General features: G+C 41.5%; 2 protein-coding genes across 2 annotated transcripts; one reads left to right on the top strand and one right to left on the bottom strand.

The window, feature by feature from the left end:
* Nucleotides 1-10181: 10181 nt before the first annotated feature.
* On the bottom strand, nucleotides 10182-27514 carry eevs (2-epi-5-epi-valiolone synthase). The gene is made up of 5 exons (XM_015959923.3): nucleotides 27327-27514; nucleotides 14091-14724; nucleotides 13751-13990; nucleotides 10912-11164; nucleotides 10182-10816 (listed from the first exon to the last, which is right to left on the bottom strand). The coding sequence occupies exons 1-5, from the start codon at nucleotides 27461-27463 to the stop codon at nucleotides 10689-10691; spliced, it is 1392 nt and encodes a 463-aa protein (XP_015815409.3). The 5' UTR covers nucleotides 27464-27514; the 3' UTR covers nucleotides 10182-10688.
* Nucleotides 27515-34790: 7276 nt separating this feature from the next.
* Nucleotides 34791-65635, top strand: zgc:113054 (uncharacterized). Its single transcript, XM_070549850.1, has 11 exons — nucleotides 34791-34947; nucleotides 48573-48762; nucleotides 48856-48947; nucleotides 49032-49264; nucleotides 51866-52102; nucleotides 52182-52256; nucleotides 52323-52539; nucleotides 55355-55563; nucleotides 56786-56858; nucleotides 63546-63663; nucleotides 65253-65635. Exons 1-11 carry the CDS (start codon nucleotides 34806-34808, stop codon nucleotides 65446-65448), a joined length of 1782 nt encoding a protein of 593 aa, XP_070405951.1. The 5' UTR covers nucleotides 34791-34805; the 3' UTR covers nucleotides 65449-65635.
* Nucleotides 65636-72089: the final 6454 nt, after the last annotated feature.

Genomic DNA, 72089 nt, shown 5'->3' with positions numbered 1-72089 from the left:
TCTCCCAAGCCACAGGCAAGGGAAGGTTTTATTTGAAGAGTGCCTCTTCATGACTTCCTCTCTGGAGGAGCCAAAGTGTAAAAACTGTTTACCAAGTCTGTGTCATCAAGCATTTGCTTTCAAATCCTCTCAACTCCTAGAAGTAAGAGTGTCATTTTGTCACATTTGTGTGTTCATCTGAATGTGGTTTTGTCACTGTTGTAGGCTTATGTTACATGGACAGGAAACGCTGATCCACATAGCACTGAAGCCATCTCTGATTTAGCACCAGAGCTAATCAGTTTTGACGAAGGTCTGATCAACCTACCGTAAATCCTCTAATATTAGCCTGTATTTAATTAACTGCCGGGTATCATATTTTGGCCGGTGTCGGAGTCGGCGGAGGTGAATAATGGCCGTTTTTTTATTGTGGCCGGGTGGAATGTGGTAACAAGCAAGTACGGGGGGCGGTTGTGTCATCCGTCTCACTTTTGATTTGCCAGTGATAGACCGCGAGGGTAACTTTAACCGTGCGGAGACGAAGAGGAGGCGAAAATTTGATATCAAGTTCAAAGAGAACGTGCTGATTATGCTGCAGAACACTCTGGGGAGCAGTAGCAGGGGTTGTATGAACTAGTCACTAGTCGACTTCACCGCTCTATAGTGACTTGTTATGCCTGTCATCGACTAGTCGCTGTCACGTGATAATGACCGGCAAGACGCAGTCCACGGAAAAGACAGCAGCCTGCTGTCAGCAGGTGACAAGCTCCTGCGCGTCGGGAGGCGACGCGCTGTGCCAGAGCGTCGGTACTGACACCCGCCGTAAAACGGACATTTAACCAAATTGTGATGTTTACCCTCTTGCAATTTAACATTCCCCTCACCCCCATCCTAATCTTAACCAGCTTGTACATGCAAAGCTCTGATTGTTGACGCGCTCCAGACATCTGCGTCCTGAGCACGGCCACAGTAACATTATCAAATCAGGTGTCGCCACCTCAAAAACTAATTTAACACACGATCGTTCATGTCGGCTCATTTCCTTTTATGTTTTCTGTCTTTTATTCTTTTATTTGTGCCTGATGCGTTTCGCTGCTGTGGAGCGGGGCGCATCACCTTGTCCTCCGGTGACTTCACCGGTGCTGCCGGCCAGCAGCGCGCACCCCGCTGTTTTTGCGGTCGGTAGATCTTTTAGAACTGCAGTTCAAAGGTAACTCATAATGTGAATATAAATGAACCCAGGTAGCAGTTTCTCTTTAGGATTGAGAGGAGATGCCAGAAGATAATAAACAGGCAGGACAGAAAAATAGTCAAATAAAAAAAGGTTAGTTTTTGTACCTGGTGGCTGCAACAAACAGACACCATTGAAGGTAACCAGAAGTGAGGAACAGAAAATGAAATAATTATTTTAATGTTTAGAGCAGCAGGAACTCCGAGAGGCTGCAGGCGCATCAGTGAGTCTGCGGCCGCTGCGCAGGGGGAGGGGGGAGAGGGCTGAAGCAGAAACTACCGTTGTTAAAAGAAATGTGTTTAACTTTGAAAATGTGGGCGCAATTTTAATTGTCAAAAACTCCAGCGAACCATTAGTTCATTTTGCTCAAATAGAAATAGAGGCCTGCCTCTAATACTGGTCCTCCTTCCAATAAAGGCCTGGAGCTTGATGAGCTTGAGTCAAATACAAGCCCGGGCCTGTATTATGGATTTACGGTAAGTTAGTCCGCTTGATGTCCGCCTGGTGGAGACCTGAAGCTGAGTCTGACCTCCTGAAGGAGTCGTCTGACCGATTAAGAACATGCATTTACCCGTTGGCTTCTCCAGGCTGCAACGCCAGTCTTAGGCCATTACACGGAAGAGGAGTAGCCACGAGAAATCCGCTTGATTAAATGATTTTCCGACATAAAACGAGAACCTTTCTGACGGTATTCAGTGTCGAAGAGGATGATTCCCTTGTGAATTGTTCCTACGCGCCTGATCGACTGATCACGGCCTGACGCTAACATTGCTACATTTAGCATTTAGCTGTTTAAGTGTAGCGATAAAACACTAAAGCTTCTTCAGGTTCTATTATCAATCTGCAACAGCGAATCAGCGTCTCCACTCAAATCCATTCAGGATTTACTTTGTGGTTTTACTTATCGATGATTTCATGCCGATAATTCTAAAAGAACAGCTGAAGAGCTAGTCCTTTTAATTTGAAGGCTTCAGGGGACAGGAAGAGCTTCGTGGCACTTCTCCTTTGACCAGATTCCTTCCTCAATCCGGAACCGCCATCTACTGGCGGTTCCGGATCTTACAGTTTGGTGTATAGTGTTGGAACTTAACTTTTTCATTTTATTTGTTCATGGTTTTAGGTTAAAGGTTAAAATAATAGCTTACTGACAATATATATATATATATATATATATATATATATATATATATATATATATATATATATATATATATATATATACACATTTGTCTTTGTTATTATTTTTCTTCAAATTATTCTCTTAAAGAGCAAGTCACCCCCTATCAGAGTCTAACTCCACTTCCACTTCATGTTTGAAAAATGCAACAAATGCTGTTGCCTGGCAGACCGAGAGGGCGGAGCTGCTAACAAATACACACACACACAGGCTCACGACAGCACTGTGACATCATAATGTACCAGTTTACATCATAGCATACCTCTTAGCCAATAGCGGTGGCAGATTTAAATTCAAATATAGTGCAGAGTTTTTACCTGACAACGGCACAACACTGCCAGTTTTAGGCAGAATATTTAAATTTTAACTAAGATGCTCTGAAGTGCCAAATTATTGACTACACGTGTCTGCAGCACGATTAGACACTCATTTATTTAGTTTATCAGCAAAAAAAACGTTTATTTGGGGGTGACTTGCTCTTTAAGTATTGGTGCTGCTGTAACAAGTGAATTTCCCCACTGTGGGATCAATGAATTCTATTCTATTCTATTCTATTCTATTCTATTCTATTCTATTCTATTCTATTCTATCCCATTCTATCATATTCTATTCTATTAAAGTAGCTAACTGTGAGTTGTGGCAAACTTAGTTTTTGTCTGTTACTGATTGTTCTTCCTGCTGTAGAGACCATGTCCATTTATGGAATGCATTACGAAATGCTTGCCTGTCATCAGGAACAACTTGTGTGTTCAGCGTCTTCATAAGCAATTTAAAGCAGTCAACCTTGTGATTATTCAACAAACCTCTTTATCACAAAAGTCAAAGATTCCCATGTGACTTCTCTTGTCATTTATCAGTACTTTGTTGCACTTTGACACAGTCTGGACTACGTTTTGTTGTTTGCTTTTTCAATCATTGTCCTTTCTCACACTGGTCTTTGACATTTTGTTACTTACATGAGTCACAATTATGCTTAAATTTGCAATTTGTTCATCAAATCAGCTTCTATTGTCTTATTTCAGGATTCTCTCTTAGGTGTTGTCTTTCTTTGCTGCTAGATGTAATACATCTTCATGAGAAAGAAATTGCTACAGCTGATGTTAGCTTAAGTCCAAGGTTATTTGGTGTTTCAGCCCATTTTAGGTGTTATCCATCTTCACAGAGCTCCTATTAAGCCCAAATGTTCATATTGTATCTCCTATGGTACTTAGCAGGTGATAAACTGTTCTAATACTGAGCCTTTTGCCTGTGGTCACTTAAACTTGGGATTCCAAACCAAGAGTTGCAGGGCCTTGCTCTGAGGCCTTTATTGAGATTATTCTTTCTAATGTTTGTCTTTATCTTTAATTCTTGCATTCAGTTACCTATCATGACCCATGGACTATTTCATTATCATCAAAATATTTGTTAAGTTTTGTGGTGCAAATTTAAAATGCCACCTAAATGTAAAGTGCATTCCTAAAAACAGATTTTAAGGCCTAATCTGACGGGCTCATAAGATTGCCGGAAGAGGAGAATCTGGTCAAAAATCAGCTTGATTAGCCTGCAGTGTGAACCAGACCTTAGACTGCTGGATGATATATTGACTACATTTCTTTGCACTTCTGGCTTTTCTCTGTTTGACTTCGCTATTTGATGGAAGTGATGAGTGGTCCAACCTTTCCCTTGTCTCTTTCTTCCCTGACTAGAGTCAGTCGAGGCAGACAGTCACTCATTCTGAGTCAGGCCAAGGTTCTGCTAGAAGTTTCTTGTAAAACAAAACTTTTCCTTCCTACTATTGCCTGAAACGCGAGATCGACAGGCAGATTGGTGCTGCATCTGAAGTGATGCGGGCGTTGTACCGATCTGTCGTGGTGAAGAGAGAGCTGAGTCAGAAGGTGAAGCTCTCGATTTACCGGTCGATCTACGTTCCTACCCTCATCTATGGTCATGAGCTTTGGGTAGTGACCGAAAGAACGAGATTGCGGACACAAGCGGCCGAAATGAGTTTTCGCCGCAAGGTGGCTGGGCTCTCCCTTAGAGATAGAGTGAGAAGCTCAGTCATCCGGGAGGGGCTCGGAGTAGATTCGCTGCTCCTCCACATCGAGAGGAGCCAGTTGAGGTGGCTTGGGGATCTGGTCAGGATGCCTCCTGGACGCCTCCCTGGTGAGGTTTTCTGGGTACGTCCAACCGGGAGAAGAAGAAGACGAAGAAAATATAATTTCGATAGCTGCAGGGAGGAGACCTAAAGGGAGACCCAGGACACGTTGGAGGGACTATGTCGCTCATCTGGCCAGGGAATGCCTTGGGATTCCCCCGAAAAGAGCTGGCCCAAGTGGCTGGGGAGAGGGAAGTCTGGGCCTCTCGACTGAAGCTACTGGCCCCACGACCCGACTCTGGATAAGTGGAAAAAAATGAATGAATGGATGGATGGATGGATGTTGCCTAGATCTTGCACATGAATAAGAGTTGCTCTGAACAGTTTTTTGATTGTATTTTGGATGCAATCTAAAACTTGCCTTTTATGATTTATTGAGTCTAACTATTGAATCCTCTCCCTGGGCTGCCACCTTACCGTGGTGGAGGGGTTTGAGTGTCCCAATGATCTTAGGAGCTAAGTTGTCTGAGGCTTTCTGCCTCTGGTAGGGTCACCCATGGCAAACAGGTCCTAGGTGAGGGATTAGACAAAGAGCAGCCCAAAGACCTCTTATGATGAATTAAATAAATGGAAACTGTGTTCCCTCGCCCGGACGTGGATCACCGGGGCCCCCCTCTGGAGCCAGGCCTGGAGGTGGGGCACGTTGGCGAGCGCCTGGCAGCCGGGCTTTCACTCATGGAGCCTGGCCGGGCACAGCCCGAAGAGTAAACGTGGGTCCCCCTTCCCATGGGCTCACCACTCATGGGAGGGGCCAAAGGGGTCGGGTGCAGTGTGTGACAGGTGGTAGTCGAGGGCGGGGACCTTGGCGGTCTGATCCTTGGCTACAGAAGCTGGCTCTTGGCACATGGAATGTCACCTCTCTGGTGGGGAAGGAGCCTGAGTTGGTGTGTGAGGTTGAGAGGTTCCACCAAGATATAGTCGGACTCACCTCAACGCATGGCTTTGGCTCTGGAACCAGTTTCCTTGAGGGGGGTTGGACTTTCTACCACTCTGGAGTTGCTCCCACTGAGAGGCGCCGAGCAGGGGTAGGCATACTAGTTGCCCCCCATCTTGGTGCCTGTACGTTGGGGTTTTTCCCCAGTGAATGAGAGGGTAGCGTCCCTCCGCCTATGTGTGGGGGGACAGATTCTGACTGTGGTCTGTACTTATGCACCAAACTACAGTTCAGACTACCCAACCTTTTTGGAGACCTTGGAGGGGGTGCTGGCTAGCACTCCTTCCGGTGACTCCCTTGTTCTGCTGGAGGATTTTAATGCTCACGTGGGCAATGACAGTGAGACCTGGAGAGGTGTGGTTGGGAGGAACGGCCCCCAGATCTGAATTCGAGTGGTGTTTTGTTATTGGACTTCTGTGCCGGCCATGGATTGTCCATAATGAACCCCATGTTCAGACATAAAGGTGTCCATGTGTGCTCTTGGCACCAGGATACCTTAGGCCACAGCTCAATGATCAACTTTGTTGTTGTTTCATCTGACCTGCGGCCGCATGTCTTGGACACTCGGGTGAAGAGAGGGGTGGAGCTGTCAACTGACCACTACCTGGTGGTGAGTTGGCTCAGATGGTGGGGGAGGATGCCGGTCAGACCAGGCAGGCCCAAAACATATCGCGAGGGTCTGCTGGGAAATTCTGGCAGAGTCTTCTGTCAGAAGGAGCTTCAATTCCCACCTCCGACAGAACTTCCAAAATGTTCCGGGGGAGGCGGGGGACATTGAGTCTGAATGGACCCTGTTCCGTGCCTCCATTGTTGAGGTGGCTGACCGGAGCTGTGGTTGCAGGATTGTCAATGCCTGTCATGGTGGCAACCCCCGAACCTGCTGGTGGACACAGGTGATTAGGAATGCTGTTGTAGCGTCATGAATGTCCTGTTTATGACCTAAAGGTCATGATCTGCTCTGTCTGCTCGAGCAGAGACACAAAATCTCTGACAGCCTAATCTACATGAGATAGTGGCCAAGGTCTTTCATGCACTCTGCTCATCTGAACTGCTTCACCTTTGTTACAGCAAAGACGAAGAACTAATTTGATAAATACATAATAAACAACTTTGTTATTACCAATAATAATGTGAGCCCAATGTTCAATCAATCTGTGAAATGACAATGTTATTACTTGATATTATAATCCTGTGATCAGTAGTATTTTACAAGTTATTATAATCTTGGACATTTGCACTGGACACTAATGACACGAAATGCTAAAGTCACACGACACATTTCCTTTTGTCTGATCCAATCAGAACCTTTGTTTCTGACGCGAGGCGTGGTTTTCTGTGGTGTTTGTATAAACCCTCTTTTGCATGTCAAATTCTGATTCGTCAGTAAACCAAAATATGACAATTCTAAAAACTATCCCACACAACCTTTTCTTTAGTTCAAGCGTTCTAGAGAAGTTTCGGGCCGGCCATCCGGGCTTCCTCTTCAGCCATAAAGAATCTTGACAAGCTGAATAAAATCTGTTGCAAGTTACACCTGACCGCAGTGGTTTCTTCAGAATAAAAGCTGAACCTCACGACCCCTTCAGGGTCTCAGAGACGCCAGTGATAACCTGTCGTGACCTGGAAGCATTTCAAGACTAGTTTGGTCGGCACCGCTGCTTTTCTACCATCTTTGGTACCAAGGACGGTCCTTGAGGACCTCGACATTCTGGATCTAACGGAGGCTTCCCCTGGGAATGTAGACCGACAGATGGCGTTTCATGTGTGTTATAAATCTCCTACTAAAGTTTAGAGCGAAACATTCACTCCCACTCAGAACTAACTGCTTCCCCGGATCCGCTGGTTCTGAATAACATTCTACACACACACCATTGTTCATTTCACGTCTCACTCCACCTTAGTCCATTAGTACACAGAGTGTTTAAGTTAGTCTTGTTTAAAGTGTGTAGAAATAAATTTCTTAACTATTTTAAACCTGACTCTCTCTCCTTCCTTGGAGTTAATACGAAGTGTCACTTAATCCCTGCAATAAAAAGTTCCGATCTTCTGGTTAAAATGTTCAAAGAGCCATCAGATTGATATTTCATATTTCTATGGAATCTCACATTTTATGGTTCATAAGTAAGATGTAAACAACCTATTCTTTACACTGTCAAGCTGAAGAAAAAGTCCTATCAGGTCTTTTTGGCCTGTGGGACTCCAGAGGCAACTGACGGGTACCGGCAGTCCAAGCGGAACATGGCTGGGGTGGTCGCCAAGGCAAAAACCCGGGCATGGGAGGAGTTCAGTGGGACCATAGAGCAAGACTTCCATATGGCTGCGAGGAGATTCTGGTCCACCTCAGGGGGGGAAAGCAGTTTGCTACCAACAATATCTATAGTGGGGACGGTGTGCTGCTGACCTCTACTCAGGACGTTGTGGATCGGTGGGCAGAATACTTCGAAGACCTCCTCAATCCCACCGACACGTCTTCCAGTGAGGAAGCAGAGTCAGGTTGCTTACTGGCCGGGGGTGCTGAGGTCACTGAGGTGGTTAAAAAGCTCCTCTGTGGCAAGGCTCCAGGGGTGGATGAGATCTGCCCCGAGTTCCTTAAAGCTCTGGATGATGTGTGGCTGTGTTGGCTGACGCGGCTCTGCAATATCGCGTAGACATCGGGGCCTGTCCCACTGGACTGGCAGACCGGGGTGGTGGTCCCCTTATTTAAAAAGGGGGACCGCAGGGTGTGTTCCAACTACAGGGGGATCACACTCCTGAGCCTTCCTGGTAAGGTCTATTCAGGGGTTCTGGAGAGGAGGGTCCATTGGATTATTGAACCTCAGATTCAGGAGGAGCAATGTGGTTTTCGTCCTGGCCGTGGAACACTGGACCAGCTCTACATCCTTAGGGGGATCCTGGAGTGTGCGTGGGAATTTGCCCAATCAGTCTACATGTGTTTTGTGGGTTTGGAGAAGGCGTTTGACCACGTCCCTCAGGGGGCCCTGTGGGGGGTACTCTGGGAGCATGAGATACCAGGCCCTCTGATATGTGCTGTTAGGTCCCTGTATTACCGGTGTCAGAGCTTGGTCCACATTGCCGGCAGAAAGTCTGGCTCATTCCCAGTGAGAGATGGACTCCACGAAGGCTGCCCTTTGTCACTGATTCTGTTCATAACCTTAATGGACAGGATTTCTAGGTGCAGCCAAGGTGTGGAGGGCATCTGTTTTGGTGGCCTGAAGATCAGGTCTCTGCTTTTTGCAGATGATGCGGTCCTGTTGGCTTCATCAGAACGGGATCTTCAGCTTTCGCTGGAGCGGTTCACAGCCAAGTGTGAAGCAGCTGGGATAAGAATCAGCTCCTCTAAATCTGAGACCATGGTCTTGATTCGGTAAAGGGTAGAATGCCTTCTCCGGGTCAGGGATGAGGTCCTGCCCCAAGTGGAGGAGTTTAAGTATCTCGGGGTCTTGTTCACGAGTGAGAGAAAACTGGAGCATGAGATCGATAGACGGATTGGTGCTGCATCTGCAGTGATGCGGGCGTTGCACCGGTCTGTCGTGGTGAAGAGAGAGCTGAGTCAGAAGGTGAAGCTCTCAATTAACCGGTCGATCTACGTTCCTACCCTCAGCTATGGTCATGAGCTTTGGGTAGTGGCCGAAAGAACAAGATCTCGGATACAAGCGGCCAAAATGAGTTTTCTCCGAAGAGTGGCTGGGCTCTCCCTTAGAGATAGGGTGAGAAGCTTGGTCATTCGGGAGGGGCTCGGAGTAGACCCGCTGCTCCTCCACATCGAGAGGAGCCAGTTGAGGTGGCTTGGGGATCTGGTCAGGATGCCTCTTGGACGCCTCCCTGGTGAGGTTTTCCAGGCACGTCCAACCGGGAGGAGACCAACCAACAACTTGGAAGACCCAGGACACTGTGCAGGGACTATGTCTCTCACCTGGCCAGGGAACACCTTGGGATTTCCCCGGAGGAGCTGGCCCAAGTGGCTGGGGAGAGGGAAGTCTGGGCCTCTCGCCTTAGGCTACTGCCCCCGCGACCTGACTTCAGATAAGCGGATGAAAATGGATGGATGGATGAATCTAACTAGTTAACAGTTTAAATGAATTAACTGCAAACAATTATCTTTCAAATTCCCTCACTCTGGAACCAGCTGCCACTTTAAATTAGGCTGTCTCCATCCCTGCCAGTTTTTAAGAGTCGCCTTAACATATTTTTTTTTCATTTAGCATTTTCTGATCATCCAAGTCAATTAAAATTCATAATTTAAACAGAAAACACCTGCAAAGGTGGGAGTCAAGAAATGGGTGGAGACTTATTTCAACCAGACTTCCTCTTAGGAAAATAATAAATGAGGAATTTTTGAACTGACATCTGAGCGGTGAACAGGTCAGCAGATCTTCCATACATGGGGAATCCTGCTGTCACGTCAAGAAGGGTACAGCTGCAGACCCGCAGATTCACACCTTAAGCAGCTAATCTGCAGGACTCGGGGTATGCATTCATCAGGTCTTTCTTGTTGCTGACTGGCTGTGTTATGCTTGGATTTAAACAGCTACCCCTTTAGCTCCTGATCAGCTGCTACATTTTCAACACACCTTGTTGCTGAATTATAGTTATGCATGCATTTTCTTATCGGTAATGGAAACAGCTCCTCCACCTAACTTTTACTTTATGAAACAGGAGCATGCAGGCCACAGAGATGAATTCACAAGGCATTGTTTTATACAAGAGACCACTGCAAACATACTTAAAGTATTAGTGAACTTGGTCTTTAATATAAAATTGTCATGGTTTTAGTGCTTTGCATGACTTATTCTGAATTGGTGCTATAAACAAACTGAATGGAACTAAAAGAACCCCCCAACTGTATAACCATCAGTACAGATCTTTAAAACGGGCAAGACACAGATTATACACTTTTTTGTTCTGTTATATTTACATGATCATTAAAAAAAGTTTACCAACAATAAACAGATGCTCTCTTTGTGAGAAATGTAAAACACTAAGTCAGTCTGAGTCACCATTCACAGAGAAATCAGAAATATGTACTCATACAAAAGATTGACACTTTTTGTAAAAATACTGACTCTGTCAACGCAGCTGCCCAGGTTTTTGCTCTTGTGGCTTATTGGGTGCTGTTTTATACCAGCTAATCCTACAACTACAACCATTTCCCCACCGATTTGAACATGCAGCACCAAACTACCTAATACCAGACACAGATTCCTAAATACGAACACATTTATTGGAAAGTTCACTCTAACGCTTCTGTTGGATGTGGAAATAAAGGGTCGCAGTTGCTGTCAGAAGAGACACTCAGTTCTTCACACCACTTCACAAACGCCCTGTGTAGGATGTCATATGATGTGTTGTTAAAAATTTCTGCAAGAAATAGAATACAGGCACGACATTAGTCAGTTGTACTTTTAGACTTTTATTTGGCTTTTTGAATGATTTTTGCAGTCCTTGATTCTTACCTGCTTGTCCCAAACCAACCGGTAGGGGCATTCTGACTAAACCGCCAGAATGTTTCAGTCTGTCCTGCAGCGATTTCTCTATCAGCTCCATTGTGAACTCTTCGTGCCAGACGGGGAGCTCCAGGCCCACCATGCAGCTGATGATCCTTTGCTTCTCTTCCTCCGTCAATAGGCCAATCTCTTGGGACACGTAAACCATGTAAGACATATCGATGTTCACTGCCTCGCCATGCAGCAAAGATGGGAGAACTTTCTGTATTGTACAAAGACAAATGAAATCATGTCAGACTTTACCTAAACAAGCCAGGGGATTGTATGAGAACAGATTAAGCTATACATTCTTTGCATGTGCCTAACAAAGGCAGTGAAAAAAGGAATTCCCTCTGAACCGAAATAAGATGCCAACAAAATAAGTGTTAGGATTACCTTTCCCACTCCACGTCACCCTACCCCAACATTTGTGTATTCGCATTGAAGGTAATTGTTCTAATTCTTTTGACGTAAAGGGGGGAGATGAAGAGGTGCACTGAAGACAAAGGAGTAAGAACTCACAGTAATTTCTTCCTACGATTTATTCCATGTTTTATGTTTGGTATTACTGTTTTTCCTCCTCAACAACCGTAAAAGCAGAGAGAAAAAGGCTAATTAGTTGTGTGTGGGTTTAAAATCATTGTAATGTCCAACTTGGTGAACTTAGGGCGACACTAAGGAATGGGTTTAAGCAGAAAGCCTTGTTTAAACAAAACCCAGTCTGTGGTGCTTTCAGCGATTGTGTATCAGTGTAATTCCTGGACCACATTGTGTTTCGGAGTGTGGAAGCCAACCAACTGCTGCTTTGCCTCTATGCAACCCATTAAGGGAAGAAGTGTCAGTCAGTGTGGTTACATGCACACTGACCAAAGAAGAAGATGATGATCTTTTATATGGCGCCTCTCAAGATAAAAAATCACGAGGAGCTTCACATTAACAAAAAAAAATGTAAGTATAAAAAGATTTCAAAAATGATTACAAACAGGACCACAGCAGCAGATGATCGGTCACCTTTGGTCTTTAGCCTGGTGCTGCACAATCAGTAGGCTTTGATCACTGGACCTCAGGGACATGATGGGGGTGTAGGGACTAAGAAGATCACCAATGTAAGATGGTGCTTGTCCATGTAAGGCCCTATAGACCAGAACCAGGATCTTGAAATGAACCCTGAAGTTGACTGGCAGCCAATGAAGCTGGAGGAGAAGCGGGGTGATGTGGGTGTGTTTGGAGGACTTGGTCAGAAGCCGAGCACAGGCATTCTGAACCACCTGTAGACGGTTCAGGGAGGTTCTGCTCAGACACGTGAAAAGAGAGTTACAGTAGTCTAAGCGTGAGGAGATGAAGGTGTGGAGAACTGTCTCAAGTTCAGAGCGGGACAGAATGGGACTCAGCTTAGCAACGTTCCTGAGATGGAAGAAGGAAGAGCGAACAAGAGAACTGACATGAGAATCCAGGGTGAGACCTGGGTCAAAGGTCACGCCAAGATTCCTGACAGAGGGTTTGATTTGAGAAGCAAGCTGACCAAGAGAGTCTCTGACTTTGGGAACCAGCTTGTCTGGGGCACAGATGAGGATCTCAGTCTTATCTTCATTTAGCTGTAGAAAGCTCCCAGCCACCAACACCTAAGTCGATCCAGGTTGATCTTATTGTAATAAGCTGGGAGTCTTTATCTTAGTTTACATGCACATTAATAGCATTAGAAAAACTAGCCTTTCAAATAAAGCTTGTTCCACTCCGATACAGTAGGTGGTGACATGTGCCTTTTCATGTCAGCATTCTTCCGGTTCGCTTATAGCAACACAAACAGTAAACAGAGGCTGGTGGGAGTGAAGCAGATGGAATTGAAGCAGGATACGCACAATGGCTGTAGGAATGTACAAGAATGATGCAGCACAGCTAATTTGGTACGTACTGTCCTGTTTTATGGTGTTAGGTGTGTTGCTTTGTGACGATGGTCTTGTCAGAAGACTGCTTCTGTGGTGTTGTCACTTCCAGAATGCAAGCATCCTTCTGGTTTAGTTTGGTTAACCAGTTTACATGCAGAATGTAATCAGATTACTGCCGCATTATCTGGGTGCTTCAGCTCGATTAGAACCAGTCCGCCTTCAGCCAGACTAACGTATTTATATGATAAATGATAAATAAATGACCCGCACTTGTATAGTGCCTCTCAGAGTAAGGACTCCAAAGCGCTTTACACTACAGTGTTTCATTCATCCATTCACACACATATGCAAAAAAAAAAAAAAAAAAAAAAAAAAGACGCAAATCTTTTTAAGGCAATACTTCAGTTTTCTGATGTGCATGTGAACACACTGAGTGCTGGAATGGCTGTAATATGATTGGATGAGCAAACTTTGTGGATTGAGGATGTGACATGTGATAGGTGACGTATAACCACCCAAAGGATTTATAATTAAAGATGTCAGACAAATTGTTCGCATAGTCCTCTAAATTAACAATGCTGAGGTACACACCTTGTTTTGTTGTGGCTTCAACGGTGAATGGCCTATATGCATTCAGCTCCTTCTAGGGTTCTACAACCCTCCAAGGTGCTTCACAAAAAATCCAGTTGTTTACCCACACACACACACACACACACACACACACACACACACACACACACACACACACACACACACACACACACACACAAGCTGTTGGTGATAGGCTACAATGTAGCCACAGCTGCCCTGGGGCAAATTGACAGAAGCAAGGCTGGTGCCACCAGTCCCCCAACCACCACCAGCAGGCAAAGAGGGTTGAAAATGTAAGACAATGAGCAGCGATAGCCATTACAAGAACATACCATTTCTAATGCAGGACTTAAAAGGTGTCCAAAGTCCACAAGCCTGTTCAAGTCATCCTCCCAAAGGTTTGGGGCTAGCTCCTCTAGCATGGTTGTGATCGCCATGTGAGTAGCCTGAGAGGCTGCCTTCTTGCTGCTGTGCCCATACACTGTATTGTCAGCCTGGAATTTAGTATCTAACAACATACAACCATGTTCCTCAAGAAGCTCAAAAAGTCCTTTGTGCTTCATCAAAGCCATCTGCAAATAATAAGAAACAGACAAAATATTAATAAGCTGAAAAAATACATAAAGGATTTTACTTGGTTATCAGACATAAATAGACAATGACTTATCATACCTTTAACATCTCTGCCAGCCCATTTGAAATGTGTCGTCTTGGAACACTTTGTAAGAAAGACAAATCAAGGAAAGCAGCAGCCGGTGGAATATAAGCTCCCAGCTTATTCTTGCAGTTTGCAAAGTTAACCCCTGTTTTTGCCCCTACGCTGGCATCAACGTAGGAAAGGAGTGTAGTGGGGACCCTGATGTAAGGAGTGCGCCTCCTGTAGAGGGATGCTGCCAAGCCCACTATGTCTAGACACACTCCTCCCCCAATGGCAATAATAGGCTCAGTGCGGCGATCAAGGGCAAAGTCATTGACCTCATCTAGTATCTTCAAGGCAGTTTCCATGGATTTGTTCTCCTCTGTGGTTGGAAGTGCCAAAATCTTGTAGACCACATCATTTGCCTCTAAATATTCAGTCACCTTGGAGCCATAGATTTTAAAGACCTCCTGGTCAATGACCACAAATCGCCTTGTAGGTTTGTTTGATTTTTTAATGTCCTCCAGTTGCTGAGGGTCGGTGATATGACCCAACAGAAGGGTATCATTGCTTGGGTCGAGAAGGCCATGAGTCTCAGTTACCTTGTAAGTAAAAGTGATGGGGGTGACCACGGTCCAAGAGGTTCCTTTCTTTGTGATGCTTTCATAACTGTTACAGAAGACACAAAAATGTTTTTTCATTACAACTTCAGAGATGACATTTCCAAAAAAACACCATTAAATTAAGCAAAAGCCCCATCCAAATCCAGGGCTATAGTACTCAGCCCCAAAGGGTGGACTGCCAGCTTTGGATTGGGGGAGAGGTACCACAGCTGGACAGGTTTAAGTGTCTTTGTCAGGAGTTGGTGTGTGAGTTTTGTGTGGGTTTTCTGCTTTCACCTTCAGGCAGCCACAGGAGGGCACTAGAGAGACGCTCATCACAGCTCCCTCTAGAAGCCGCTGTGGCAGGTGTGTTTCAACACACCTCCATTTTACCGACTACAACCAGGAGGATAAAAGAAGAGAAGAAGAAGAATCCACTGCCAGATTTTTGGCGCGAGTCTAGGAGAGAAACAGCGGACGGTTTACGGGGGTCAAGAGCAGAAAAAAGACGAATGGAAAGGATAGAAATCTTGGTTACATCCTGATGAAAAGAAGACAAGGGATCCGGTTGGATGGAATGGCGAAAAAGAAAGCAGTAAAGTCAAGGGCAGGTAGTCACGGCCGTGTGGTGAATGAGAAAGAATGGGGAGAACTGGGAGAGTGTGAAAGCGAGGATAGTTGCGTGGAGATGAGTTTTGTTCAGGATTCGGGGAAAGGGACAAGACAAAATGATTCTGACACACAAGAAATAAGGAGACAGAGTCGGGTTGACGTTTCTGGGAGCCCTAGAGAGGTAGAAGACTGTGAGTTAAAGATCATTCTGAAGTTCAATGAGGGAGTTGGGGTGGCAAAGGTGAGTCCAGTCAAGCTGACTTCCATTTTGAATAACCTTGTTTGGGACATTAAACTGGCTAAAGTGCTGAGGGACGGAAATCTGCTAATCGTTTGTAGAACTGAGGATCAGAGAGACAAAGCTAGTAAGATGAATGAAGTGGGAAAACAAAGTTGTTAGTGTGAGCAAAGTGGGAATGGGTGAGCAAGGACCAAAAGGGGTTATATGGGGAATTCCTGTGGATGTAACTATTGAGGAAATAAAAGCCAATCTAAAAGGAGGAAATGTGAAGAATGCAAGGAGATTCACGGAGTTCAGAGATGGGCAGAAGAAGGACAAAGACTCTGTATTAATTGAGTTCCAAGAACATGTTCTTCCTTGTAGAGTCTTTCTGTGTTGCATGTCTTATACGGTACCGGAGTACATACCACAACCGCTCAGATGCTGCAAATATCAGAGATTTGGACACACGGCGACTGTGTGTAGAGGAAAGGAAAGATGTCCCAGATGTGGGGAAGAGCACAAATCTGAGGTGTACACAAATAAATCGCAACCAAGGTGTTGTAATTGTGGGAGAAGTCACAGTGCTGGGTGTCAGGTGATGACGAGAGAGATGGAGGTTCAGCAAACTAGAGTTCCAAACAAAATCTCGTATGCTGAAGCTTTGAAAAGGGTGGGGGAGGTACCAGAGAGAATAAATATGAATAGAGTTCAATTTGTGCCAAAAACAGTGGAGAATGAGGGAAAACTATGGATCGATTTTAAGAAACTGGTGACCTTTATTGCGGGGGTGATAAATGCTAATATGGAATCAAAATCAAAAACCAAAAGAATTCAAATTATAGTGAAAGCAGCGATTAATCATCTGGATATTAAGGAGTTGTCATGGGAGGAGATCAGGACCAGTTTGTGTGCTCATTCAAGACAAGAAGTACCAGGATAATAAATGGTAAGGATACTACAATGGAATGCGAGGAGCCTGTTAGCGAATGGACAAGAGTTTAAAAGTTATATAGATGACTTAGTAGATAAACCAGATGTTTTTTGTGTTCAAGAAACTTGGTTGCATAAGAAGTTAGATTTTAAATCATTTCCGTATACAATAGTTAGACGAGATAGAGAAGAAGGTGTTGGAGGGGGTTGTGCGACCTTTATTAATCATAAAATTAATTATTGACTAATTAAAATTGGGCAGGAAGACGAATATATAGGAATAGACATTTATGCGGATAATGAAACAATATATGTGGTTAATTATTAAAATCCGTGCAAAGTTTTAGATGTTGGTAAACTCAAACTGGTTATTCAGGATGCATCTAATCATTTGATATTATGTGGAGACTTTAATTTGCATAGTAAAGTATGGGGAGGTTCTTAGGAAGATAAAAATGGGGAAATAATTGAAGATTTAATGGATGATAGTAATTTGGTCTATTTAAATGATGGGAGAGGAACGAGATTAAATATACACACAGGCAAAACCTCCGCTATAGACTTAACGTTGGTATCGAATGAATTGGCGGGAAAGTGTACCTGGGATGTTAAAGAAAATAATTTTGGGAGTAAGACGAAGACCATTATTTAATCTTTACAGAAATTTTTGGAGGTGAAGAAGAAAGGTTGGAAAAGCGGGAAGGCAGATGGTTATTTAATACTGCATGTTGGATTAAATTTGGAGAAACATGTGACAAAGACTGAAAGTTTGAATATGAAGGGAGATTTAGAATTGGCGGCAAAAACTTTTAGGAAATTACTTGAAGCGGCTGAGGTGTCTATACCAAAGAGTAAAGGAACCATGAAAAAGAAAAATGTACCATGGTGGAACGAAAACTGTGACAACGTAATTAAAGAGAAAATTAAAGTTTGAAGTTGTTGAAAAAGACGCATCAGTTTGAAAATCTAGGTGGAAGCAAGAACAGTGATTAAAGGTGCAAAAAGAGAAAATTGGGTTAGATTCTGTGATAAAATTGGGAGGACAACATTAATAAGTGAAGTTTGGGGAATGATAAGAAAGATGACAGGCGTCTATAATGGGTTTAGATATCCTGTACTTAATGTAGGTGACAATATTGCTGTTGAAAATACACATAAGGCAGAAATGTTAGTAAAAGCATATGTGGGAATACATAGTAATAAAAATTTATCAGACGTTAGACATAACAGAACAGAGGAAACTAAACTGAAGTATATGGTGGGAGAAGGGGACGTACAAAGATCATCTGCAACGGATGCACCATTTTCATTGCTCGAATTAGACAAGGTACTGAGGTCGAGTGAAGTATCGGCGTCAGGAAAAGACAATATCAACTGTGTAATGCTTAAACATTTAGGGGATAAGATGAAAGCTAAACTGTTTGAATTGTTCAATAAAGTCTGGGATGAAGGTAAGTTGCCGAGAAATTGGAAAGAGGCGTCAATAATACCAATACTTAAACCAGGAAAAAAAACCAAGTAACCCAGAAAATTACAGACCTATAGCATTGACATCGCATTTAGGGAAGATAATGGAGAGATTAATTATGGAGAAATTAAATTATTATCTAGAAAGTAAGAAATTGTTGACTAAGTGTCAAAATGGATTCAGGAAAGGTAGAGGATCAATGGATCCTGTAGTGAGTATGGAAAATGAAATTACTAGAGCACAAGAAAAATAAAGAGAGTCTAATAGTTGTTTTTTTTAGATATTGAGAAAGCTCATGATACAGTATGGTGTGGAAGGAGGGATTACTGATTAAATTAAGAGGATTGGGAATTGTAGGTAAATCATATAATTGGATAAAGGATTTCTTATTTTAATAGATTAATTCAAGTGAAAATAGAGCATAGCACTTCGAATAGTTATACGGTTGACAATGGTACACCTCAAGGTAGTGTAATTAGTCCAGTGTTGTTTTCTATTATGATTAATGATGTGTTTGATGATTTAGGATTAGATATTGGTAAAGCTTTGTTTGCGGATGATGGTGTTATGTGGAAAAGGGGACTGTGATGGCCACATCCATGTCAACAAAACAGTGAACGTTAGCACACTCATGCACTTTCATGATTTCAGTTTGTACGTTTATATTTCTTTGGATTTATTGTTTAGACGGCTTAAATGCATTAGTTCTGATTGTAAGCTTGCACATTTAGTTAACTGCTGTACTCCTGTCATTTGTTCTATTTAAGTTAATTTATGTTTTCTTTTACCGGTGCTGAGAGGTTCTCCACTTCCTGCTTCCTGGGATGGGACAAGCAAACAGTGTTGAAGGTGTGCTGTCAGCTAAATACAGGAGGAGCTGATGGGGCCAAACCAATAGCTCCAGGAAGAGGGGACTGAAGGAATTCCTTTAGTTTATTATTTTGTTATTTGTTAATTAATTTAAGTTTGAAGTTAAATAGTTAGCGGAAGCGGGTTCAGACAATGGATGGATGGATGGATGGATGGATGGATGGATTTCTTTCAATATTTACAGACGACTCAAAAGACAGGAAATGAGAGCACAGGTTTCTCTTTTTGTATTCCAGTTTTAGAAAAGTGTATACATTTCAGAACTTCTAATAGTTAGCAATCTCATTTAGCTTACTTTGGATAGAACAAAATAGAATAAAAAAGTGTAGTATATTTACAGATTCACTTTTGGCTCTAATGACAATTAAGTCATTGTCAACTGATAGTAGACCAAATATTTTAGAAATAGTTGAATGTTTATTAAGATTGAATAAATTAGAAATAGAAATTAGATTTATGTGGGTTCCAGCACACAGATGGGTTGAGGGAAAGGAAAACTCTAACAACCATCTGTGTTGATTCAAATCTAAATCCTTGAGTCCTTGACACCATTGCACCCTAAAAGATCAAACTTATCTCAGGCAAACAAAAAGCTCCATCGAGGTACACTAAATTTGTTACAAATCACAAAAGAGAAAGCAGGAAAGCTGAAAGCAAATGGAGAAAAGTTACCTACCAGGTCACTTTGAGACCATCAGAATGCAGCTGTACACTTACAACTCTAAATTGTGAAAAACTTTTTTCTCTAAAGTTATTAGTGCTAATAACAATTCCTGTTTTGTATTTGCCACTGAGGGGCTAACTAACCTCCCAGCACCATTAGCACCTTATTTCATTTCCCAAACTAAGTGTAATGAGTTTGCATCCTTTTTCAATGAGAAAATCATAAATAAATATCAGACTGGCCATTCATTCCTCCATGTCAACCACTGCAACCAGACCGCTACTACAGCCACACAAGAAAATCTGGATAGAATGCCAGTTTTCAGTGCGATTAATGCTAAAACACTGGAGGACATAGTTAAAATCTTTAACTCATCTACTTGTTTCCTGGAACCCTGCCAGCTAACTTCTTTAAAATGTTTGAGCTACTTGTTAATTGTTCCTTAAAGTCAGTTATTTTTTTTCCCTAAATCACTGAAAACTGCTGCTGTGAAGCCTCTGCTAAAGAAAAGGAAATGAGATCCCTTAGTGATAAGTAACTACATACCAATCTCTATCCATGCTTTCGTTCTTTTTTAAACACAAAAACAGAAAACAAAGGAAAACAACAAACAAAAACAGAAAGCAAAGAACAACCCAAAAAAAGAACCAGAAACCCAGAAAGACAAGAACCAAAACCAGTGATAACCCTACCATACATCAGAGGCATAACGGAAAAAATAAGAGCAACAATGAAAAAACACAACATAAACACACCAACAAAGCCATACACAACAGTTAGAAACAGATTAGTACACCCAAAAGACAAAATATCAGCTGGACAAAAATGTGGAGTCATCTACGAAATCCCATGCAAAATATGCAATAAAACATACATAGGAGAAACCGGATGCCAACTCAATACACGGACAATAGAACACAGAAAGGAGTGCGAGAAAGAGGCAAATCGTAAACACACAAGAACAGCAAAAGAAGAAGCAGAAAGTACAATAAAAAAGTCAGCCGTAACAGATCATTGCTTAAGAGAAAACCATATAATGGACTGGGACAGCACACGGATCATAACCACTGAACAACAAAAATACAAAAGATGGATCAAGGAAGCAATCGAGATAAGGAGACGTGGATGTGGGACCATGAACAGGGACGACGGAGTTTACACGCTGGACCACGCATGGGACTGCATCGTCGGAGAGGGGAGAGCGGGCAGTAGAGGGCGACAACGTCCTCTGCTGCCCGCAGATAAACGGAGAAGGAAGTGACGCGCCACCATCAGCGTCAGCCTGAAGAAGCCGGCAGCTGTCGGCGAAACCGTAGCTACAAACAGGTAAACAAAACTGTTTCTGTGTTTAAAAAAGAACGAAAGCATGGATTTACAAAGACACAGCAAGAACACACCTAAGATACCAAGAACACACCTAAGATACCAATCTCTAATCTCCATTTCGATGCAAAATTATTGAAAATGTAGTTATGATCCAGCTGGCCGAGCTGCACTGGTCCAAGTTACTCTGAGCAGTGCTCCTGGTAAAATACCTCTAGTGACTGTGGTCCCCTACAGTGGCAACCCCAAGGGATGGCCAGGGCCACTCATAGAAAATAACTGGCCTCCCCACTGGCCACACCAGAGAAGACCAGCGCTATTTAATGTTCACACAAAATATTAATTCATAATGAGTAAGACATAAATGTGAAACCCAATAAAAATATTAAATATTCAGTAAATAATCAGAATAACAAAAATGCACATTTGTCTTTGCTGCTCACAATTTTCAAAACAGAAGTTTAAATCTCTCATTTGTGTGGTTTTGTGAAGACAGCAACAGCTGAATTAAACAGTTTTAAACGTTTACAATAAATTTTGAAATAAAATTCCAAATAGCTGTCTAAAATATCCTTTTCTGAAAATTTCATTTTCTTCATATTTGAGGTAAGTGTGTTGGATGCATAAAGTTTTATACTGAAAAAGAATAAAGGAACACGCAGTACATCGCCTCAAGCTAAATTCTCACTATCTGGTGTGCCACCACCAACATTTTCTCTGACCCCATTTGGCCACCCCTCGGAAAGTTTTCTGAGGGCACCACTCGTCCCCTAGACTCACTCTGTCAGCAGTGAAATGTCCTCCAGTTAAACAAAGACAAGACTGAAGTCTTAAGATGGAGGTTATTATAAAAATCTTCTTCCAGCTCTTGGAGAGTGCAGACGCTTTTTTCCTGCTCTCCTCCCGGTCTTATCCCCAAGGCTCTTTGTCTTTGGGTTCTGCATTTTTTCTGTAAACTGGAAATTATTAAAAATGGACCTGGTCAACTGGTCTCAACGTGACTGACAAGATTTTTTCAACGATGAGAATGGGAGAAGGGGCTCCCGGTTGACCCTCTGGGATAGAGCCGGCCGGGCATGTCATGGACTCCTGGAAACAGTGGAACCTGATCTGCCTCTCCCAGCTGTCTGTAGAGGATTCTGAAGACGTCTGGATATTCATTGTGTTGGTGTCAGGTTTCCTGCTTTTTGGCCTGAGTGGTTTTCTGGCTTACCGGAAAATTAATGAGCTGTCGAGGAATATTGGCTCAGTCCCGGAGCTCAGGGATGGATTACAGCGCTGTGAACGCACAGATGCATATAATTGTCGAGATGAGTCGTAAGCTTGGAACTTTGGCTGTGATTCTGACTCTGGCACAGAAGGTGGATTCGATCAAGGAGCGAGTTGATGGGTCAGCACGGATTGAGATTGATTAACTACGCCATTATTGGATTGAGAAGGGTTGAGGACCAACGGAACTTTAAGACAGAGAGGAAATTATCTCTGTCTGGCCCCAAAGCAAGTTCTTATCTGAATCTAGTGCCCTTGAGCCTGTGAGGCTGAAGCGATAACTCCCCCTCAGAAAAAATGTGGAATGCTGCCGTCGCCATGGCAACTCTGTCTCCCTATCCCAGCCTGGGCGGGACTGCGACCGCTGAAGGCCGTTGAATTGCTCCAAGAGTCACTGTGCTCTCTAAACCCAACGACCTCCCTCCCCTGTCCAAACGGAGGACGAGCGCTGCTAATCGTGGCTGCAACTAGATCAGCATTTTATCATCTGCATCACATAGGAAGTCTCAAAGGTCTCATGTCCAGACAGGACCCAGACAAACTCATTCATGTGTTCATCTCCTGCAGGCTGGACAATTGCAAAGGTCTTTAAATGATAATGATAAATGAACCGCACTTGTATAGCAACTCTCAGAGTAAGGACTCCAAAGTGCTTTACACTACAATGTATCATTCATCCATTCACACACACATTCACACACTGATGGTGATGAGCTATGATGTAGCCACAGCTGCTCTGGGGTGTGCTGACAGAGGCAATCTTTAGTCTGATCTTCCCAAAAAAAAAGCTGTGATGCAACTGCAGCTTATTCAGAATGCTGCTGCTAGAGTTTCAACAAGAACCAAGAGAACCGAGCACATCACTGCTGTTCTTACATCACTACACTGGTTACCAGTAAACTACTGAATTTATTTCTAAGTACTTCTACTAGTTTCTAAATCTCTCCATGGCATGGGGCCAGAACACGTCAGATCTCCTTCCTGTATATACGGTCCAGGTATGTCATGGTCTAAATTTATTTGTGTGTTTAATTGTGCTGTCACGTTGATTTTATTGTTAGAAAGCACATCGAATTGCCTCAATGTATGAAATGTGCTACACAAGTAAAGCTGCCTTGCCTAGGCTGATCTTGGAACACCTTGAAATCCCTCAGGAAGATCAGTTGGTGGGAAGACAAGAGGGTTTGGGCTTCCTTGCTAGGGCAGCTGACCCCAACACCTAGACCCAGATAAGGAGTTGAGGGTAAAGTACGAAGATATTGGAAAAAAGAGTGCAAATAATGAATGCACATTATGTTACACAACACTATAAAACATTCTTTGGACATGACATTTAACCCTCTGGAGGCAGGCTTTGCAGATTTGCAACAGTTAAAACCTACCTACCTGGTTACTCCACATTCATATTTCATGAGCATTTTTTAACTCCGAAGTACCCCTGAAGGACTTAGTTGTTCGTCCTTTTATCAAAACTTGTTTTGAGCCTGAGAGGGTTAAGCACACTGATTAAAATTCAGAATCACTCACATTCAACTATTTTCCTAAAGTTTTAGGATACATTTTGGCCATGGCCGTTTGGGAACAGTTGTAATCAAAGTCCAATGTTTGTTTATTTTTCATTTCATTAGGAGCATTAAAAGATCCTTATGAGTGTATGTTTATAGGCTTTTATCCAATGAGGATGCAGTGTACAATGCAGTCGATTGACCTAACATGCACGTTTTTGGAATGTTACAAACCTGATGGATTTTTTTTAGAATGGTTTAACATGGTTAAATGGTTTAATTCAATGCGATCGATACGATTTTTTCAACAATGAGAACAGAGCAGGGGGCTCCCACATATAAGCAGGGGACATACCCGGTGGGATATATGCTGGATTCCTGGAAGGAGTGGAAGATCATATGCCTCTGCCAGCTGTCCATTGAGGACATTGAAGACGTCTGGATATTTGGCCTGATGATCACTGGATTTCTCTTGAATGGAGTAGGAGGATATCTGGTTTTCTGGAAATTTGGGAAGACGGGAGCGATTGGAGGGCGACCCGCACCCACGGAGCTGCGATACGGATATTAGTGCGCAAAATGGATGTCATCTCGGAGAGAGTCACCGGACGGTATGGACAGGTTTAAAAACCCAAAATTGGCTTCACTGAAGGACTGGAATGATCAGTTTAAAGACTGAAGGCAGAGAGGAAAATTATCTCAGCCTGGCCCAAACAAATTCTTGTTATCTGAATCTGACACCCTGGTAGCCTTGAGCTGCAAGCAACTAAAAAACCCCACGAAGGAATGCAGACAGATGCTGTGAAAACCTGAACTTCAGCTTTCAGATTGGGGACTTCAGCCAGGAGAGGTCATCAACTGTAGGAGTCAATGTGCTCTTTGCTTCTCCCAAGATCTCCCTCCTACCTGTGACTGTAGATGAGCGCCGTAGATGGCTGCTCTTGCTGGGGAAAACAGCGAGAGCAGCCATCCCTCTGGGATTAATAAAGTATTGATTGATTGATTGCAGTGGCGGCTGGTGAAAAATATTTTTGGTGGGGCTGTGCTATTTTTCTTTTTTAACAAACTTGTCCTTTCTGAGCTTTGTGCACAACTTCACTATTTCCTGAATTAAGCACAGCTCTTTTATTTCCTGTCTTACATTATTGGACAAAGGGATTAATCCACGTGTGTCTGACTATTGGCACGCTGCCTTGCGGACCAAGGTTGAAAAATACTGCATTAAATTGCACATAAAATAACATGACCATAAATGGTCCACATCCACATTACTGTTTGTGAAACTAACATACTGGCGAATTTCATCACAATAATATTAAATAAACAAGTATGTAGCTGATCTTTTACATGCTGTTGGTGAAGCTCTGGATGACCCCTGCCAGATGTAGACAGAGTCAAAGTTCCTCTTCTGCAGCTGGTTGAACAGCATGTCCACATGTGGCTTGATCTTGTGACACAATGCCAGCAGAAAGCCGAAATCTTCTTCCACCAGCATTCTCACAAAGCCTCCTGCCTCTCTCTCAGTGATTGGATCAAAGTCATCCGAGTCTCTGATCATCTGGAAAAATCTGAGGAGGTCATCCTTGTGCTCATACACTGTGTTGACATCTCTCTCTTGGACAAAATGTGCCGGTTCTGATCCACTTCTTCCTTGTGTTTCTTCACTGCAAGCCTGTGCCCCTCATCTCTAGCTGCATGGCAATGTTAGCTCTGCCTAGCATAGCTAGCTTCACCGTGTTGTTGTCCATGTGCGCCCGGGATAACTCATGTTTCTTCACCTTCTCAGAAAAATGTTTCATGTCTGTAACTCCTGACTTAATCCATGCCTTATCTGTCCCAGCCGTTTTGAATAACAAACACGGAAAGCAAAATAACGCATGAGCGTGATTGCATCCAGCTAGCCAAGCCTTCCTGGTGTACTGGTTTCGGGAGAAGCCTGTGTGTACAGTTTACCTCTCTCCTTGTCCTGCTGCCTTATCTTTACGTCGGGCTGATCTGGTCCAAGCTCTTTGACATTAAGTTTTTCCACCATAGTTCTCCTCTCGAACGGACACTGGAGAAGAGACCGAACGGAATTCAGTGGCTGCTGAGATCCGGTATCCATGCTGGTTGTAGGCTCACTGGCAGCGTCCATGTTACATCTGCGTCACGACCAAAAACGTGCTGGAGTAGTCGAGACTCTGCCGAGTTCTACCGAACACCAACGAAAGCCTTAGGCGGTACCTCTATCGCCCATCATGCTTCTGAAACAACGTCGACGCTGATTGGATACATTCCCATTCCTACCATTTGATTTTCTTGCCAGCAATTGGCTGGCTGCTTCCGTGCTGTTTGGGCGATTGAAACACAGCCTACAGCCTTTCTGTCGCCTCCACCGCTCGGCAGAGAGCTTCTCACCAATATAGATATTTATATATATGATTTGTTTTTGTTACAAATCACACAATTAACTTAGAATATGTGATTATTGTTAATTTTATTTTTTTTTTTTTATAAAAATTAAAAACACTGGGGAAAACTGGGAGGGTGGCACCCTATCGCCCTCTACTGGCCAGCCGCCACTGATTGATTGACTGGAATTAGAATAATAGCATTTGGAAACTTTTATTTAATTCTTAAAAATATTAACAGAGTGGAGCAGGGGACACACACACACACACACACACACACACACACACACACATGCACAAGCAAACTCTAAACTTTTCTTTAGAAGAGTAATTTTACCAAGAGAAAGGGATCATTTTCAGGACAATGCAAAATAAAAGAAATTTTCAAAAAAGTTATTTTGTTTCATTTTGTTGACGAAATGTCAGTTTGCTCCAAAAGAACAAATTTGTAAATGCAAAAATTACCATGAAACTCCTAAAGTTCCCACATTACCCTTGCCCACAGTTCTGAGTACAGAAGATGTCTCTAGGAATGCAATTTCTGATGATAACTGACACACACACACACACACACACACGTGCGCGCGCGCGCACACTTGCAATTAAAGACTCCGCTGGCATGGCATCCCTAAGCAACGGCTTAATTGGATCCTTTCATTCTACATCTGGTGTTCTGTTAGCTTTTAGTCCACTGATGTATAAGAGACAATAATGTCACAGCCATACAGGAAGAGTTATGAAACAATTAAATAAAAGAATAAATGTGTTCAATGTTGTGGAGAAAGTGCACCCACTACTTCTGTCCAAGTGGTTTAACCCAACGAGGAATCTTTATCTGATAAGTGAATTATTTTCTGTCATGGGTGAGGTCTGAAACTTTGGGATCCTATTTCTGGGATGATCTACTTTTCACCACTTCAACAGTCAACTTGATTCCAGTTTTATCTAAAGATTTTTTTATATCACACAATCTAAAGTCAAATAAATGCATTGGAGCTCAATTAGTTTATATTTCAACATATTTCACTTTAGTGCAGTTTTCCTGAAAGTGTCAGTTGTATTTAAAACACCTTTGACATTTTACACCTTTTCTTTTCACAATGGTAAAACTTGCAGAAGCCACTGTTTTGTAACCCCCACCCATTTCTGAATTCTCATGCAACATGGTTGTGTAAACCTCTGTGCGCATGTGCCACACCGTGTTAATGTAAGTCAGACATCCTACATTATTCCTGCAAAATGTAACATTAGGAACCAAATTAAAACTTATCTGTGCACGAAAAACAAAACATGTGCATCCATAACAGAAAACTATTTATGCAACTAATGCAACAGTTCAGGAACCTACATATTTTATTGTGTAATTTCAATTTTTTCATTACTGATTAAGAAACACAAAAATATATTATACTTACATTTTTGCAGCAGAGACACACTCAACTGTGTCATTATTGATCTTTTCCTCCAGTTTGCTCTTCCATGTACCTTTGACCTTTACTAGACTGAACTCAGTTTTCTTTTCTTTGGGATCGCTGTGATGAACTTTTCCCATTTTTTTTCACTGAGCTGTAAGCTGCTGTTATTGGAGAAGTGACTGACAGTCCAGGAGAAGTCTGTCTGCAGAGGCTTTTATACAGATCAGGTTTTAGAGGATGCCACAAAGACAAGGGAGGAGCATTTCCTTTCGTTTCCCGTCACGTGTCTTTGCATGTCTTTTGTGTAATTGTAACATAACACCTTTTTCATAACTTGTTACATATATCTTAATCATTAAAGGAGATTTATTAGTAATTGAGATAAGACTGTTGAAAAGGCGTAATTGCTAAAAGTGTTGGTTTCGTAAAAACACATCATTTAAATTATATAACCAAAATAATGAAAGGAGGATTCAAAGATGTATTTAAACCAACGTTGGAGCTGATGGGTTCAAACGTTGAAATGTCATGCTTTTTTTTAAGCTGCTGTCATGTAACCACTTAACTGAGCCACCTTCCAGAACTGGATTGACAAGGTTCAGAGGTCAGAGTGCTCTCATAACGTGAAACTTAAAGCAAGAGACACGAAACTGCACCAGTGGTGTTGTGTGCATGTGGGGTTATTAGATAAAAACAGAGTTAACAAAAAGCATCAAACAATCTCTCTATCAGTTATCTGAGTGATTATTTTCTAACTTCATTTAGACTAAAATTATTTGGCTGCTGTTAAAATAGGTGGATGTTTATGTTTATGTATTTAGCAGACGCTTTTGTCCAAAGCGACTTACGAGTGATAAAGTGGATGACACTTAGGATTCCAGAGTACGGTGATCATTATTTCCTAAAGGAAAAACACTAAATGTTCCAGCAATTTAGATTTTCTTCAGCAATTTTACAAAACTCCTGCAAAACATGAACAACTTCAGGGCAAATTTCAGTTGTCAGCGCCTCCAATTGGAAATGATTTATTACTGACGTTTGCTTAACCACTTGTTACGCACCAACACACTTTTACTTAAACTGGATTTTATCTAAACCAGATTAAACTGTTAAAATCAGATTTTAATGCTGTCAGGATGTCAGAATAACTATACACAATCCTGGTTATGGAAGCCAAACTCATTTTGCTGTTTGACTTGTTCAGGACTGTTAAGTTTTTAAATAAAAACCAATTACAACAGGAGGAGAATTGTAGAGGTGTAAAATTGGCAGAATAAAAACTTTTCATTAATAAGGAAACGAAAAACACATTTACATGTAAAACAGGTGGTTTCACGGTCTTTGTTTTGGTTGCTTGAGTCAGGAATTATTGCGTGTTTTCACACGTAGAGCGGAACAACAATTTCAGAGTAATTATGGGATTTTGTCTTTCTCTGTGAATCTGATGAATACTCCAAAACAGGGCTGTGTTGGGACCTTTGAAGGGTCTGCTGCAAAAGTTTTAAAATAAAATGTCATTTCTTTTTAACACAAACATTTGACAAAAAAGACGACTCTGAATAAATAAAAATAAATTAAAGAGCCCAGCTAATTAAATGAGACCAAAAAGTCATAGAAATTAGTTGACAGATAACTTGTAGAGCTGGATTTCACAACTCGATGAAGTAATCAGCTTCTGAATTTGCTTTTGTAAATGAAAAACATATTAAAGGACAAATGATGAATTCATTTGCAAAAACCAAATTAATCTATTTTAATACATTTCCCCAAAATGCATCTTTATTATTTTTTTCATGTTATGTACTTCAAAAGACAATTTTGATCAAAAATGTTTTATTTTATCAATTTTTGCTAATTAAATCATTAAAGAGCAAGTCAAGAATATTTAAATTTTAAATAAGATGCACCAAAGTGCAAAATTATTGACTACACGTGTCTGTAGCACAATTAGACACTAATTTATAGAGTTTATTAGCAAAAAAAAGGTGCTTTGGGGGTGACTTGCTCTTTAACACCCCCCGAGACCGAGTCTCACAGGACCCCACCTGTGCACCTTTTCCAACAGCACTTTTCAGCATGACTATAAAGGGGTTTGATTCGGTTGGACAAGATTTTCCACTAACTGCTCTTGTGTGGAATACAGATTGGAGTAAGGACAACAGTGTTCTGTGAAACATTGTTAAAAAAAACTTAGCAATAACTGAAACCTGTGTTCTTTTTATATAATTCTAAAGTATTTCACACAATTTCTGTACTTTTGTAGCAGTGATACATTTTATCGTATTAGATAGACCTATTAAGGGCAACGGTAGCAGAGCAGTAAAGTGCCTCATAACAAGTGTGTCACAGTCAGCACTTGAACCAACTTGTCTGCTAGTGGTGGTCAGAGGTGGCCCCTGTGTCTACAAAGTAGCTCATCACCAGCATCGTGTGAATGTGTGTGCATGGGAAAATTACTGGTTGTGTTGTAAAGCACCTTGGGGAGTTGTAGAAATCTAGAAGACGTTACATCCAATGTTGGTCATTTACATAAAACGGAAATAAATGGTTTTGTAGGGGTCTACACCAGCAAGTCTGGGGCAACAAGCTGTAGGCTTGATTACATTGACATGGGATTTTTAAATGTTTTCATAACTACAAAAGCTAATATCACCAGGTTTTCAATCAAATCTGACACAGAAGGGATTTGATATTGCATCTAACAACCAGACGGGCAGCATGACTTATAAAAACTATATTTTAAAAACATTTTTAGTAGAACTGTAACACCGTTTAGCTTACTGATGACAAATCACTCTGGTAATTATTGGAACTTGAGATAAAAACTTGTCTTCATAATAAACTTATTTAAAATTCAAACAAAAAATAGAGATTGCAAGATGGGGATGGGTGAATAGGATGCGTGGTGTAGCTCGGTTTGGTGTTTTTGATTTTACCTAAACCCTACCTAATACCCTACATGGGTCTCCATGCCCTGGGGGGCATTTTGGGTACAGAGGTGCCTATTGGGGCCAGTGAGGGAGCTGGCTCCCTGGAGGGCTTAGGCCAGCCAGCCATTCCACCCCATCTCCATACATTTTTCTCCTCCTGCTCCTTCACATCATCACACAATCATGTACGTAGGACTTTGGGGGTGGACAAGTCAGGGGGTGCGGGTATGGATCCCATTTCGGCATTCCTGTGGCAGCCTGGCCCCAATTTTATTTGCACATTAAACACCTCCACCAATGACATCCCACACAAACACACACTTAGGGCCCCAGCATTTGGCAAGGGGATCTTTCAGCCTCATCGCGAGAGCCGGTGCCCACTTCCAATTTTAAACTGCATTTAGACACAGAGGGCTGGGGAGGGGGGGGGGGGGGGGGGGGGTTGCATCGGCTGACGTAGGCCAGACGATGCCCGCACTGCCCGGTCACCACAACCATGGAATACACCTCATCAACATGCACTAACGCTGTATTGGAGCAGGCGGAGGGAACACTAGGGGTCTTAGCACACCTCTGTTGTCGCTTGGCTTCCCGGGGCTGCAGGCTAGGAGGAGGAGCTGGCCGTCATGTTGGGGGTCTGGGGTGGTGGGATGCTTTGCTCAGCATTGGGTGGGGGTGTCTGCTCATCATCACCCCAGCAGAAAGGGGCAAACTCTGGGAACCGGTGATGGTTGTACCCCTTGTGCAGCAGTACCAGGACCAGAGTGAATAGGGTGTGTATGGAGAGCGTGAGTCGGTGTCTAGCATTCTTTTTTGTACATTAGGTGCGGTGATGGAGAATTTTAATTTCATTAAAGGTGAGTTATGGGCACTGAAAATCCAACTGCAGAACACTTCCATGGAGAGCAGGTCAGGATAAGTGTAACAGAGGTGAAGGGCGATTTGTCCACTTGGTTTGACGAGGTTGTCTCCCTGTGGAATATGATGAAGGATATTTCAGAGCAGCAGGATAAATGTGAGGAACTTGAAGGTTGGTCAAGAAGATTCAACGTTTAGATTCTTGGAGATCCAGAGAGCCCGGGATCTAGTTGTACCACTAGAGTTGGTAAAATGTTAAAAGAAGTGTTGCAAGAGAAAAAAACAAAAGATTGACCAATCCCATCAAGCTACCCAGCAGCAAGACAAAGGTTCTGACACGTGCACGTTCCCGAGGACAGCTTCGCTACAACGGGACATCGGTTGCAATCTTCCCACAATACGCAGCAAAAGTGGACCAAGCCACAGCTGCATTTACAAATATAAGGAGGCTTCTTTGAGGTCCACAGGATGTGCATTATAAGCTGGTCTTCCTGGTAAGGCTTCATGTCACCTAAGGAGACGGATAAAGTACTCATTGACCTGTAGGCAGCCATGGCTTATGTGAAGAGCAAAATCATCATTCGATTGGACAACTCAATACTTTTGAGCTGATTCTGCCCTGGAGCAAGAGATATACAGGTCAAGTTGTTTCAAGACACATTGTCCAACAGAACTTTGGTCATGGTTTTGTTTGAAGAGTCTGTGGGTTTGATTTCGTAGTTTTTTTTCTCTTTCCTGAGATGAACGTGAGATCAACTGTGAAATAGTAAAGCTTTTGCTGTATGCTTCTTCATGCTGAATTCAAATAAAATATATACAAGAAATACATGATGATCATAAGAATAATAATTTTATGTATATGTAACTGAAATGTTAGGGCCAAAAGGCAGAATGTACGTTGTGTTTGTTCTTTTCTCATTACATTTCTCATCACGGTGTCCCACATTGAGGAGTCTCTGTCCCACATTTGGCAAGTTGGGATCTGGTCAGCCTATTCTAAACGTAAGTTTAAACTCTTTTTAAACTTGTTCTTTTTCAGGCTTCTCACGTTTACGCCTTTGGGGGATAAAGTCTTTTAACTGACTGCCTCAAGCATAAGAATGTAGCATGCATCTGTCAAACTGAAGACTACTGTAATAGAACAAAATGTGAACTCAAACACCTTTGAGGAAAATAAAAAACACAAATAAAGGCCAAGTCACAGACAACCCTTCACGAACAGAATGTACAACCTATCATTTATCTGGTGTCAAAGTTGCACTAAGTCATTAGTAGGAAGGTTACATCTATGCTTATGGTATAACATGTCCTAGTTTTGTAACGTTTCTCTCACCTGTGAAAGTTTGAATGTAATATTAACTTTAATACAAATGAACAGATTTGGTTTGACTGTAACTGAGAGCAGAGGATTTTACATCACATGCTAGATTTGACTGAGGCAACAGAACAGCGTCTCTGAACCACAACATGTTGAACTTTGAAGCAGATGGACTCCAGCAGCAGAGGACCACAACGCATGACACTCCAGTCAGTTACGAACTGGAAAGTATCTGTCACCTTCTAACCATCAGAGTATTCATTCTTACCATAGAAAGGTTAGGAAGGTTACCAACACCTTTAACCTATGGCTGTGTCTACATTGCTGCATCCTTCCAAGGCTGCATTTCAAGGCCAATTACATCCGAGCAAAGCAACAAGGCTGTACAAATTAGAAAGATACTCCAAATACGTCCTTGAGGACTGGTCTGGTGTATTCCTCACTGGATGACCCTTGGCCAAAATTCAGGGAGCTTTGTGTTCTTATAATAATAGCAGATGGCACAGGGGAAGATTAGTTTGAGATGCAAGTATGTTAAAAAAAAAGCTCAACGAAAAATATTTACTTACACAAAGTAATTATTGGGCCTTTCAACACTGCGTATGCACAGCTGCCTGCGATTCTCCCATTATAAATCACATCTTTCTTAAATAATTTGCTCAGGTGTTTTTCATTTATATCCTGCCTTCTACACATCCACGTTCTGCCATGAATGACCAATGCAAAGTTCATTTAGGGAATTCTACATATACATAAGGCAGCTAATCTGCAGCCTTTTAGTGATAATCATGACAACTAAAATGTTTACAGAATGCACCTTTACTGAGACTGAACTTGAAGTGCTTGTGGGTGAGGTAGAGAGACGGAAGAACGTTGCATTATCTTTTGAGTGGCACAGTGTTGTTGCTGCCTTTGCTATGGAGAGATCCAAAGTAGCTGCATTATGGGGCTCAGAGATGACTGGCACAGTTTGTGCCAAATTGGAGAACTTGCCTGAAATACCTGCAGAAAAACCTCTGTAGGTTTCAGCTGCACCGCTCCCAAGAACTCCCTTCCACATCAAGAACATGAACTCATTCACAGAATTCAATAAACAACTCAAAACTCACCTCTTCACAACCACATATCAACTTAGAATTTTAGAGTACCTTGTTTGTCATCTTTGTTTTGCTTATGTTGTACTTATGTCTACTTTTGTTTTATTGAATGATTTGTGTTTTTATTCTGTACATTGTCCTTGAGAGACCAGAAAGGCACTTTTTAAATAAAATGTATTAATATTATTGTTAATAAAATAATTGTTGTTCATTTGATCAGACTCAAACTTTGCACAGCTAATGTCAAGATTTTTAACTATGAATCCATTGAAGTTTGGGGGCTGCTGCTGCATTTTTCCTAAAAGAAATTCATCCTGAAAAAATTTTTTTAGGCGGACAAGGAAAAAAATCCATTTTTTTTACAATATTTCATGTACAGTATCTGCAAGAAATGGCTCCTTCATCACGTTACAGTGTCGTATTTACATATCTCAACAAAGTCCATGGGAGTTCCCTTTTAAATGAGACCAAAAGTAAATAAATAGACCTTGTGGTTCCAGAAATATACTCATTTAATTATAGACATGTCATTTTTGAGAATATTAACCAAAAATAGACTTAGGGCCTAAAGGGTTCATGTGTGTGTGAGGGGTAGGAGGTGGTGCTGGGGATCCTGGCTTGTCTTGGACACAAGGAAAACAGATTGGGATCCACTGATCTTCAAACTTGGACCAGATTACTCTACAGTGATAGCAGAAACTATTAAACACAGTTTGTGACTTGTGAAACCTTTATTTTATATGTGAAAACAATTATTTTCTTTCACAAATATGGTAATGTAATTGTGTTAAAATGTACAGAGACATTTATCCTTTTGGCCGGGTAGTTCTGGGTATTTGGCACTCCTAAACCTCTAAACCTAATCGCCCCTGTCATTGACCAATAAGCAAAATATACATGGATGTATTGTTGGATGCCAAATACCATCGATGTACAGCTACTGGCCCCTGAACCAGAGCTTGAAACCCCTTCCAGAGAACCGCATGCCAATGTAAGCAACCGTTTTAACAACCTTTCTGAACCCAGGACTTAAAACAAGTATTTTCACACCACTTGTTCGCGCACGTCAGAGTCAACAGCTCCAGACACCTTTTCGGCACCCCCAACCCTCCAACCACTCGGGTTTACTTTCATCCTCCGGCCAAAATAGTTGTGTGAAACTATTCTACATGATGGATCATTCACGGCTGTCTCCCAGGGCGTTAACACCGCGGCTCCACGAGCGAGGCCGTCACGTGTCATGTGATTGTTGGATAATGGTCATTTTTCACGCGTTATGAAAGGTTCGCTCCTCCTCCTCCCACAGCTGTTCACTAGCTGTGACACAATCGAAACTCTTCTTAGAAAGAGCACCCACCGTGGCTGCCAGCTGCAGGGAACGGCACGCCCATTCACAGCAAGCATGTCGCACGAAAAAGGTAAGAACTTCGTTTATTATTGCGCGCCGCGAGGAGACCTGGGGATGGAGTCGAGGCGTGTGCTAGGCTGGAGGGTCCTGCAGGGTCCGGGCCGGGGTTGAACGACAGCGTGGGAGTCGAGGGAATAGCTCTTCCAGAGATCCAGGCGCATTCCCGTGTGCGTTCTGGACTCATCCGCTTTGGGAACGCACTTCCCGGTCTTTCTTCACAATAAATGGGCAAACTGTTTGCTGTAATAGAACACTCGTGATTGCTTTCAGCTTAGTTGTATCCTAAATATTTTTCTTAGATAGAAGAACGTTTTGTCCTCCCACTTTGAATCTTAAGTTATGTGAAATCTACATTTAGACAACAAAATAAATAAATAGAATAAAAGATGTTCCTCCATATTATCAAGCATTTTGCCTAAAAAGTGGTCTGAGTTAATGGGCTGATGTGGAAACAGATACTGATGATGTAAAGCACAATTTAATAAAATGCAGAATATTCTCTTTAGGTCGAATTTTGACACCTTTTTGTATCGGATTTTTGAGAAAAGCCTTTTCCCCTATGGTTCCCTACCTTTTTCCCAAGGGACCCCTTTTTTTTACCAGTAAAATTTTTGACGACCCCCTCCCATTCTCTCTTCCAGTACAAACAGTATTAAGAAATGATAAAATTGTTCAAGCACATTTTAATATGCTTTGATTCAATAGATAACAGTAATAGTAGGCTCCAGTACAGAACAAAGTCATTAACAAAACCAAACAGAGCATAATGTGCTTGACAGTTTGTATTACTTTTCTGAACACATTGTTTCTTGTAAACACTGATAAATCAATCAGTCCTTTCAATAAACGTTTGACACATAAAAAATACACTGAGCAAAATGTACTTAAAAGTGTATATTACTGTTTATACTAGATTATTTACTGTAAAGGCTGTGATTAATCAACCAGTCCTATCTTTAATGAACTTTTGACACTTGAAAATAAAACATTGAGCTGAGCAAAATGTTCTTAAACGTGTGTTACTTTTTCTGTACTAATTATTTCCTGTCTTAATATCGGTAAACTTTTCACTCATGAAAAAAAAGTGAGCAAAATGTAGGCTATAAACAAGTAATAAATGAAGTTTTAACCCTTAAAGTGGAGAGGTCTTGGCGACCCACTGAGAGGCTTTGGCGCCCCCTTGTGGGGGTCGGGACCCCCAGGTTAGGAACCACTGCCCTAAGCTTAGCAGCTCAAGTATTTGTTGCCTTCTAATGGAGGTGGGTGCTCCATGAACCCAGCGCCCTTTAGCCCACAGGTTTACCACAAGGATTTTCATAAATCACAAAGTACTTTTTCAAAGAAGAAATGGAAAGGTCAATGTTCCTTTGCATCGTGATGCAAACAATTAAAAATGATGTTTTTAAAAGTTTTATGACTTGTCAAAGAGTAGAAGTCATGCCAAAAGAGCAAGTCCTCAATGGCCAAAGTAGCTTTATCAGTAAACATGAATGTGGACAGTGACCAGATATTTTTTTCTGCCACTGTAATTATTTGCCACTCTCCTTAAACCCAACAAAAACATAGAGACAAAAAAGATATACGAAATTGTACAATTTCATTACATTTTTTAATTTCCCCTGTTTTTTTTCAACTCTGTAATAGCGTATTAATATCCTCCCTTTTAAGTAAGTATTGTTCTGTCAAACTTCCTCTGCAGCCAGGAAGTGACTCAAGTCTTTTCCAGCTCATAAAGTAAAGAAAAGTAAGAGTTAGAATACCTTACCTATATTTGGTTGCTTTTATCATCATACTGACATCGTCAAGCTCAACCTTTGAACCCAGTTACATGCAAAAATGGTATTTGTGTTATTTTAAAAAAAATCTAGTGATTGATTTGGAGAAATACATGAATTTCTTATTTTCATCTTCCTATATCGTGCTCAGTTAGTTAGATAATGTTGACTTATGACTACTTTTACCTAAAATCTTCAACCCTGTAACAAAACACTGTTAAGGGGTTGAACTGTTGTTATGGGATTGAAGTTTAACTGTTGTTAAACAATGGCTGTCAGTTTTCTATCAGTATTATTTTGCTTTGATTATATATATATATATATATATATATATATATATATATATATATATATATATATATATACATATATATATATATATATTAGGGCCGGGACTTTAACGCGTAAATTACGATTAATTAATAAGAAAAAAAATAACGCATAAAAAAAATTTACGCATTTAATCGCAGCTTGCATTTCAAGCACGGCGGAACCTTTGTCATTGCACAATTTCCTCGTAGACTGAATATTACTCATGCACATAACAATGCACAGTGCGAATGGCTACTAAAACGGAATAAAAACAGAAAGAAGTTGCCTTGCATGGACTGATGCAGGATTTAGGAAACACGTCCGCCTCTTTTCTTAACTTGGGAAAAAAAACTTCCAGACAACAACGGAGTCCGTGTCGCGGACATTTTTCAGAGATCGTCTCTGCTGCAGCTGCCCGGTGGCACCGGAAACTTTACAAAAGTTGCGGTAAGCTATATTTTTAACATTTACGTAACATCTGTGCAGCGCTGAAAGCACCAGACAGAATAATTCTGTGCCCTAACAGTAGTTTATGAAAGTAGTCAGACAAACGAGAGGCACCTGGCTGCCGCTGGGAGAACGCTCCGTGTTCTCACTACTCTGTAAACAATCACAAACAACGTGTCTTAAAGTTGAAAACAGAAGTTTAAGTTAAAACACAAACACTCTGAAACTTTTCTGATGATTTTCTAAACAATTCTGTCAGGGAATTATATGTTTCTGAGACGAGTCGCTGTCTAAACATCACATGCATTACTATCATTAAGCAGCGAGGTGTGTTGAAGCTGTCATCAGCTAAGAGGCGGATGCTTAAGTGCATCAGGGGCAGCGAGGAACGAGAAAGTTGAGATCAGGCTGGAGATCACACCAGATTCGCTGCTGCAGGCGTGAATCTGCGGGTCTGCAGTATCCCCTTATTAACGTGACATCAGGACTTCCCATGTAAGGAATGTCCGCTCACCTGTTCGTCAGATCATTATTTCCTCGCCATGATCTTTTATCTTCCCATCATCCTCCAGTCATCCAACTGGAACCAGTTAGTGTTCCTGATCATTCTCAGAATATGCCATGCCTGCTCTGGTATTAAAAGTTAGTACATTAAAGTCCTAGATCATATTTGTGCCTGTTCTACTGTCATTTTGAAGGATTACTATTTATGTGTTTTTACTACATTATGAGTAGAAATGCTAATAAAAATTCCCAATTATACAAACAAGTGAAACTGGAAAAATTAGAATCTGGTGCAAAGTCAAATTTATTTCAGTCATTCAACTAGACAGAGAGACTATTTAAAGGCTCAGGAACCCTTTGCAGGTGTTTTCTATTTGTAATTATAAATTTTAGTTGATTTGGGTTTTGTTTCATATCACACAGTGACATTTGAATAATTAAAATGCATTTTTTTATTAAAAGCTTTAGTTTACAGTAATAACCATGTCTAATGTTTGATTCTCTGTCTCATAAATTTAAAGTTTTACTTTGAGAGCACATTTTCCTGAACGATTAAAATGTGATTAATTTAGATTAATTAATTACAAAGCCTGTAATTAATTAGATAAAAAATTTTAATAAAGTCCCAGCCCTAATATATATATATATATATATATATATATATATACACACACACACACACACACACACATATATTTATATATACTGCCACTGGGCAGCCGCAGCAGAGACGATCTCTGAAGAATGTCCGCGACACGGACTCCGTTGTTGTCTGGAAGTTTTTTTTTCCCCCAAGTTAAGAAAAGAGGCGGACGTGTTTACTAAATCCTGCATTAGTCCAAGCAAGGCAACTTCTTTCTGTTTTTATTCCGTTTTAGTAGCCATTAGCACTGTGCATTGTTGTGTGCGTCAGTGATATTCAGTCTACGAGGAAGTCGTGCAATGACAAAGGTTCCGCCGTGCTTGAAATGCAAGCTGCGATTAAATGCGTTATTTGTTTTTACGCGTTATTTTTTTTCTAATAAATTACTCGTAATTAACGCGTTAAAGTCCCAGCCTTGTTTTGAATACAAGCGAGAAATCAGCTGGAGAGCACTATTAATATAATGCAAAATGAAAAATTCTCTGTAAGGTTAACAGTTAAAAGACAACTTAACTATATAAAATACCTGGTTAAAACTTTATTAAAAGTTTCACCGAACTGAAGGTGTTTTAAAAAACCCAACAAAGTTGATAAAAGTCTAAAAACCAAAACTGAGTCAACCAAGTTGACAAGAACAAAATATCCATTTGGATCACACAGAGTTAAAACGAAAAAAGTTAAACTTCACCAAAATCAAAGGCGCTTATAACAATCTGAGGCCTGGAGTACAGCAGAACCCCTGCACTGCTGCCTCCCAGACTGCTGAAGGCACAGCCTTTTTATCCCAGGTGTGGGTCATCGGAGGGATTCAGGTCAGCTGTGTTCCTCAGCAGCTTGGAAGAGAGGAGGAGGAGGAGGGGCGGTGTCAGGCTGATAACCAGGGCTGGGTGATTCTGGCTCCTGAATCCAAATGGCCAGGCTGGTGCCCATAACACTGGTAACAAATATTAATTACATTTTTGTTGATCAGCATACTAGGTTTATGGGATAAGTAGAAAATATACAAAATCCTCAACTACTATTTATGTTTAAACATGTTTTCCTACTTCATAAAGATCATTTTTATAGCAACCTGCAAAATCCTACTTGGTATTGAAGTTTTTTTATTTAAAATCAAACAAAATACATGTACATCATGCAACCTTTGCAAACCACAAAAGATGTTTACACAAAAATAATAGCCTGTAACGCAGTGTCTAGGACAAGTAACTTTAATTAGATTACTGACTAGTACAAGTAACTTTAATTTGATTACTGACTATTACAAGTATTTTTAATTTGTTTACTGACCAGTACAACTTTAATTTGATTACTGACTAGCACAAGTAACTTTAATTTATTTACTGACCAGTACGAGTAACTATTTAGATTACTGACTAGTACAAGTAACTTTAATTTGTTTACTGACCAGTATGAGTAACTTTATTTTCATTACTGACTAGTATGAGTAACTTTAATTTGTTTATTGACCAGTACGGGTAACTTTAATTTGATTACTGACTAGTATGAGTAACTTTAATTTGTTTACTGACCAGTACAAGTAACTTTAATTTGTTTACTGACCAGTACGAGTAACTTTAGTTTGATTACTGACTATTACAACCTTAATTTGATTACTGACTAGTACAAGTAACTTTAATTTATTTACTGACCAGTACGAGTAACTATTTAGACTACTGACTAGTACGAGTAACTTTAATTTGTTTACTGACCAGTATGAGTAACTTTATTTTCATTACTGACTAGTATGAGTAACTTTAATTTGATTACTGACTAGTATGAGTAACTTTAATTTGTTTATTGACCAGTATGAGTAACTTTAATTTGATTACTGACTAGTACAAGTAACTTTATTTTGATTACTGACTAGTATGAGTAACTTTAATTTGTTTACTGACCAGTACAAGTAACTTTAATTTGTTTACTGACCAGCACGAGTAACTTTAATTTGATTACTGACTATTACAAGTATTTTTATTTTGTTTACTAACCATTACAACCTTAATTTGATTACTGACTAGTACAAGTAACTTTAATTTGTTTACTGACCAGTACAAGTAACCATTTAGATTACTGACTAGTACGAGTAACTTTAATTCGTTTACTGACCAGTATGAGTAACTTTATTGTCATTGCTGACTAGTATGGGTAACTTTAATTTGTTTATTGACCAGTACGAGTAACTTTAATTTGATTAGTCACTAGTAAAAGTAACTTTGTTTTGATCACTGACTAGTACGAGTAACTTTTATTTGTTTACTGACCAGTACATGTAACTTTAATTTGATTACTGACCAATTAGGGGAACTTTAATTTGAATACTGACTAGAACAAGTAACTTTAATTTGATTACTGACTAGAACGAGTAACTTTGATTTGAATACTGGCTAGAACAAGTAAATTTATTTCATTACTGACTAGTGCAAGTAACTTTAATTTGTTTACTGACTAGTACGAGTAACTTTAATTTTATTACTGACTAGTACGAGTAACTTTAATTTGAATACTGACTAGAACAAGTAACTTTAATTTGATTACTGACTAGGACAAGAAACTTGATTTGATTACTGACTAGGACAAGTAACTTTAATTTGATTACTGACTAAGACAAGAAACTTATTTGATTACTGACTAGGACAAGTAACTTTAATTTGATTACTAAGACAAGAAACTTTATTTTATTACTGACTAGTATGAGTAACTTTAATTTGATTATTGACCAGTACAAGTAACTTTCATTTGAATACTGACTAGGACAAGTAACTGTAATTTGTTTATTGGGCAGTACGTGTAACTTTAATTTGTTTACTGACCAGTACGACTAACTTTAATTTGATTACTGACTAGTACAAGTAACTTTAATTTGTTTACTGACCAGTACAAGTAACTTTAATTTGATTTTGACCAGTTAGAGTAACTTTAATTTGAATACTGACTAGAACAAGTAACTTCAATTTGATTACTGACCAGTATGAGTAACTTTAATTTGATTACTGACTAGAACAAGTAACTTAAATTTGAATACTGACTAGGACACGTACCTTTAATTGAATTACTGACCAGTATGAGTAACTTTAATTTGATTACTGACTAGGACAAGAAACTTTATTTGATTACTCATTCGGACAAGTAACTTTAATTTGATTACTGATTAAAACAAGTTACTTTAATTTGATTACTGACTAAGACAGGAAACTAATTTGATTACTGACTAGGACAAGGAACTTTATTTGAATACTGACTAGAACAAGTAACTTTAATTTGATTATTGACTAAGACAAGTAACTTTAATTTGATTACTGACTAAGACAAGTAACTTTATTTTGATTACTGACTAGGACAAGAAACTTGATTTGATTACTGACTAGGACAAGTAACTTTAATTTGATTATTGTCTAAGACAAGAAACTTTATTTGATTACTGACTAGTACGAGTAACTTTAATTTGATTAATGACCAGTACAAGTAACTTTCATTTGAATACTGACTAGGACAAGTAACTGTAATTTGTTTATTGGGCAGTACGAGTAACTTTAATTTGTTTACTGACCAGTACAAGTAACTTTTATTTGATTACTGACCAGTAAGAGTAACTTTAATTTGAATACTGACTAGAACAAGTAACTAATTTGATTACTGACTAGGATGAGTAACTGCAATTTGATTACTGACCAGTATGAGTAACTTTAATTTGATTACTGACTAGAACAAGTAACTTAAATTTGATTCCTGACTAGGACACGTAACTTTAATTTAATAACCGACCAGTATGAGTAACTTTAATTTGATTACTGACTAGGACAAGAAACTTTATTTGATTACTCACTTGGACAAGTAACTTTGATTTGATTACTGATTACAGTTTTTTTCCATTGCTAAAACGCGTTTTTCAAAACTGTACGTTTCTTTCAAAACTGCACACACAAAACCCCAAGCATAACACACAAATTGCTAAACCGTGGCTTCCCTTTGCAACAAAACCCTGCCATCACATATCGTAACATGTTCCCAAAATGGAACACGTGTTTTCATTTGGTAAACACAGCCATATTTTCACATGACACACACATACCATTCATTGCTTAAACACAAGTAGCCTTTGGGTGAACACTACCAAGCATGGAAAGAACACTGAAGAGCAAAACTGAAAACACAATCGTCTAATTGGAACACAATGAATTACACACTGAATGTATGACAGTGCCCACCTTTCTCTGAGACAAACATTAGACATCACACCCATTCAAGCATAATCATGGGGCATCACGCCTCCGGTCTCTGTCTGGCCAGAGGGCCTCATCAACATCAAAGACGATGTCCTTCTGGTCCATACATCACTGGAAGTACCGCCTCGAGTGCCTCATGAAGCCCTGACTGGCCTCAAAGGCCACATCTCTACAAGCATCCTCCATGGCTTGAAGCAGTGGGCCCTGGCTCTGTGGATTCCTTTCGTACACCTTCCACCTCCAGGCTGAGAAATACTCCTCAGTGGGATTGAGGAAGGGGGAATAAGGTGGAAGGTATAAAATGGAAAACCGTGGGTAAACTGTAAAACAAGTAACTTTAATTTGATTACTGACTAAGACAGGAAACTTTAATTTGATTACTGACTAGGACAATGAACTTAATTTGATTACTGACTAGTACAAGTAACTTGAATTTGTTTACTGACCAGTACGAGTAACTTTAATTTGATTACAGACTAGTACAAGTAACTTTAATTTGTTTACTGACCAGTACGGGTAACTTTATTTTGATTACTGACTAGTACGAGTAACTTTAATTTGTTTACTGACCAGTATGAGTAACTTTATTTTCATTACTGACTAGTACGAGTAACTTTAATTTGTTTACTGACCAGAACGAGTAACTTTATTTTCATTACTGACTAGTACGAGTAACTTTAATTTGTTTACTGACCAGAACGAGTAACTTTAATTTGATTACTGACTAGTACGAGTAACTTTACAGTTTTAGTCCATTGCTTTAACACACTTTGCAAAACTTGGCTCATGGTGCCAAAACTCCACACACAAGGAAGTACGGAAGAACACTGGGAAATAAACCATTCACATCTATGCCAGATACAAAGTCTGCCATCAAAACTGAACAATCCTTTGTCAAAACCTCACTTTGATGACTAAATGATGCCCACTTCCACATGTCAATACACTCTCATATCTGCAGGAACACACTAGTCTACTTTAAATAAAACACTGCAGTCTTTCACTTGTACTGTATTTATTCAGTTACAATTCCAGATGTTTCTCATAATTCCAAAAATAAAATACTGAAATCAACATTACTGCAATTACATTACAGTAGTGAAATTCATATGACAGGAAATTCAGTTACTGTAAAGCAAAAATAAAACAAACTGAACTTCACACAGAAGTTACATGTATGGATCCTGCCGTCTGTCGGGGTCGGGCCACAGGACCTCGTCCACATCGCAAGCAATATCTCCTCCGGCTAAACATCGGGGGGAAAAATCCCCTTGTGTGTCTAATCCATCCCTGAATTGACCTGATTTCAATATCTCCGCAGGCCTGTGCCATTGCTTGTGAAAGTGGCATTCGGGCGTGGGGTTGGCAGTCATGTACGCGCCATCTCCATGCTGAAATGAACTCCTCTATAGGATTCAAAAATGGGGAGTAAGGGGGCAAGTACACCACTTCAAATCCTTCATGATGAGTAAACCAGTCTTGGACCAGAGCAGCCCGGTGGAAACTAACATTATCCCACACAACAACAAACCTGGGCTGCTCTGGTCTCTTCTGTATGACAATGTCATGTAGACCATCAAGAAATGTGAGTATTTCCTGTGAATTGTAAGGCCCCAATTTGGCATGATAGTGCAGTAGCCCTTTAAGGCTAATAGCAGCACACAATGTAATATTTCCTCCACGTTGCCCAGGGACGTGCACAATTGCCCTTCGGCCAATAAGATTACGCCCCCGTCGTCTGTTTTTTGTCAGATTGAATCCAGCCTCATTGATGTATTTACACTCATGAGGCTGAGCAGCTCCATCCATGGCGAGCATTCTCTGCAAGAAAAAGTACATATTACTGTACTGTACAGTACTGTATGGATGGCATTACTCAAAGTACACAACTACACTGATACAGAATTGAACCACCTCATCACACAGGGGCCGGTTTAGCTTTCTGAATATACATTGTCAATGTGGTACTGATCCAATGATACAGACTCAGCTATTTGACTGCTCCTCTTTTGTATTGTAAATGTAGAGGACTGAAACACTTACCTGTACGTATTCACGTCGAACTTCCTTCACTCTGGCATTGTTCCTTTGAAATGGAACCCTGTACAGTTGTTTCATTGTAATGTGGTGCTTTGTCAAGATGCGTCTAATGGTGGTAATGCATACTGTATTTATATTGCCAAAACTCTGTCTATCTGCAATTATGTGACTCTGTAGCTGGTGGAGACGGATCGTATTATTTGCCCTGACCATGTCCACTAATGCAAGTTCTTGTTGTTCAGTAAATAGGCGTTGACGTCCACCGCCAGTAGGTCTTCTGATCATTCTGTAGAAAACAATGCAACCAGTATTTGGAATCGTTTTGTTCTATTTTTCAGTACTATACAAACTGTATTTTACTGTATTTACTGTACTTGTATCACAGTACTGTAAAACATCTCAAGACATGATTATATGTGTCACAACACAAGGAGCCACCCTTCAGTACAGTACTGGTGTAACAGTACATGTACGTTACATATACATGTAAGATGAGACAGTACTGTAAATACTCAAGCTACATTAATGTAGTACAGGAATTGAAGGCATACCTGTTTTCCTGTCTGAATGTCCTTATGATGGATGCGACCGTGAAACGGCAAAGATTGGGGTGGACTCTCTGTCCAGCTTCCCTCATGGTCAGATCATGGTTTATGACATGGTCCACCACAGTTGCCCTAATGCCATCAGAAATTATGGTCCTTGCACGGCCTCTTCATCCACGTCCTCCTCTTGCTCTGCCTCTAGCTCCCCCCCCCCCCCCCCCCCCCCCCTCCATGCTGGCAAGTTCTCCAAAATGGCTTAGCTAAGGCCTTTTTGTAGCTGAATGATTGGTGTTCAGTTTTGTTAGTAATTGTTTTCAGGTGTGTGTCTAATTGTTTTCAATGACAGACTGTGTTTTGTATTTTGAATAGCTGCGTTTTCCCAATGGTACTGCAACATTTACTTTTTGAACAAAGTGTCTTATGTATGAAATAGTGTGTTGTGAGCAGGAGCAAGTGTGTTGTAGAAAGGAGCTAGTGTTTTGCAGAATTGCAACCAAAGTGCAAAGCAGCACTTTTGTCTAAGGTATGATTACACTGTGTTTAAGGCAGAGCCACAACAACTTCAAGTTGGGTTCCTTTGGTTTTAGCATCTGTCAATCATGTTTAAGCAAATGGCTAAAACTGTAATTTGTTTACTGACCAGTACGGGTAAATTTATTTTGATTACTGACTAGAACGAGTAACTTTAATTTGTTTATTGACCAGTACAAGTAACTTTAATTTGAATACTGACTAGGTCAAGTAACTGTAATTTGATTACTGACCAGTATGAGTAACTTTAATTTGATCACTGATTAGAACAAGTAACTTTTATTTGATTACTGACCAGTACAAGTAACTTTAATTTGATTACTGATTAGAACAAGTAACTTTAACCCTCTGGGGTCCATGGATGCATATCCGCGTCTTTTGAACATGTCTGATTTGGGACGCTGTAGCAGCAAGACTCCGTCTCCCTGAGTTTCGGTTTCAATTCAGCTTTAAAAAGGAGATTATAAACTACACCCCAGTTCTTACATTTTGTAAATAGGCAACGTAAAAGCGAAGTTATACTAAACTAAAAAACAACCTATTTTTAGACAATCTGATAACTTGTCAAAACAGCAGTTTAGTAATCCGTGAGAGAGAATGTGCTTGTGAACTTGAAAAAACCCACAACAACATGAGATCCTTTTGCTGTTGGTGGAAGTCTCACATATTCAATTGATAAAAACTATCATTATGTAGCTGAGAGAGAGAGGAAGGCCACACGAGTAACGATATGTGCGCAAAAAGGAGCCGCTTCACGGGGAAAGGAGTGGCGCTAACGGAGTAACAACAAACAATTAGACAGATATTGACCGTAAACTTCATATTTTGGAGCGATCCGGACAGATATATTGTCTCTGCAGTTTAGTAGGCTTTTATTAGGCTTATATAAAGGATGATGAGAAGGATAAATGTCCACCAGGCAGTTCAGATAGTTCGGCTGTTTTTTGAACTGGAAGCAGAGGAAGTGGACGGAGACTCACAGCCGGAGTCTGAGGCAAATAGCGAGAATGTTGATGACGATGTGGCAGATCCATCCTTCCTCATAGAAGAGTGGGGTCATGATGTGGCGCGCAGCTGTCAGATCTCGATCCCCGCAGCGTGAGACAGAGCCATTCCCCACTCCAAAATGCATGTACATTATCGCCAAATTAATAAAATAAGTATAAATTCTGATAGTCCAGGTTGTCCTGAAAAAAATGATACCCCATAAGGCAATACAGTAAACAAGTAAAAATTACTTGTATAAAGGGGTAGGGATATATAAGTTTCCACTTCAGCCTACCCCTTTCAAACACAGAAGAAGGGATGATATGTATTTTTTCTGTTTGTGGTATTTTTTAAAAAATTATGTATGTTTTCTTTGTTTGAAATAAACTAAACTAATATACTAATATTCATTGTTTTTATTAGAAAATACAAAAGAAAAACCAAAATGAGTCAAACACGGTGATTTACGCCCTGGACCCCAGAGGGCTAATAATTTTTTTAAAATTTGGTATTTGCCAGATTTATTCAGATTTTTTATAAATGTACAGTCTAGATTACCATTCTAAATTATAAAAAACAATCGTCATAAATGTTTGTTAATTTCACAGTAAAATAAACAACTTTTTTCCAATTTGGATTTTATGTTTTTGAGTGATTTACGGTCTTATATGCAACCCCTTTATGTCCAAATATAAAAAAATAAGTATAAAGTCATAAAGGCCAGGTTGTGCTGAAAAGATTGATACCACATAAGACAGTGGTTATGGTTTTTATTTTGGAAATACAAAGGACAACTCTAAATTTGTCAAAAACGGCAAATTACACCCTGGACCTAGCTCCCCTGTACCTCTAAGACCTTGTTCATCCTTCAGCCTCCACCCGTTCCCTCAGGTCCTCCTCCTCCATCCACCGCTCTGTCCCACCTTTCTGTCTGGTCACTATGGGGAGCAGGGCCTTCAGTCGCTCTGCTCCCCAGCTCTGGAACTCACTCCCTCATGACCTCTGTAACATTGACTCCCTCACTCTCTTTAAAACCAGACTCAAAACCCACCTGTTCCATCTAGCATTCCAATAGTTACTCTCATTGCTCAATATGTCTGATTATTTTATGCTGTTCCATCTTTTATTGTTGTGTATTTTATCTCTGTCTGTAAAGTGTCCTTGAGTGTTTAGAAAGGCACTGTTCAAATAACATGTATTATTATTATTATTACAAATAACTTTAATATGATTACTGACCAGTACAAGTAACTTTAATTTGAATACTGACTAGGACAAGTAACTGTAATTTGATTACTGTCTAGGAAAAGTAACTTTAATTTGATTACTGTCTAAGACAAGTAACTTTATTTAGATTACTGATATGGAACTAGTAATGCGTTAGATTTGTCGTTACTGGAAAAAGTGGCAATTTTAGAGTAACACGTTACTAAGCAAGGCAGTAATGCCTTACGGGCATCACTGTTAAGACTCCGGAAGGTACTATGTAAATACAGTCCATTTACTTTTTGACCTCCAACCTTTACTACATTTGTAATGAGCATATTTACAACACCACCACAATGAATCTCTAAATGCAGAATACACTAGTATATAGAGCTAAAATGCATGTATTATTCTCCCAGTTCCTGACACCCCAGTGGAAGTACTTGTGGACTTGTTAACAAAAGCCAAGAAAATAGCAGCAGGATGTGGTGCTGTTCCGGAGGAGCTGAAAAGTCACTTGCAGAAGGCTCTGGATATTTCCAGCGGACTGGATGACTATTTGGAGAACATGACCACACCAGAGAGTGAACCTCTGGCTGAGCTTTATAAGTATAATGTTACTTTCCTATAGCAAATGTTTCTTGCTAAGCATATTTATTGTAAATACTTTAAGGTAAAATATACATGTGCCTGTTATGCCAGAAAGACTATTTCTCATGACTGGGATCAAGTGTTTAAGGAGGGCAAGACTACGTTTCGGCTTCCCAAGGAGTGCATCACTGGCCATGTGGAGGGTAGGATATTTATCCTTGTGATGATTACTACCATTACAGTTAAAGATGCATTGTGATAATGTATTCTTGGATGTGTTTTTGCAGGACAGACTCTCAAGATGCTAATCCATATGAGTCAAGCCAGGAAGGTCCTGGAGATAGGAATGTTCACCGGTTATGGAGCCCTGTCCATGGCCGAGGGACTCCCTGAGGATGGGTGTTTAGTGGCCTGTGAGTTAGAGCCATATCTAAAGGAGTTTGCTCAGCCCATTTTTGATAAGTCTCCACATGGTAAAAAGATAACTGTCAAGACGGGACCTGCCATGGACACCCTAAAGGTGAGGGACAGTTACAGTTAGACCTATCTTCTTGTACATCATTAACCTCCTGGATCATGTCACAAGTTTTCCCTTAAATATTTTTAAATTTAAAAATATTATGAAAACATTATTAGGAATTTACACCATTGAACTTTGAAATGTTTTCCATAAAGACCTTTTACGGTTTCTCATCAACTGCAAGGTTTTGTAAAAAGAGTGTTGTCTTTATTCTAGTCTGTAAGGTTCTTTTGATTCTTTCCTGGTTGACAGTGTGCAGTCTGTGTATACTTACCATACATGTCATACCTGTCTTTAAAAAGGTAAGGCCAAGATGTCATTAGGTCATGTATGGAGAACACAAAACATATATGAACAAACTCGGGCCTTATTCAGTGGTGTTCTGGAACTTTTATTTATATTTTTTTGATAATCTTCGAATTAAACGTGTACTTGGCAGCAATGCAAGCAAGTCATGTGCTCGATCAGGCTCGAGCACGTGGTCAGAATTAAGTGAAAAATGTTGGATTTAACCTTAATAAATTAATCCTGAGATAGATTTTCAAATGGAATAACAATGGTTTACATTTTTTATTTCATGCATATTCATGATATTAACATGTTACTTAATCGATACACTTCATAAACAAGTGAAAGTGAAGCCTTAAGGACAACTTGGGTGTGTTAATTATTATTATTTTAATGCTTTCCTGAAAAGTATCGGATCGGGACTCGGTAAGGCAGACACTCCAAATCAAATGACTTGGAATCGGATCGGGAGCAAAAACTACTTCCCTAGCAAGCAGCGGAAATGCCACCTGGATGGATACTCGGCCTCCTAGTTTAAAAAATAAAAAGTTTGTAAAAACTAATAAGTAAATTCTGTCACATGAAAAATGAAACTATTAAAGTGACAATGTGTAGTTTTTTACCATTAATCTCTGGAGATATCCATTGAAATGTTGTAAATGAATTAAAAGATACCCAGCTGAAAAATAGTGGTGGTTTTCATAACATATAACTATAAAAATTGGGTTTAAAATTCATGGGAGCGGGTGTAAGTCTCTGGGCGACGCTTCTTCGGAAGCCTGTGAGGACAGAATGCATTTACTGATTTGTAACAAATAGTTACAAAACTTTCAGCATTAATAAATGTTGTTCTTCACTCATTGCAAGGGATAAAAGGGAATCTGATGCTCTTGTTATTTTGATGGAGGTTGCACTCCAAGGATTTTTGACCCTAATGACCATCTGTTGGTAAGGTTTTACTTGAACACAAAAATAATGCTTACTTGCAATGATTTAGGTATTTACTGCCCCCTATTGCCAGGGAAAATACACTCCGTCACTTAAAAGTTTAAATGAACTGTTAATATTAACCTACTAATAAAGGTTTTGTTATTAAAAATGTCAGTCAGTGGATTAACAATCTTATGTGTTTTTCCCTTTAGTTTCTTTAGACTTTTTCATAATGCTTGTATCCACAGCGACATTTAGCGCTTTCCAGGAAGTTTGTTTCTACTGCTTTGGGCTTTTTTTTGTGTAGAATTATCAGTGTTTAGTCTGATTCTGCTCTCTGGAATGTCACCTATCATTTTATGGCCTTCTTCTGCACAAATCCTAGATGCTTTGATAACTGGAACGTATAAATCGTACAGGGTATGGCCAGTTTAATGGAAATGAAAAGTTTTGAATATTACAGTAATCTTCATATTCCCACATAAACAAGTGGGCAAGCTCATTAATGATTAGGAGGTAGGTTGCCCACTCCGGTTATTTTACTTTTATTTTCAACTGTTATCAATTAAATCTTCTTTTTTATTAACAAAATAGAAACTAAAATCAGGCTAGACCGAAATGCTGCAGTTGCTGTAAGAAGGCTGGCTGCACACCTGCACAGAACAGATTGCCACTTTAGTCTCATATGGTACCGAGACAGTACCGCATTTTCCGGACTATAAGCCGCTACCTTTTCCCCACGCTTTGAACCATGCGGCTTATAATGAAGTGCGGCTTTACTGAAGATTTTCCTTCACCTGCCAGGGGGCGCTTTAGCAGAAAGTGAAACAGGTGGAAGTCAAAATTGGAAATCGAAGAAAGTGCTCATTTTAATTTAGCACATGCAAGCAGCCGGCACGACGAAGAATCTTTTTCAAATCCATACCCCCTCATCCAACTCCAGTCCCCCTAAATATTAATATCAGGTCTGAGTAGAACAGAATGAAATATTAATGCAAAAAGACAGCGTACTCTTCAGGACACATGGGGCATCTTGGGGTTAAAGACACAAGCCTTCAGTAAAGTTTTCAAAGAATCCACAAAAAAAAAAAGACTTTACTTGATAAAGTCCAGCTTTTAGGGATCTCTAGTCCAGTTCCATAAATTCACATGAAGCTCTGGTGTTAGTTTAGTCGTTTTTTGTTGAGGTTTATTAACCCAAACCTGCTCTGGAAGGGTTGCGTGACCTGGTGCAGAATGTCTGTCAGCCCTATATTTACCTCTTTACATTTGCACCCGCAGTTTGCACTATCAGCTGCTTTAGGTGATCGCATTGGCCAAAGACTGCTGCCGACATTTTAGGTGACACATCCCAATTTGTAACTATGTCATGTGCCTTTCCAGGAGTTGGCTTCTGCAGGCGAGCAATTCGACATTGTCTTCATCGATGCTGACAAGCCCAATTACATCAACTACTACAACTTTATCATGGACAACAACTTGTTGAGATTGCGGGGTGTTATCTGTGTAGATAACTGTCTGTTCAAAGCTAAGGTTTATCTTAAAGACACCACTGATAGCAATGGGCTGGCGCTTCGAGAGTTCAACGAGTTTATCTCTAATGATCCGCGAGTGGAGCAGGTAGGTTATTCACCTTTCCACACCACAACCAGTGGTTTGATTATTTTGTCAAATTCATCCTACCTGTTGTGTTTGAAAGGTCATCGTCCCTCTCAGAGATGGCATCAGTCTCATTCGGCGTGTTTCTGTGACCTCCCAGAACTCCTTTTCACAGGTACCACTCATCACAGCTTTTCTGTTAGTGACATGGTCATCTTCACTGTTGATTGTTTCTCCTTAGTGTAACACAACGGATGACGAAGTTTTCCGAGGAGTCAAAGGCCGTTCCATTCTGGACCGAATGCATCTAGATGGAAAGGTGGCGTATGTAACAGGTGGCGGGCAGGGCATTGGCCGAGCTTTCGCTCACGCTCTGGGTGAGGCCGGTGCCAAGGTGGCTGTGGTCGACATGGATCAAGGAAAGGCTGAGACTGTTGCTAAGGAGCTCCATCTAAAAGGTGATCCTCATTGTTTCCTTGAGCTGCATCCCAAAATGTCTTCAAAAATTTTGTTTAGCTGCAAAATCTAAAGATTCAGTCTCACAGTCGATCCATGATGTGTGTTGTATTGTTAATTTGGGTGAGACACATGCATCTAACCCTCTTCACATGCTCTCACACCACGGTTCGCTGTGATACTTAAACTCCTCCACTTGGGGCAGGACCTAGTCCCTGAACCGGAGAAGGCATTCTACCCTTTTTCTGACTCAGGACAATGGTCTCAAACGTAGAAGAGCTGATTCTCATCCCAGGTGCTTCATACTCGGCTGCGAACCGTCGTCGTCGTTGTCGTCGTCTTCCTCCGCTTATCCGGGTCCGGGTCGCGGGGGCAGCATCCCAACTAGGGAGCTCCAGGCCGTCCTCTCCCCGGCCTTGTCCACCAGCTCCTCCGGCAGGACCCCAAGGCGTTCCCGGACCAGATTGGAGATGTAACCTCTCCAACGTGTCCTGGGTCGACCCGGGGGCCTTCTGCCGGCAGGACATGCCCGAAACACCTCCCCGGGGAGGCGTCCAGGAGGCATCCTTACCAGATGCCCAAACCACCTCAACTGGCTCCTTTCGATCCGGAGGAGCAGCGGTTCTACTCCGAGTCCCTCCCGAATGTCCGAGCTCCTCACCCTATCTCTAAGGCTGAGCCCGGCCACCCTATGGAGGAAACTCATTTCGGCCGCTTGTATCCGCGATCTCGTTCTTTCGGTCATTACCCAAAGCTCGTGACCATAGGTGAGGATTGGGACGTAGATCGACCGGTAAATCGAGAGCCTGGCTTTCTGGCTCAGCTCCCTCTTCCCCACGACAGATCGGCTCAGCGTCCGCATCACTGCAGACGCCGAACCAATCCGCCTGTCGATCTCCCGATCCCTCCTACCCTCACTCGTGAACAAGACCCCTAGATACTTAAACTCCTCCACTTGAGGTAGGACCTCTCCCCCGACCCGGAGGTGGTAAGCCACCCTTTTCCGGCTGCGAACCACTCCAGTGAAATCTGGAGATCACGTTCTGATGAAGCCAACAGGACCACATCATCTGCAAAAGGCGGAGACCTGATCCTCAGGCCACCAGAACGAATCCCCTCAACACCTTGGCTGCGCCTACTGTAGAAATCCTGTCCATTAAAGTTATGAACAGAATCAATGACAAAGGGCAGCCTTAGTGGAGTCCAATTCTCACTGGAAACAAGCCCAACTTACCTTGTCACCTTGTAGCGCACATGGGACAGGGGCACATTCATGTTGATCGACACAACTCTGCTGGTCATCATCCTAGGCTCGCGTAAATTATTTGTCCTGCTGTAGAGTCCAGGGAAGGTATTTAGGGGAAATATGTATAAATTATGAAAGATTGCATCCTTCATATCATAGAAGAGGGTCAGATAGGTAAATTTGAGCATTTTGCATTAAAAATCCTAAGCTACGTATCCCAGATTTAAGTGAAAAACTTGTCTAGGCCAGCCTGGCCCTGTTTGGAAAAGTATTTGACACCTTCACCTAAAAGCTGCTTGGCAACTACTAGAACAATATAGCATTTGAGATAACTGGTAATGAGTCTCTCACACCACTGTGGAGTTTTGTCGCACTCTTCTTTACAGACTTGAGTGAATTCAGTCCCGTTAGCGGGTTTTCCAGCATGAATGACCAGTTTAAGGTCAAAGGTCAAACATTTTCCTCTTGAGTTCGTGGTTCCATCAATTGCAGTGATTGGTTCAGGTCCTGAAGCAGCAAATCAGTCCTAGACCACCATTCCCACCACCATGTCTGTATGATGTTGTTTTTCTGTTTTACACTAAAGTCTCAGGCCTCAGTGTTGATTTTGGGCTTTGGGTCTCTCCCATGGGACCATTTCTTCCCTGTCTCTTTCTTATTGTTGAATCTGACCTTAACCAAGTAAGGACTGCAGGGATTTAGTAGATTTTCTGTCTTCATGGGTGTGATGTGCTGCTTTTGAAACCTTAGCCTGTTGTCAGAGGGGCTCTATTGAAGTGGTTTCTTACATCTGGCTGGTAGAACTATGTTTATGTTTATTTATTTGGCAGACGCTTTTATCCAAAGCGACTTAGAATTTATAACTTATAGGGCATGTTGTGATCTGTGGGGGAAACCGGAGTACCCGGAGGAAACCCACGCATGCATGGGGAGAACACGCAACTCCACGCAGAAAGGCTGCAGCCGAGTTTCGAACCTGCGACCTTCGTGCTGCGAGGCAACAGTGCTAACCACTGCTCCACCATGCAGAACTAAACTCAACTTTTATTTAATCACAGTTAATGATTCCTTCATTCCTTCTTCACGAGTCTCATCTCCTGCTGCTGTGATTGTAGAAACAAAAGTTGAAGTCAAGTGAAAAACTCGCAGCCCTGAGTTAGTTCTCTTTTGTTTGGTGTCATCACTGACATAACTCAGGACTTTTACAGTTATTTACTTTGTTAATTGAACACTTTGAAGTCAGATTTCAACAGGGAAACCCTGAACTGGTCCTGTAGTGGGAGAAGTGGAGAAGGCGTTTAAATTTAAAACCTTAGCTATGAGGTGGAAAACATCGTTTTCTAAAATATTTAACTTTTCTGTTCACCACAGGATGAGGGTCAAGGTTTGTAAAGTTATCGTTGTTTACCAGCAGATGGCAGCATAGTAAAGGATAACAGCTAGACACCCATCCAACAGATGCAGAGAATGAAAAGTGTTATTAATACACTGTTCATTGTTTTTGTTAATACGGTATTTTATACTTTTATTTACGCTTGAATCTTCTAAAAGATGAATCTTTTTTTTATTAGGTATTCATGCCATTTCCATCACAGCTGACATCAGCAGGTCAGACGATGTCCAGAGGATGGTCGACACCATCGTCTCTAAATGGGGAGCGATCCACATCGCCTGTAACAACGCCGGCATCAACATGAACTCAGCTAGTGAGGAGACCAGCTTAGAGGAGTGGGACCGCACCTTCAACGTCAACCTGAGGGGGACCTTCATGTGCTGTCAGGTGTGTGTGTGTGTGTGTGTGTGTGTGTGTGTGTGTGTGTGTGTGAAGAATACAAGGCTTACTCAGAGTTTATGAATTTTTTTCTTTACCTTTTCCATTTAGGAGAAAAAGACACTTAGCAAAGAATGAACCTGGATCTTTAAAACAACATCTGCCCCATAAAGAGGATGAGATGTTTATTGTTACATTTATTATTACATTACATAACATTACATTATTATTACATTACATTATTATGATAGCATTTATTGTTATTAATTTACCAGAAATGTCAGATTGAGACACAACAGAGACAACATTTTAAATCAGACACTCACTCTGGAATATTAAGAGGTTTTCCAGCCAAGTTTTTAAGCCCATAAAAGTGAGTTTTCCTAACGATTAGGGATGTAAACTAAAGCAGTGAATTTAGTAACACCTCTTTCTTAAGTTCAAAAGCAATAAAGATTCACTGAATAAACACTAATTATAAGACAATGTAAATGTTTCCAAATTACACTTTTTATTTATTTATTTTTATTCATTTGGGGTATGCCATAAAATCTGTTTCATACATAATATTATTTATGCTTGTATCCACATTTTTAGTTTCTTAGTTCATGCTTGTAAAACTCAGCATGTGCTTTAACCCTTTGATGCATGAATTATGAAATCTTCAACCATGATTTTTTAAACAATTTTTTTCATTCATCTTTAGGTGTGAATGAAACAAATTTCAACAAATATTTTTTGTAACATTTTGTTAATTTACAAATAATTCATTACATGTCCAGCTCAGTGGACAGCATGCATTCTGAACATGAAATATGTTGGCTTGACTTGCTGAAGCCCAAATGGAGAGGCTCACATGTTATTAAGTCTTCAACAGCTGTGCTTAATAGCAAAAATAAAAAAAGTCTCAATTTTGAGTACCTGTCCACTGTAGTGACCATTATGCATCAAAGGGTTAATACGACCTAGAGTTTAAACTGGGCACTGTTAAATAAATGACCAGAACCTGAAAAAGGTTCAAAATGAATTTTCTTCATGAATTTCACTGAGACATTTGAATACTGATTACAGATGTGTCAAAGAGCACCAAAGAACTTGTGATGGCATCCTATAGTCACTACATTTAGATCTGACCTGAACCAAACGTGACCCTGAGATAAACTCCATGTTTTTGTGTTGGCCTTTAACAATCAGCTGTTTTGAGTCTCTCCTGTCTGAATCCTGGCCTTAGGCAGCGGGTCGGGTGATGCTACAGCAAGGATATGGAAAGATTATCAACACAGCCTCCATGGCCAGTCTAATAGGTGAGTGATGGTCTCACCCTCTAGAGCTCCTCAAGGTGTAATCTCTCTGTTTGCCGTAAGTTGAATTAGTTTGTTCTGTTGAATTAAACCCATTAGATCAGTTTGATTCAGACGTAACACATTTGTTGTTTATACATGTAGATTTTCGTAGGAATAAATTGAAGTGTGCTATTCTTATTTAAATGTTTACTAGAAGTCATATAAATATGTTAAAATACACATTCATGATAAAATGTAATTATTCAAAGTAAAGCCTCAACTCTAAAAATAAGCAGTTAAATCTAAAAAATGGAACTCTAAATTCTGATTTAACTTTATATATTAACCTCTAAACACTTACTTATAAAGCGAGACTAGGCAGTTTAAGCTTGCTTTTATTTCATCCATCCATTTTCATCCGCTTATTAGTCGGGTCGCGGGGGCAGTAGCCTAAGTCGAGATGCCCAGACTTCCCTCAGCCCCCAGCCACTTGGGCCAGCTACTCCAGGGGAAATCCTAAGGCGTTCCCTGGCCAGGTGAGAGACATAGTCCCTCCAGCGTGTCCTGGGTCTTCCTTGAGGCCTCCTCCTGGTTGAATGTGCCTGGAAAACCTCACCAGGGAGGCATCCAGGAGGCATCCTGACCAGATCCCCAAGCCACCTCAACTGGCTCCTCTCGATGTGGAGGAGCAGCGGGTCTAATTCGAGCCCACGCGGATGACTGAGCTTCTCACTCTATCTCTAAGGGAGAGCCCAGCCACTCTTTGGAGAAAACTCATTTCAGCCGCTTGTATCCGCGACCTCGTTCTTTCGGTCACTACCCAAAGCTCATGACCAAAGGTGAGGGTAGGAACGTAGATCAACCGGTAAAACGAGAGCTTCACCTTCTGACTCAGCTCTCTCTTTACCACGACAGACCGGTACAATGCCCGCATCACTGCAGATGCAGCACTAATCCGCCTGTCGATCTCACGGTCCAGTTTTCCCTCACTCGTGAACAAGACCCCGAGATACTTAAACTCCTCCACTTGGGGCAGGACCTCATCGCTGACCGGGAGAAGGCATTCTACCCTTTTCTAAACCAAGGCCACGGTCTCAGATTTAGAGGAGCTGATTCTCATCCCAGCTGCTTCACACTCGGCTGCAAACCACTCCAGTAAAAGCTGAAGATCACGTTCTGATGAAGCCAACAGGACCACATCATCTGCAAAAAGCAGAGACCTGATCCTCAGGCCACCAAAACGGATCCACTCCACACCTTGGCTGCATCTAGAAATCCTGTCCATGAAGGTTATGAACAGAATCTGTGACAAAGGGCAGCCTTGGCGGAGTCCAACTCTCACTGGGAACGAGCCCGACTTACTGCCAGCAATGCGGACCAAGCTCTGTCACCGGTCATACAGGGACCTAACAGCCCGTATCAGAGGGTCTGGTACCTTATACTGCTTTTATTTATTTAATTTTATTTATTTAACCAGATGAGTGGATTGAAAACTGATTCTCATTTACAACGACGATCTAGCCAAGAGGCAGCAGCAACAGACACACGCCAAAGAACAGCCGACAGCTGAGATAAAAACAAACAAGATAAAATAAAATAAAAACTGTTAGACATAAAGAGCCCCTAATGTCTGTTTAGTAGAACCAAAAGCTAAACCTATCTCCTCACTGTGCGTTCATCTTTTTAACACTGCAATCTAACAGCTGAAATGTCTCCTCAGCCTTCATTAGTGTCTACAGGAGTGATTCATCACTTAATTAAACATATTAAGCTGTGTTCATGATCTAAAACATGCAGGACTCTTGCTGGAAGCAGACTGCAGCACCAGGTATGTCAGCTCAACAGACCAAACCGACACTCAAGATGCAAATGCCATATTCTGACCACAGGGGGTGGTAGAGGTCGTTTTAGCACATACTGGCTAAAGAATAGGATCTAAAAATATGAAAAAGTTGCCTAGCATCCCTTTAACATAATCTTTAAGCCAAATGTGTAATTTTAAAACCTGAATGGTGTGATTGTAATAATGTAACCCTGAATCAGAACGAGGCAGCTTCTCTTCTTCTACCCCGAGTTAAAACTGTTGAACAGAGCTGCATCCAGCCTGGCAGGAAACACAAAGTGTTGTGATTGCATCTCGCTGAGGCACTTTTGCATCATAATAAACATCCCCTCTCTGTGGAGCCGTCTGGAGGATGTGGAAGGCAACCTAAGGTCCAACTTGGGAGGGGAGGGTTCCTGTGCAGCGGCAGAACGCCGCCCAGTGCCAGCGGCCTTGTTTGAACAGCGGAAGACACTCTGAGAGTTTAGTGAGACGCCTGTAAACTCTCTGCTGCTGTGGTGTTCGTCCTCCAACAGGTCCCTCCAGAGGAACGGCAACACTTCATCAGCAGAGCAGTCAAACCGCCAGTAAAGAGCCGTGCCATATGGGCCCCGGTCCCGACTGCAGGGGCAATCTGTAAAACAGGAGCATGCTGGTAAATAGAGGCCGGCATAAAGAAAATGATCAATTACTCACATTACGTTCAGTCCTTCAGGAATTTGCTTTATCGCTCTGGACATCTGTTATAATATTGTCATAATGTGTAATCAGAGGGGACCAGTACTTGCCAAGTGGAGGCCTAAAAAGCAGTCGTAAACGTCCAATTAAAATGCACGGTGACAGCTTTTTGTCCATCTGCTGGAGAAAAGAAAGTGTGTCCCCTCACACACACACACACACACCCATACACACTCCTACCATCAACAGACAGAACGTGTGAAACTTTCTGTGCGCTTTTATTTCTAATATTTTGGGATGGTGCGATGATCCTATGGATCGATGCGGGACTCTTAAATCTCACCTGCACATTGCAGCTGCATAATAATGCACCCCTGGAATAGCAGCACCATTTAGGGGGAGGAGTGCATCATTTGAACTCTATCTGCTCAGAAGAATTGCGAATGTAAAGGCTTGCCTGATAAGAGCGTGCTTTCTCCTACTTGAAATGGGCAATAAGTAGCAGGGTGAATGTTAAAGAGGGCTTTGGAGAATGCCTCCTCTTCCCTTCTCTGAGGATTACTGCTCTTTAAGACGGCGAAAACATCAATGCAAGTTTATTTAAAGGATGAAGGCGTTTTCTGAATGGTATTTTGGGGCCGTATCGTCGGGTCTTGAGCGAGGATTAGTGCTGTTAGGCATTTTGAGCTCTGTTTCCTGTCCTGATAAGTCGGATTTCACCTTCAATCTGCATGTAAGCTCTGGGCTCTGCTCCTCCTCGCCTGCTCCTCTGAGGTCCTAGCCTAGCCTTATCCAGCCCAGCCCGCCATCCCTTCACACCCAATCCACCTCTGCTCTCAGATACCATGTCATCATTCCTCCCTTATTTCTTCATCGCTTCTAAACTTTTTTTTTTCCTGCATCATGCACATTTTTATCCGAGCAGCGTACGCTGGATGTTCCAGCCGCCTATTCCTCAGGACGAGTTTTCTGCCTCTCTGCAGCTGGCCGGTATTCATCATCCCGGTCTCACACTGAAGCCATTTGGCAGTCAGAGCGGTGGGTGATGAGGCTAACTACTAAAGTTGTATGTAACTTGGAGCCTTCCTTGTGATGATTAATCAACCAGCAGAAAATGAGCCCCTGTCCCAGCCTCCCATGCAGCGTGCAGCATCTGTGATGGTCAAGGCAAACAAATGGCTCCCCGCTTTTGTTGCTGAGGCCGGAGCATAACTGGGCATTATGAGCAATTAATTTTACATGACTTCATCCGTAGAGCCCCCAGCAGCGAATGGAAGACTTTTTAATTTCTTTAGTTCTCACAAGAAACTGCATGTGCTGTAATATATAGCTAACGGGCTTTAGCCATCCTTAACAGTAGAAGTGAATATTGGCACCGTTGTTACTTTACCGTTCGTAAGTGTGTCATAATGTTCACTCTTTTTCACCAGCATCAGCTTTGAAGAAAACATGCAAGTCAGGCGTCACAATGTGCGATTCACTTAGGAGAGATGAGCTACGGGTTTGGCTCGTGGCATGTCGTTGTGATCTAAAGAAAGTTTAACTTACTGTCAGTGAAGAACTGTACTTTCTAAATGTTGAAACACCACTAGTTTATTTTTACTACATCTACAAATAATGCATCCAAACGTGGGTGTTTTAGTCTTGTTCCACCCGCTGTGCCTCTCTCTGCTTTTGGACCGACGGTTTTCTCTCAAATCCTCTCAGAATGTAACGAGTGGGCGCCCGTGCTTCAGTTGTACGTCAACATATGAGTTGAGTTTCCTATAAAATACTAGAGCCCTGCGATGGACTGGCTCTCTGTCCAGGGTGTACCCCGCCTACTTGCCCGTTGACCGCTGGAGATAGGCACCAGCTCCCCCCGCGACCCTACGTGGACAAAGTGGGTCCAGAAGATGGATGGATGATGAAATACTAGAAACACCAGACCCAGGAGATCACCAGCACCTTCTGCTGCTAGTTTAATAACCTTTTTCAATACATCTTTTAGTTTTCACACAGCAGCGGTTCAGTCTGTTAGGAGTCAGTGACTCGAAACAATCTACCGGGTTTCCTTAGATAAGATCTTTAACTGGAATGTTTGCTTTGTAGAAGGCCTTGAGATGACTTGTGTCATGGATTAGATGTTTTATATACATAAACCAAACAGAATTAAATTGAATTGAATTAGTTGGTATTTTACATATGCCATAAACTAAAGTCTGAATATTACAAACACTGTTTTCTTTCTAAACAGACCCCATTTATTGTAGAAAGTGTCCTAAATTCCCTCCTACGACAGAAATTTAGAATGTGTGTACGAACAGTCAAAAGACTGATTCACGAAACGTGCGGTGGGCTCTCGTACGCACGTTCCTTCGTAGTCGTCTGACGATAAATCCCCCCTGTGCATACACAGGTGCTCGTGTCCGTTCACCGTCGTTTACATACAGAAATGCACTCAATTAACCATTTTTGGTTACTCTATGTTCTTGGTCCTTTTTTCCAGAAAAAATATGAAAAACTTTATTGACAGCCAGATGGAAACACTGGCTGCCGAAGCGCATAAGAAAGTTGCAGAGGTTATAAACGCGGTCGGGTTTTCATTTACATTCAAGGAGTCGTTCTGTTTGGAGTTAGTTTACTTTGGAAATGCTGTCTAAGTGCAGCCTCAGCCTCTTCTGAGCTGTCATTCAGTCTGGTTGCCTTGGCAACGCGGTCTGTACGATCGGGGAGCAGAGGAGGTTCTGGGGGGTTCTCGTAGTTTTAAAATAAAATATGAACTGGAATCAGATTCGTGAGGTTTGTCTGTCGCGCCACAAAGGGTCCTAAATCCTAGCATAGCAGAAGGATTTCCTTTGAGATCAGCGCACTCACAGAGAAGGCGTTCCGTCCAGAGTGCATCCTCAAATAACACAGATTAGTCGTCAGATTCCCGTCGGTCACAGGTGTCTTTTGTTGGTTTTAGCACCAATTATGCAAAAAAGCTGTTTTTCCACAGACATGATTACAAACTGGATAAGTATAATTTGTGAAAGAGGAACACGCATGGCTGACTGAGACCGTCAGTGCTGCCGTTCCCCCATTCTACCACTAGATGCTGTTCCTACGCATGGTCAGAGCTGTTCTTAAGGAACTTTTTCATGCACAAGTACAAAACGGTAAATATCACACAACGCGTAAAATCGTTGCCACGCATGAAATACGCAGGTTTGTTCGTAAGTACCGTTGATAAATGAGGGCCCTGTGTCAGACCTGCTGATGGTCCAGTGTGGTAAAAGGGTCAGTCACCACTGAACTTACACTCTTGTTTCTACCATCACCCCAAAATTAAACAATACTTTTTCTTCCCGTTTTTGTTGATCAGAATAAATCCGTTAGTCATTGAAAATGCAAATCACAAAACAAAGAGCTAAAAAAATGAATTTGGAGATAAAGAAGTACTAAAATCAGATGGAATGAGCTTCCTTATTGATTGTAATCTGCCCCGACTCTAGTAACTTTTAAATCAAAATTGAAAACGTTCATGTTTTCATCAGCCTTTGAATGAATGTTGCTTATTCTGCACCTTCTGCACTGTTACTGCTCACCCTTTAACTTTGTCTTTTATCTGAGTCTTAAATGTAAAATAAGGTGCGTATTTCATCTGGTCTAAATTTAATCGTGTATTTTAATTGTGCTGTCATGTTGATTTTAAAGTGATAATCTGTAGATTTTACTATTAATCTCTGTCCATTGAAATTTTGTTGAAAATGAATGAAATGATGCTCATTGTTGAGAAATATTGACGGCTTCCTAACAAGTAATCATAAAAATCGGATATTGGATATTTTCAACTTAACCAAATCAGAAAACTCCTGCTTCAAAGACAACGCCTGTTGGTGATTGAAGTCGTCCTTTCTGAAACTATTCATTCCAAATATTAAACACATGGTATGAAATAATAATAATAAACTGTCTAGTGTTGATTGATGCTTTTATTTTGGTGGACCACACCGTGTTCCTGGTGTGTTTTTGGCTGAAGAGAAGAAGTTTATATGTGACATATTTTAATTGGTACCCAGCGGTAGATAGTCCTGGTTTCAGTATTGACCAAGGTGATCATAATAGTGACTTATTCCCATAAGTGAGCAGGCCTAAAAATACCAGTCTCTTTGTTGTTGTTTATTGTGACACATGTGAGAAACACACAGGTAAAAATGGCCTTTCCTTTTCTGTTGACCCTCTAGTTCCTCATCCTCAGAAGCAGCTTTCCTACAACACATCCAAAGCCGGAGTGGTCAAACTGACTCAGACTCTGGGAACCGAGTGGATCGACAGGGGAGTGCGCGTCAACTGCATTTCACCGTGAGTGCCGTGCACACGACACCACCTTCTGATCGTCACGTGGGACCCGGCGGTTAGACGAGGTTGTGATGAGCGTGTTTGCTTTCAGACGAGGAGCCCTGTTTGAGAATGAAGCGTTAATTTAACTCCTCAAACAATGCATCAGTGCTTAATTAGATGACGTCTTGAGGGATGAGTCAGACGAGCGCTCGCTCTAATTGTTCAGCTCAATTAGGGAATCAAATCTGCAACCTCACTCCAAGTGTAGCCGCAACAATACCGCCTTGTTTGCATCTGTTTGTCTGTGAGGCTTAAGATGTTGGATGAAACGAGAACACAGGCAGGCCTTTTTTGTGTGCAGCAGTGGGAAGGTATGGGTTGTGTGTATGTGTGTGTGTGTGTTGGGGGTGGGGGTGGGGGGTGGGGGGGTGGGGGGTGTTAAGTAGAGCATCCCTTAGCCCCAGCCATCCCTGAGCAAATCCGTCCGGTGGCTCCGGGCAAACCAGTCAGAGCCCCAGAACAAAGCCCTCACACACAAGCGCCGTGCTCAGCTTTATTTATCGGTGGCTTGTTTGCTAATTTTAATTTGCAAAGAAGCAATTCTCTCTCTCTCTCTCTCTCTCTCTCTTCCTCTCTCTCTCTCTCTCTCTCTCTCTCTCTCTCTCTCTCTCTCTCTCTCTCTCTCTCTCTCTCTTTCTCTCTCACTCTCTCTCTCTCTCTCTCTCTCTCTCTCTCTCTCTCTCTCTCTCTCTCTCTCTCTCTCTCTCTCTCTCCCCTCGCTAACTGGGTGTCTCAATGGGCCGCTGATTTCTTTGAAGTGACAGTCGGTAAATATGCATAAAAAAGGGACACAATTAGCGCTCACGAGGTTGACTGGAGCCTGATTCCATTGGCAACTTTAGCGGCAGCGGCGATAAGCTGCATTATCTGGAAAATTGGCTGGGGGAAAACAGTACCTCTGATTGCCAGGAAAGGTTCCAGATAACAGGGCAGCTGAAGAGAAATATAATTGAGGTGGAATATGTTAACCAGGGTGTCACGCATGCTCCATGGAAGTGCAAATTTAGCCAAATGTTGGAATCCTGTATCAAGGCAACAGGATACACTGAACAATGATTTGGGCTTTATGGCTTTTAGTCACTGTCACGCTAATTGTGTTGGGAGTCAGAAGGCGTCTCACCCGAGGCCCGAGAGGGCATGTTGACATATTTATTTAAATAGAAGCTCTGGCTGCAGGAGGTGGAGAGAGGGACAGCTGTTTAGTGGAGCTTTTTGACACCATTTTCTGGTCAAATCTACCAAAATAAAGCCACAGCATCAAAGACAGTTGATTAAAGAATCAGAGCTGTTGAGACGCTGAGTAAATGATGTCAGACGGCCCCTCGTACCTGTTCATTCCTCCAGGGATGTGTCACTCAATAAGGTGTCCCCCCCAGTCCCACAGTAGATATCCGAGGTTCCATGTCACGGCCACTCTTCAGAAGGATAATTGGTTTTATTTATGTCATCAAAGCGGTGGCTCTGAAACAACGCTGTCACTCCTGGCTCTGCACGGTGATGCCTTCTGATTTCATTCTTTCTGTGTTTTTTTTTCTCTGTCTCTTTTTCAGGGGGATTGTTGACACCCCTCTCATCCACTCCGAGGATCTGAGGCCTCTGGTGCAGCGCTGGCTGTCAGATATCCCTGCTGGTAGACTGGCTCAAGTGACAGACCTGCAAGCTGCAGTGGTCTACTTGGCATCTGAAGCCTCTGACTACATGACAGGGCATAACTTAGTCATAGAGGGTGGGCAAAGTCTGTGGTAGATGCAGCACAGGAATAGATGGGACTCCGGAATTCTCCTCATCTTGGAATTAGTGGACAAAGTCCGTTTCAGACTCGTCATTCAGCTTGTTACAACAGTCTGTCGGCTTGAGTTTTTAGTAAATGAAAGGGTGGTAAATACTAGAAATGTGGGAAGAATTATCCAAAAACACGACAGTCTTTCAAACCGTGCTGCTGGCCTAGATTCAGATGCAGGTTTCATTCACTCCTGGAAGAGTGGGCAGCAGATGGAGTATGAATAAGTGTGCTTAAAGGGGTTGTCAGCATTTGATGTGTGTTTCTATGTAAAACTTACAAATAACTAACACAAGTCATTTCTACCAACTTTGAGTCAAGTCCTTGTCAGGTCTCACGTCATGGTTTTTGTGACTTACAGCACAAGTCCAATACTCCCATCTCTACATCCCACAGCAGTGATGATCTTAAGGATTAGTCAGAGTGCAGCCAAGATTATAAAGTTTATTTCTGCCATTTCATAACGTCTCCAGTCTCTGAATGTTATAGCAATGCTTGCATTTAGGTGCGTAGCGTCTTCCAGTGCATCGACGGGTCAGGTCTGGCCAAAAGCTCTAACATACTGGGATGTAATACTGACAGTGGTGCAACGGTTTATCAGCATCTTGTTTGATGTTAGGCAGAGTTATGGTGCAGAGTCGAGAGGCACAAATAATAAAAGGGAATTTAATAATGAAATAAAAGCAAAACTTACAAAAATCCAAGAGCGAACAAAAGGAGGAGAAACAGGAAGGTGACTGTGAGAGACTACTGAGGAACAAAGGACCGCTGGATGGGTAGGTGGACAACAGATAGGGGAAGTAATAGGAAGCTGAAGAAAAACTATAAATAGTGACATATTTAGTAAAACTAACGAAAAAGCAAGAGTTCTAATAAAGTAAATGACTAAAAAAGTGGGTGGCTAAATAAAACGACAAACACCAAGACTCTGACATCATAACATTTAGTATTTTAAGCACCATCGTTTAGTTTGTTAGATCCATCCAAATGGACCCAACCTTTGCTGCTGTCCTTAAACTGCTCCAGCTTCCAGAATTTCACAGCATGTTGTAAAACATTCACTTTTGTTAATAACTTATAGTTCTATAGGAGTAGCCACGCAGTAAAGAACAATGAAGTAATGTTGCATGAATTACTATTAGCATGACCTTTGGCCTTGACTGTAATTGGACTAGCCATTAGCCCATCGCTTCTGTAGACTATCACCTCCCCGTGAAGAGGTCATTCAGAAATCTGTCTATAGTGGTTAAGCTAATAATTATAACATTTACACCAAAATACCACAGAGTTGAATAGATCTTTACATGTATTTAGAGGATGATAGCGGCAGAGAAGTCAAGTATCTTACCTTTAAACCGGAGGGTTGTAGGATAGAGTCCCACTGTTGCAGTCGTTGTGTCCCTGGGCAAGACACTTCACCCACCTTGCCTGCTGGTGGTGGTTGGAGGGACTGGTGGCGCTAGGGCTCAGCAGCCGCTCCTCCATCAGTGCACCCCAGGCTAGCTGTGGCTACGCTGTAGCTCATCATCACCAGTGTGTGAATTTGTATGTGTGTGTGTGTGTGTGTGTGTGTGCATGCGTGTGTGTGTGTGTGTGTGACTGATTATGAAGGTGTGAAGGGCCTTGGGGGGTTGTAGAACCCTATAAGGCGCTATACAAATACAGACCATCTACTATGGGTGATTTAATGGTGACCAGCAGGACACACTTCACACAGGTCCACCTCTGGTTCGTTCTTACCAAATAATAAATGGTCTGTATTTGATATAGCATCTTCTATGGTGCTACAACCCCCCAAGGCACTTTACAACACAAGCAGTCATTCACCCATACACATGCTGGCTGTGATGAGCTACATTGATGCTGCTGAGTACAGGCGCCACCGGCCCCTCGGACCACCTCCTGCAGTAAAGGTGGGTTAAGTGTCTTGCCCAAGGACACAACGACTGCGACAGACAGGGCTCGAACCTGCAACCCTCCGGTTACTGGCCGGGCACTTAATTCCTCTGCTAGTGTCGCCCTTAATCCCTGTAAAGTGGTGCTGTTGGCCACATTCTTAATTGCTCCATCAACTGTTTGTGTGCTGGACAAAAAGCTACTTAAAGGCGAGGTTAGTCAAGGACGTGACCCCAGTCGCTGCAATTATACCAAACGTAGTGTCCAATTAGAGCTCTTTGCAATGCGTCGCTGTTGGTGTTTATGTGAGCAACTTCAAGTTCTCACTGGTAGTGGCCGTTCTCTGATTTACATAATTGTGGGATTGGTCATTAATGGGAATGGTGTATGAGAGGATCCCATTAAGATACGGAGTGAGATGTGATCTCACTCTGCAGCTTGGTGCCTTTTATCTCCAGCTGTTCTGGCAACACTGGCAATTATGAGGATTCTTATCAGTTTAGGGATTTTATTTTTATTTTTGGTGAATTATCAAACTTTGGCACAGTAAGGATGCAAGACTTGGCAGAATGAGCCCAAAGCGAGGACAAGTGTAGTTTTTTGAAGCAGTGTGCGTGTTTCACCAGCGAGGGGCAGCATTAAGTCAAGCTGCTGCAGCGCTCCTAGTTGCAGGAGGTTCTCTCATTATTTGTTATATGTAAGCAGTTTGGTGTAAAAGCATCTTTCTCATATAAATATGGAAGTAAAATGTGAACTAAAACAAACAAAAAAATGTATTTTCATATACTTCTAACATATTTATGTTGAAATACCATCTAAACATCTACGCTGAAGTGTCGTTATTCTCCCAAATCGAGCGTCACACTCCTCCAACAGTTTGGTGTTTCACCCTCAGGTCTTCTCCGCTGCCACCGTTTAGTGGAAGTGTCTAAACTGTTGTTTTGTTGTTTCGTTTTGCACCACATTAACCTCTTTCACAACCCCATCGCAGAGGTCTTGTTTTCCTTTACAACTGCCTCCAAAAGGGTAAAAGCTGTCATTTGAACTGCAAAACGTGATCTCTCCAATGCAATAAGCCGCTTCATGAGCTGTAAGTGATCTTGAATCCATTATTTATCACCTGCTGTTGGTGCCATTACACTGAAGAGTGGGACCCGGTTGTACAAAGTGCTGTTGTGCTAAACAGTTCCAGCGGCAGGAAAAAGCCACTCGCGCTCCTCGTACTTCAGCTGAACTTTGATTAATGCATCACTATGTCACAGCGTAAAACATTTTACTGCAGCAGTCGTTCTGACGGAGACCCGGGTCGATGCTGAACAGCATCAGGAGGTGGTGTGCGTTGTAAAGACAGCTTCGTCCCAGTGACAGCCCGACCCAGGGGTTTATAGGTGACATATTAACATTTGACAATATCAATAGACATTATTGATGGAATATAGTGTCCAGTTATGTACCCATCACTGCAGTGTTTAAAGATGAAATGTTACCCCTTATAAAGGAGTTGCACCTGCTGATGTTCTAAACATAAAGGCCTGGAACGGTTTCATTTATCTAATCCATTTTGTCTCTTTCAACAGGCATAGCATATTCCTCCTCCCGCACTAGAGATGTACATGTGACTGCATTTATATATTTCACAAGCCCCAATTTATTTAGATATGTTTCATCCTTAGCGTCAATACCCATAAAATGTTAGCGTGTTTCTGTAATTTGACCCATTTGATGCCAAGTTTATCATTTAAACCTGCACTGTGAATGAAAATGAAATCATTATTTTGTCTGACATGTCCGGAAGACTGAGCAGGTGTAAGAACATACAACATTAAAATCAACATGACAGCATAAAACAGCAGATTTTAACATTTTTATTTAAGAACACACAAAAAATTAGATGCAAGTATTGGATAAAAAAGGCAAAGGCTGAGCAGTTACAGTGCAGAAGGTGCAGCATAAGAAACATTTACTCAAAGGCCATTTTGATATAAAAGTTTCTAAAGTTGGGGCAGATTTGAGGTCACGAGGAAGCTGATTCCATCTGTGAGCAGCTAAAAGCAGCTTCGCCCTGTTAGGTTCTGACCCGGGGTTCTTCCAGCTGACTGTTTCCAAAGGATCACACAAACCAAACACCGTCCTGCTGGATGTACTGCAAAGAGATCCAAAGGTCACAGATGTCCTACTGATGCACAAAAAAAAAAATGCTATGTATTTGGTTCACTGCAGAAACCTACAAGTCTGCTCTGGGTCGGTATCAAAGTCTAGACTTGAATTATTGTCCCAGTCTGCCCCTGGGTAACCCCCCTCACTCATCCGTGTCAATCAGCACCTCCTCACCTGAATCATCTACCTCGTCTTCTTGCTCAGAATCAGGTCCCGGGGCTAAGTTATGTCGTATATATAAAAACATTTTGTCATGAAAGACACCTGTGTAAACAAACTTGGCCCTGCAGGTGTTTTGCTAATCTACACAGCCTAGCTAAAAAGAAGAGTTGCCACCGAAAAACAGGTCCAGACATGAAAATCCCTCGCTTTTCGGTGGAATTTGTCATTTTGAATCCTAAATAGGCCACCTACATGAGTCGCGCAGAACCGATGAGGAAAATACTTGAGGGTGGGGGGTGGGGGTGTCACTGTTTCACCAGTCTCAATATTATCCACTGGGGGAAACATTCAAGAGGATTTTTAAGACATCCCTAACACCACCAACAGTAGAAGAAAAAAATGTCGGAACTGGTGACGCGCGACCCGCAATAACACATCTCGTCTAGAGGTTTCCTGTGTAGACCTTGGGACAGCTCTTTACCGCTTGTATGATCCGAGCCCAAACGGAGTAAGCACGACGGGTCGGATCGGACTTGAGTCGATGAATGATTTGAGCATGATGAGTCGTGCTAGGAAAACTGAGAAAGAGAGAGAGACTGGCCGTGCAATGTGGGGAGACGAGGACGCACCTCAGACGAAACACAGTGGAAGCGTTATCATTCATCCATGGCACCATTCATGTTTACAGCGAAACCAGGTTTTAAGTTTTATGTTCACGTTACAGCTTCAAGCTTTAGGCCAGCATAAGCTAAAGGATAAGTGCAATATGTTGAGTGTCTCTGTTTTTCTATACTCGCAGTTGCGGTCTGGGGTGAGAGGCAACACGCCCCTTGACCCATTTTCATGTCTGTCGGTCACACACTAACATTTTGTTGGACCGCCTTTAGTTTTGAATAAAGCACACATTCACTGTGGCGTTGTTTTGATAAGCTTCTGCAATGTCACCAGATTTATTTCCATCCAGTGTTGCATTAATGTTTCAACAAGATCTTGCATTGATGATGGTAGAACCTGACCCCTGCTCAAAGCCTTCTCCAGCACATCTCGAAGATTCTCAATGGGGTTTGGGTCTGGACTCTGGTTACCAATCCATGTGTGAAAATGATGTCTCATGCTCCCTGAACCACACTTTCACTATTTGAGCCCGATGAATCTCGGCATTGTCATCTTGGAATATGGCCGTGCCATCAGGGAAGATGGAATAACCTGGTCATGCCTAGGAATTGAAACAGACAGAACTGGTTCTTAACAGCAACTGGTTTTTGGTTCCCACCCCAAGGCATGATGGGTGCATCACTTCATCTGCCTCTCTTCTTACCCTGATGCACCATCACTCTGGAACAGGGTCCATCTGGACTCATCAAACCAGTTTTTTTAATAATGCGTTGGACAGTTCTGAACCCAGTTCAGCCTCCTTAGATGTTTTCCCTTCTTGATGCATGCCAATGATCTGACCCTTCTCAAACAGACTAACATCTTTTCCATGACCACCAGATCTCTTTCCACATGGTTGTTTAAGAAATGACAAGCGGCTCATTGCGCCAGTTGGGGTTAAACAACTTGTTGAAAGATAATCGCCCAAGGCCATGTAGTAATCATCCAATAAGAGACTCGTACCAATTTTCTTAATTAAATCCAGGTGGTGACTTTTTTTTGGCTTGGCTTTATATTTATGTATTTGAAGTTTATTAGTGAGAATTTTTCTTTCATGTTCAGCTTAGATCCCTGCATATGTTTTCAACGATAAGCAACAGTAAATATGTTGTAAAGTTTTCAGATATTTTCAGCATATTGAATGTTTATTTACATATATACAGCAAGCCTTTATGTGCATAAGGAAAAAATGCCTTTCTTGGTGTGAAAGTTTGAGTTAAATACTAGTAATCCACTTGGTCTAATCAGAACTAATCTCTCTCCATTTTTAGTTCTTTTTTATAACACAGAAAAGGTATTTTTTACCTTGCTGACAGTTTCGTTTGCCGACTGCAAAACTTCCTCACAGCTGTCGCTGATGGTGGCGTCACTTCCTACTCCATTTATCCGCGGGCAGCAGAGGACGTTGTTGCCCTCTGCTGCCTGCTCTCCCCTCACCGATGATGCAGTCCCACGCACGATCCAATGTGTAAACCCTGTCAGCTCTGTGGAAGTTTTGCAGTCGGCAAACAAAACTGTCGGCAAGGTAAAAAATACCTTTTCTGTGTTATAAAAAAGCTAAAAATGGAATTAGAAACTAGACACAGTAAGAACATACCAAAGATGTTTAAAGAACTACTCTCAGTTTTGTTAAATGAGCTATCTGCAACAGAGGACAGTACCTGTTAATAACATCACCTCATAATTCCCCCTTCAAAACATGTGAGCTGGTAATTAAGTAGTCTAAAAACGCTTCTAC

The sequence above is a fragment of the Nothobranchius furzeri genome, chromosome 3 (assembly GCF_043380555.1).
Source record: "Nothobranchius furzeri strain GRZ-AD chromosome 3, NfurGRZ-RIMD1, whole genome shotgun sequence".
Lineage (NCBI taxonomy): Eukaryota > Metazoa > Chordata > Actinopteri > Cyprinodontiformes > Nothobranchiidae > Nothobranchius > Nothobranchius furzeri.
This window is presented reverse-complemented; position numbering and strand designations above follow the sequence as displayed.

Bases quoted from the DNA above. Each gene is read 5' to 3' on its own strand.
- eevs (XM_015959923.3), bottom strand. From the start codon at position 27,463: ATGGGAAAAGTTCATCACAGCGATCCCAAAGAAAAGAAAACTGAGTTC. The intron at 13,991-14,090 runs GTATGATAAGTC...TATTATTTGCAG, and splicing joins GGCTGGCAGAGATGTTAAAG to ATGGCTTTGATGAAGCACAA. The intron at 11,165-13,750 runs GTATGTTCTTGT...TGTACAATACAG, and splicing joins TAAGTCCTGCATTAGAAATG to AAAGTTCTCCCATCTTTGCT.
- zgc:113054 (XM_070549850.1), top strand. From the start codon at position 34,806: ATGAAAGGTTCGCTCCTCCTCCTCCCACAGCTGTTCACTAGCTGTGAC. The intron at 48,763-48,855 runs GTATAATGTTAC...CTGTTATGCCAG, and splicing joins CCTCTGGCTGAGCTTTATAA to AAAGACTATTTCTCATGACT. The intron at 52,103-52,181 runs GTAGGTTATTCA...TGTGTTTGAAAG, and splicing joins ATGATCCGCGAGTGGAGCAG to GTCATCGTCCCTCTCAGAGA.